General features: G+C 37.2%; 4 protein-coding genes and 1 long non-coding RNA gene across 7 annotated transcripts; 1 reads left to right on the forward strand and 4 right to left on the reverse strand.

Annotated features, from left to right (window-relative positions):
• Positions 1 to 12,596: 12,596 nt before the first annotated feature.
• Positions 12,597 to 13,409, reverse strand: LOC109152022 (14.7 kDa heat shock protein). The gene is made up of 2 exons (XM_019299606.1): positions 13,170 to 13,409; positions 12,597 to 13,066 (listed from the first exon to the last, which is right to left on the reverse strand). Exons 1-2 carry the CDS (start codon positions 13,336 to 13,338, stop codon positions 12,717 to 12,719), a joined length of 519 nt encoding a protein of 172 aa, XP_019155151.1. The 5' UTR covers positions 13,339 to 13,409; the 3' UTR covers positions 12,597 to 12,716.
• Positions 13,410 to 20,384: 6,975 nt separating this feature from the next.
• On the forward strand, positions 20,385 to 31,908 carry LOC109152053. Its single transcript, XR_002049333.1, has 3 exons — positions 20,385 to 20,512; positions 20,549 to 20,552; positions 31,898 to 31,908. It is a non-coding gene; the product is annotated as an uncharacterized LOC109152053 (long non-coding RNA).
• Positions 27,359 to 28,687, reverse strand: LOC109152052. Of its 3 annotated transcripts, XR_002049332.1 has the most exons (4): positions 28,534 to 28,687; positions 27,938 to 28,009; positions 27,718 to 27,799; positions 27,359 to 27,602 (listed from the first exon to the last, which is right to left on the reverse strand). XR_002049332.1 is itself a non-coding variant. In XM_019299635.1 (3 exons), the coding sequence occupies exons 1-3, from the start codon at positions 27,992 to 27,994 to the stop codon at positions 27,457 to 27,459; spliced, it is 279 nt and encodes a 92-aa protein (XP_019155180.1). In that variant the 5' UTR covers positions 27,995 to 28,202; the 3' UTR covers positions 27,359 to 27,456. The 3 variants fall into 3 exon arrangements, 2 of the variants coding, with proteins under 2 accessions (XP_019155180.1, XP_019155179.1); XM_019299635.1 differs by lacking the exon at positions 28,534 to 28,687 and having other exon boundaries at positions 27,718 to 27,793; positions 27,938 to 28,202; XM_019299634.1 differs by lacking the exon at positions 28,534 to 28,687 and having other exon boundaries at positions 27,938 to 28,200.
• A 15,380-nt stretch (positions 31,909 to 47,288) lies between the features above and the next one.
• LOC109152015 (leukocyte receptor cluster member 1 homolog) lies at positions 47,289 to 49,537 on the reverse strand. Its single transcript, XM_019299598.1, has 2 exons — positions 48,773 to 49,537; positions 47,289 to 47,686 (listed from the first exon to the last, which is right to left on the reverse strand). The coding sequence occupies exon 1, from the start codon at positions 49,443 to 49,445 to the stop codon at positions 48,774 to 48,776; it is 672 nt and encodes a 223-aa protein (XP_019155143.1). The 5' UTR covers positions 49,446 to 49,537; the 3' UTR covers positions 47,289 to 47,686; position 48,773.
• Positions 49,538 to 55,513: 5,976 nt separating this feature from the next.
• Positions 55,514 to 56,869, reverse strand: LOC109152045. The gene is made up of 2 exons (XM_019299627.1): positions 55,939 to 56,869; positions 55,514 to 55,866 (listed from the first exon to the last, which is right to left on the reverse strand). Exons 1-2 carry the CDS (start codon positions 56,867 to 56,869, stop codon positions 55,514 to 55,516), a joined length of 1,284 nt encoding a protein of 427 aa, XP_019155172.1.
• Positions 56,870 to 72,089: the final 15,220 nt, after the last annotated feature.

The following is a 72,089-nucleotide window of genomic DNA, read 5'->3' on the forward strand; positions in this document are numbered from 1 at the left end:
GGCTATAACCAACGCATCTCGATACGGTATTTCTCCGGCTGGTAAGTCTCTGTCGGTGAACACGATGGGCTCTCGACACACCTTTTTGGAGTTCTCCTCGCGCCCGTATACTGTCCCGACGTACAACTGCCGAGCCCAAGCTTTTCTGGTGTTCGCTGAATCACCACCTTCCGGCCCGCCGACTATCATGTTGATAACCGGTTTTTGGCGCCACTGAGCCTCCTCCTCTTCGGGAACCGGCTGTTTGCCTCGACTGCTCTCGGCAACGGCGACGGGTTCCTCATCCCCTCGACTGCCCGGCCTCCGCCTCCACTGGTTAGGAGGCGGGGTTCCTTGCTGGATGATGCCCTCCATGATCTTCTTCAGGTAGAAGCACTCCTCCGTACTGTGGGTATAAGATTTATGATAACGACAATACTTAGCGTTCTTACCTATCTCTTCGTTTGTCGCGCGATTGTCGGTCGGCGGAGGCGGAGGCGGGGCAACCGCTTGTACCTCGTGGACCGGACGCTCAGGAATCGGCCGATAGGCGGGGACCACTGGTCGGTCGTATGGCCGTCTAACTTCGGGTCGCCGAGCCACGTCCGGGCGCCTTTCTTTGGCTTCCGCTGGCGTTCTCTTTCCGCTGGCAGATCCGCCGACTTCGCGCTGTCGCTTGTACTTCATAGCCTGCTCCGTATTGGCCCTCTTGTTGGCCATATGAATGGCTTCTGCGTAGGTGGCCGGCCGATTGTCCCTCAGGTCTCGGTACAGCTGGCCGGACCGCAGCGACTCGATGAAGAAGGTGAGCGCCGTCTGGTCCTCGACCTCTTCTATGGACTGGATTTCTTTCTGCCAGCGGGCCAGATAGGTTTTCAAAGATTCGCCTTCGTCTTGACGGATGTCACCCAAGTGAGTTAGGTCCTTTTGTGGCTTAATATTAGCGGCGTAATGGCTCATGAAGCGGTCTGCCAGCTCTTCAAAGTTGTGAATCGACCCTGAGGGCTGCGCCACCAGCCACCTTTGTGTTGACCCCTTCAACGTGGGTAAGAAAGCACGACACATGACCGGGTCTCGTACCCCCAAAACCTGCATCTTGGCCTGATAGCTCAGCAAATGCTCGCGGGGATCGCCGGTTCCATCGAACGTGGCTTGTTCCGGGAACTTGAAGTCACTCGGTATCTTAAAAGCCATAACCTCGTCTGAGAAGGGTAAGGCGGTCAGCAACGTACGTCCTGGGGATTTGGCTTTTCCCTCCATCCGTTCTTTCATATTTCGCACCTCCTGTACTAGGTTAGCCACTTCGACCCTCTCCCGGGTGCGATTTCCCGTGGATTCCGTGTTTTCGCCGACTTCAGACTCAGCCGGTTGGACGGGGTTGCGGGGAGGTTGCTCCACGCGACGAGTCTCAGTCCTGGCTCTTTTGGTTCGGCTCTTCTCTCGCGCAGCTTGTCGGTCGCGGGCGGCTAACGGGGCACGACTGGGCTCCTTCCGGCCTAATCGTTCCCTTGCCGACCGACGCCCAACGCTGGGACCTAGCCGGGAATGAACGGATTGTACCGGTTGGCTTTCAGCCCGTCGGCTCAATTGTCGGTTGTCGGGCCTCTGAGGCGGTTGCAACTCGCGTTGCGGCTGGCGAGTGATGGACTGTTCTCTCACTCCTATGCTCGCTTCGGCGCAGGCGCGCCCGATTGCGCGTAACTGCTCCGGGGTGAGCAGCACCTGAGGTAATTGCGGGTTTATCTGCGGCGTCGGCGGCGGTGTCGTCTCGTTTTCTTGGCTCCGAGCATTTCTCCTATTCAGCTGGCTTCTCAGGTCGGCCTCCCGTCCGCTGTCGTGACGGCTCGACTATTCCTCGCTTCCTGCCATGTCTGGAGTTTTCCTGATTCGACTGTTGTTCCTCGGACTCGCCTCACTCAAGAGGACACGTGACTCTTCGTTTCGATCCGCACAGACGGCGCCAGTGATGGTTTTAGGGTTTTCGGGCCCAAGGAGGTCCAACACAACCTTTGGTCGGAGGATACACCTCTCAATAATATATATGTCTAACTCAGAGATAATGTTAGTGCTCGGAAATTCTTTGTTATTCTCCCCTCTCCGGGTGTCCGAAAATGTCTCCCTTTTACAAGAATGGAGGAGCCTTTATATAGTGGCTCCTCCTCTGCCGACTTGAAGGCCCTTAATGGCCGACTTCAAGGCTAATCAAGATATGGAGCCGTTGGACGCTATTACTCGGTCGACCAACGGCTCTCCTAGGCTTGTAACAGCCCGACCGGGTCCTGTCTTCAATGCTTCAACGGCTCTCTTTTAAAGGAACCCCTTTAATGCCCTCAACGGCTCCTCGAGCCGGGTTCTTTCCTGGGCTTGGGCCTCGGCCGACTCCTGGACTCGGCCTGACTGCTCTTTGGGCTCCTCTCGATGCTGGCCCACTTCTATTTTCTTTGGGCCCCTATCTCTTGGGCCGGGGTCCTTACCCCATCACAAAGGGTATTTTTGGTATTGGTAATATAAAAGCTATTCCCAAGAGCATGGGAATAGCTAATACCAAGGACCTCTATGAATGGTTATTCCCCTTGCAAAGGGAATAACTCATTCCAAAGAATAGTATTCCGATCCCATGACAAACTGGCCGAACCAAACAATGGAATAGGTCTATTCCAAGAAATATCATTCCATTCCTGACCTATTACATGAACCAAACATGCCATTAAGATTTGTGTAATATTGTAAAATATGGTAATACAATTCCTATTCGTATTACAATTGTACATTCAAATATGATAATATAATTCCTAATACAATATATTTTTTCCTACTTTCCTATTCATAATACAATTCTTGATGGTGGTGGTGGTGGTGGTGGTGATGAATTGGTAAAGAAAAATGCACTCCTGCTCGTAATACAATTCTATCTATTATTTTACAAAATCTCCAAATAATAATATAGATTTAAAAATTACACTATAAATACTTTTTTTTAACCGTAATACAATTGTACATGAAACATGCGTCCTTATTTCTTCAAATTACAATATTGAAATTGCAATAATTTAGAAAAAGGTTTCCGTATAAATACTTTCTTATACGTAATACTTTAACAATTTTACTTATTATTTTATAGAATCTCTGAATAAAAATATTGATTGGAATGACAATATAAATATTTCCCTAACCTTAATACAACTGTACATTGAACATGCATCAATATTTCTGCAAATACTAATATTGAAATTGCAATAATTTAGTTTAAAATTATAGTTTAAATACTTTTCTATCCGTAATACAATTCTAACTACTTATTATTTTACAGAATCTCAAAATAATAATATTGATTGAAATTACACTATAAATACTTTCCTAACCTTAATACAATTGTACATGAAACATGTATCATTATTTCTACAAATAATAATATTTAAATTGCATTATAAATACTCTCTTAATCGTGAACAATTCTTCTATCGATTAATTTATGTTCTTCTATGTTATTTCTGCAATTTCTCCTTATTGTTGATGTTGACTAATGGAGTTTGTTTTCGTCTCTGCATTTGACCTATCCTCCCTGACGATCGAGGAAAAGCTCTATAAGGCTCCTCTTGATGCGTTGTTATTTGTCTAGGGATCGAATATCAATGCTCCACAAAACAATGTTGAACAAGTTAGTTCTCATTAAACGTGTTTCTTCCTCTTGCAATAATGTTTTTTCCACCTTGATTTTCTTAATAGTTAGTTTCATACAGGGCATAGCACCACTGGAAGCTACATCTTCGTCAAGTCCAGAAGTCATTTTGGTTGATGAAAGCACTCCTAGCAGCCGTCTTTAAAGAGACTAAATGTGGAATGTTCATCGTCTTGAAAGAATTTGAAGAATCCTAAGATCGAATAACCCAATACATGAGAATGTTAGCCAATTGGTTTATGATTGACGACAAACAATGTATATTTTTGTTCCGGACAATTAAATTTCTTATTTTCGCACCATTACACTGTGATTTTGTTTTTGTTTGTTGGAATAAGGCTCAAATTAGTCATCGAACGTAACATGAAAATGCAATTGAGCCACTCAACTAAAAAAAGTGCAATTAGACCATTCAACGGTGTAAAATCATGCAATTTGTCCCAAGTGACCTGCAGTTGCTGGTTACCAACAGGTAATTAGTTAAAAATAAAAAAATATTTTAAAACAAAAAAAAAATAAATAAATAAAAACGGGGTCAAACTACCATATCAGATCCATGGAGACAGCGAAAGAGGGGACAACGACGGCGAGACTAGGCTTCCCGGTTCCTCTCTTGGCAACGGACGGCGTTGCGACGGTGGACAGTGCCACTAACGACGAAGCTTTGGCGTTGTAATTGTTTGCTTGCAGCAATAAACAATCAGAAATATAATTCATCTTCAGATTTATTGTACCCTTAACCTTATCTCTCTCTTTGATTTTAAATTTATTCTGTGAAAATAATGAAGTAATAATAATTAGAAGAAGTAAAATGTATTTATCCATCCTAAAATCAATATTTCTTGGCCCATCCCAACCCAATGACTCACTTACAGGAAATGACAAAAGGGGCATTACCCAAAAATTACTGCACTGCTCCCAGGGACGGAGCCAGAAATTCGGTTGAGGGGGGGGGGGGCAAAACAGTACAGACGGATTCGGAAAAATTTTTCAGTAAAGGCGAAACATTAAAACAAAAGAGATAATTTAATAAATAAATTACCTAAGAAATATAGTTGTAAATATTGTTGGATATGGATGAAAAATAAAACACATCGAAACTTTATAAAAATATTCATAACAAAATATGAAACATAATTAATTTGATAAAATAATTTGAATAGAAAACACGTTATAAATTACACATCTTATTATTAATATATATGTTTGTGTGTGTGTTTAATAAAGCTATTAAAAACGTGACTTTGTTGAAGTAATTGGGGAATGAGTAAAAAGAATTGTAAAATTATGTTGATACTAGGTTTGAACCCTTAACTTCACTATCACTATTACCAAATATGTGCTCTAACACCTAATCTAACTCACTTTTCATTAACATTTTATAGTTTTTTTTATACTAATACTAAATCCTGTACTATATAAACATATATACATACAAAGACTATATATGGGGTGGGGGTGGGGTGAGGGAAGGCAGCTGACCCCCCTGCCCCCGTTTTGGCTCCGTCCCCGACTGCTCCTTATTCACATCAAGGTTACGACAGTGGCGTTTGTCGTCAGTACGTGCGGTCGCGAGTGAGGAAGGGCGGCGGTGGCGTCTGATGGCAGCTTTGGCGGAGGAAGTGCGGCGGCATCGCTGTGATTTCAGATTTGTTGCCGGGCGAAAATGTAGAGGAAATGGCGGAGGAGGAAATGGTGGCGTCGGCTGAAGAGAGGAATGGCGTTGGCTGGAGGAGAAATGACTGTCTTTCGTCGGAGACACTTTTTTTAAAAAATAAAAATTAAACAAATAATCTGTTGGTAACCTGCAGTTGCAGGTAACTTGGGACAAATTGCATGATTTTATCAAGTTGAATGGTCTAATTGCACTTTTTCTTAGTTGAGTGGCCTAATTGCATTTTTACGTTACGTTCGATGGCTAATTGAGTCTTATTCCTTGTTTGTTTAAGTGGACTAAATGCTTAACAGATGGTTTATTTTGTTATGCTTTAAATTGCTTTAAATTTTGGCATTGGTGTTAGCTTATATACGCTAGCAAATAGTTTATTTCGTCACTCTTCTTGATTTTCCCTGCCTATTTCTGTGTTATAAATTTGCAGGTTAAGTGACAATATTGTTGGCAAGCCAGAAAAACATTACATATGCATGTCCTGTTAAGCAATATAGATGCATGAACTTCAATCTTCATACATGAAATTAAATATTTAATATAAATAAATGAATATATAAATATAAGCAAACTAACAAACCCTTCAATTCCTATATGGCTATGCTATTGATGGATGCAGGAACTATTTATCTACTTTTAATTATAATCATGTTAATTTCATTCCTAGATCGCAGAATTATTTATCACATAGTTTAGCTTCTACAGCTTTTCAGTATGATACAGCTATGTATTGGGATACTATCCCACCTAATGCTATTTCAGCTTATCTATGAATACAACCCATTGGTTGACCTTAAAAAAAAAAAAAAAAAAAAAAAAAAAAAAAAAAAAAAAAAAAAAAAAAAAAAAAAAAACAAACCATTAAATTTTAAAATTACAATACATATGCCTTCCTATCAGAAAATAATAATATTGATTGAAATTAAACTATAAATACTTTCCTAACCTTAATACATTTGTACATGAAATATTGCATCCTTATTTCTGCAAATAATAATATTGAAATTACAGTACATATACTTTTCTATTCGTAATACAATTTTACTTATTATTTTACAAAATCTCCAAATAATAATATTGATTGAAATTACACTATAAATACTTTCTTAACTTAAATACAATTGTATATGAAACATTCATCCTTATTTATGCAAAGAACAATATTGAAATTGCAGTAAATATATTTTCCTATCCGTAATACAATTCTACTTATTATTTTACAGAATCTCCAAATAATAATATTGATTGAAATTACACTATAAATACTTTTCTAACCTTAATAATATTGATAGAAATTACACTATAAATAATTTTCTAACCTTAAAACAATTGTACATGAAGCATGCATCCTTATCTATATTATTAATAAAAGAAAAATCATACTTCTGCAACCTCATGACCAAACTACTTTCCAAGCTATGACAAAATAAAATATAATAATTATTATGGTAAATAGTAGCTCAATAAATGTGACAACTTTTATATATATATATATATATATATATATATATATATATATATATATATATATATATATATATATATATATATATATATATATATATAGAGAGAGAGAGAGAGAGAGAGAGAGAAAGTAAGGTTCGAGTGCGGCGTCACCAATAGTTAAAATAAATATACATCATAAGCGTTGGAAAAATACACCACAAAAACACACACAAATTAGGTACGCATCACCAAAAACACACCATTAGGTGTGAGTACATACACCATACAGTGTTCGGAAATACACCATTGGGGATGGTGAGTTATATGGTGTATTTTTTTGGGTCTGTTGTGTATTTTTTGATGTTTTATTGCATTTCATTGTGGTGTGTTTTCCTCACACTGTTGGTGTGTTCTGAAATTCCACTGCACCTAAAGCCCTCGCCGAATATATATATATATATATATATATATATATATATATATATATATATATATATATATATATATATATATATATATATATATATATATATATATATTACTTAATGTATAATACTATGATAACAAAATAAATTATTATGTAAATTAAGCTAATAATTACATGGATATTAGTACAATTACAATTAATTTATTTAGATATGGAGGATGAGGAAAAACGTAAAGGCGATATGGTAAAAAGAAATATACTTAGTTATATAATATTCGTTATTATAATTTATATTATTGTATATCGATCCAAATATTTTTAAAATATTATAACAAATTCATTAAATGCAACGCACGAGTAAAAATACTAGTAATTGATAAAACAAAGATTTATAATAATTAAATAGAAACCCATTTTGATGGAAACATAAAATAATATTCTTTATAATTCAGATATCTAAAATCTAAAATCTAAATTAAAGGGTGGATTTTAAATTCTTACGGCTAAAGTGTCAAATCGCACCACGAACCAATTGTCATATGTCATGCCGCACTCTGATCTTTTATATATGCTATTTTGATGTGCAAACCATAAAATTTTGTTCGTTTAGACTTTTTAGTAGGTTGCCATCAAGTTACCCATTATAATATGCTGACGTGGAGGTATTTATTTTTATTGACTTATTTAAATATGTATTAAAAATATGACATGGCATCTTTTTTTACTTTCTCAAGAATTTTTTTCTCGATCTCCCTCTGTTCTTCTCGGGCTAATCTGTCCTCAGAGGAACAACATAATCCAGCCAACCTGGGCAACTCCGTTCAGCACCTGGAGGATTGCTTTCTTCATTCTGGGATGGCTTCATGTCGTGGTGGGGATTCTGGTCCTCACCCTCGGCCAAGACTTGCCGGCAGAAACGCGAAGGCAGTGGAATTGAGGGAACATCTATTTAGTATGCATAACATGCTTTTGCCTCCTTCCCCTTCCTCTTTCCCAACACTCTCACATTTTTCTCATTCTCACAGATCCAATCTACAACCTCTCCGAAGACTCGTGCTTCCCGGTCCGTTCGGGTCATTAGCCGAGCCTCACAAATTCTTCTATTACTCATAATGCTGGAGTGATTACCGCCACTGATTGATGCGAGACGAATCGGAGCTTTAGGGACTCTATGATCGGAGGGGGAAGAGATTTCTGGTAGCACCGCAGCTCCGGCGTGGCCTTAGCGTCAATGGAGCCTCCAACAATGACCCCTCCGATGACTCCTTGGATCTATTCTCCAGAACTCGCCGGAGCATCTCCGTTGTCAACTTCTACGAGTCCGACGGTACCTTTCTTTGCTCGATAATCTTGTATATTGTTGACTCAAAGTATTTTGTCAAAGTTATGTGCAAAAAGAATTCCAGTTCTATAAAGGAATATCAGTACTAAGAGGAATAGTTATTGAAGAATACTAGTTCTAAGGGGATTTGTTGTTGAAGATTTTCTAGTTCTATTTTGATTAGGAATAGTTTGTTATTCACGAATCTGTTAGGAATAGCTACTATAAATAGGGGATGTCCTTTATTGTAGACCTCAAGCATTCAACATTAATCTTGTGAGGTACGAGAGTCTTTGAAAATAGGATACTAAATTCCCCTAGAAAGTAGTACATGTGTTTAGGTTTCAATAGTTGGTAGGAAAGATTATTCTATTGTGTAATCTCAGGTTCCAAACAGTGTACTTTAAATATTGAGCTTTTAGTGGATTTAGGCAAGTTCTCAAATTGAGAAGTGCCTCGCAGATTAGGGTTGTTTGCCCGAACTGCGTTACAAATTGTTTGTGTTACAACTTCAGTTTCGGTGCTGCGCTTTACAAATTTTCAATTGGTATCAGAGCCAAACTGCTTAAATTATTAGCAGGATCCTAATGGAGTTTCCCAGAGAAGGACTGTCAAGCACCAGGCCCCTGCTCTCTTTGGTACAAATTTCTCCTACTAGAAAGCTAGAATGAAAATCTATATTTTGGCACAAGGAGAAGGAGTTTGGGAAGCCGTTGAGAAAGAATGGAAGAATCCAGTTGATGATAAAGGTAATCAAAAACCTAAAGCAGAATGGAATGAAGAAGAGCGAAGAGAATATAATTACAATTCAAAAGCAATGAATGCCATATATGGAGCGGTAAGTGAAGATACTTTCAAACTAATCGCTACCACTGGCATAGCTAAAATTGCATGGGATATACTATGTGATCATCACGAAGGAAATACTTCTGTTAAGCAATCCAAGCTGCAAATGATACAAACACAGTTTGAGAATTTAAAAATGGAAGAAGATGAGGATATCTCACAGTTTAGTGCAAGAGTTTTAGGGATTGCTGGAGATGCGTTTAACCTAGGCGAACCTATTCCTGAACCTAGGCTCGTCAAAAAGGTCTACGTTCCTTACCTGAGAGATTTATGATAAAGGTTACAGCCATCCAAGAAAACAAAGATCTAAACACCTACAAACTCAGTGATCTAATGGGAAATCTTCAAACATATGAGCTTGAGATATTGCAAAAAGGGAAAAATAATGACAAAGGAATTGCGCTCCAATCAAAGCAGAAAGAGAGTCCAGAAATTGATACTGAAACCATGGAACAATCAATTGCTCTCATAACAAAGAATTTCAACAGAGTTCTCAAAAAATTGAACAAATTTAGAAGCAAAAGTGCTTCAATCAATCAAGGGAACTTCCCAACTGGACAAAATCAATCTATTTCAAAAGGAAGGGAGAGTCTAAAACCTGAAGGAATTCAGTGCTACGAGTGCAAAGGGTTTGGACACATCCAGTCAGAATGTCCAACATATTTTAAAAGGAAGAACAAAACATATGTGGCAACACTAAGCGATGACTCAGATAGTGAAGAAGACACCAACACTAATTTCGTAGCATTCACCGCAAATCATGAGAATGACAACGAAAACGAAAATGATATGCAAGAACTGCTAGAGTCATATACCCAATTGTATGCTAAATGGGAACAAATCATCAAAGTGAATCTAGAGCTCATGCAAGAAAATCAATTTCTAAAAGGTGAAAAAGATAGAGAAGAAAAGCGCCTCAAAGAAACTCAAAATGAATTATTAGAATCTAAAAACAGAGAGGCCAAACTGTTACAAGAAATCAAGGCACTAGATGGAAGGCCTAGATCTCCAAATCCAGCGTCCAGTGAAAGCCACTCTTCTGAAAATCCTGAGGTGTCACAACATCACTTTCAACACCGAAGGAGAATCAGATGTTATTACTGCCACAAATTGGGACACATAAAGGAATACTGCTTCAAAAGACAAAATGATCTCTATTACAGACAAAACAATAGAGATTGGACAGTACAAAGCAAAAATAACAGCAAGAAAGTATGGGTAAGAAAGGATCAAACACAAGCTGTTGCGTATACCTCAGAAACAAGCCAAGAACAAAGTGTTTGGTATTTTGACAGCGGATGTTCAAGACATATGACAGGAAATCCACATTATCTTGAGAATATCCAGTACAAAAATGAAGGGCATGTCACTTTTGGAGATGGAGGAAAAGGACAGATTATGGCAAGTGGTACCTTGAATGTCCATGGACTGCCCAGATTACCAAGAGTCTTTTTGGTACAAGGACTCAAAGCAAACCTTATCAGTATAAGTCAACTGTGTGATGATGAACTCAAAGTAGAATTTTCCAAAGAGAATTGTAAAGTCTACAACCAAAAACATGAATGTGTTATGATGGGGAAAAGATCATCTGATAAAAGCTACACATGGGATAGTGATCTAACCTGTCATTAATCTACCATCAATCAAACACCACTGTGGCATCAACTAAGGGGGAGAAAGACAGAGACCAAGGTGTTTGCCAAAAATTTGACAAAGGGGGAGAATGTTGACTCAAAGTATTTTGTCAAAGTTATGTGCAAAAAGAATTCCAGTTCTATAAAGGAATATCAGTACTAAGAGGAATAGTTATTGAAGAATACTAGTTCTAAGGGGATTTGTTGTTGAAGATTTTCTAGTTCTATTTTGATTAGGAATAGTTTGTTATTCACGAATCTGTTAGGAATAGCTACTATAAATAGGGGATGTCCTTTATTGTAGACCTCAAGCATTCAACATTAATCTTGTGAGGTACGAGAGTCTTTGAAAATAGGATACTAAATTCCCCTAGAAAGTAGTACATGTGTTTAGGTTTCAATAGTTGGTAGGAAAGATTATTCTATTGTGTAATCTCATGTTCCAAACAGTGTACTTTAAATATTGAGCTTTTAGTGGATTTAGGCAAGTTCTCAAATTGAGAAGTGCCTCGCAGATTAGGGTTGTTTGCCCGAACTGCGTTACAAATTATTTGTGTTACAACTTCAGTTTCGGTGCTGCGCTTTACAAATTTTCATATATATTTACGCGTTTGTTACTATGTACGGAGTATGTATTAGCTTCAGCTGATTGAACTACATCGTGATACCGTCTTCCTGATTTCTGATTTACATCGTACTAATAGTGTGGAGTGTGGAGTGTGGAGTCCGGTGTTATTGACCGCCATTATATCTTCCTCTTTTTTATCTTATTGCCGGCTGAAATCCCTCAAATCGTCACTAACTTCCGCACCAAGTCCAGCCATGGCGTCTCCCTTCTCTTTCTCCTCACTTGGATCGCCGGATTTTTTTCGCCTTCTTCGTTTTTCACTTCGAATTTCTCGTCTTTTTGCTAAGATTGTGTATATATCACCACCTGTTTTATTTTTTTGTCTCTTGATTTTTTTATACAGAGACATATTCAATCTAGTTGGTTGCCTTCTTGAGCCTGCAACTGTGTAAGTTTTCTGGTTAATTATTTTCCATGTAATCTTTACCAGTTTGCTAGCTGCTAAAGATGTGTAATCTTCTCTTCTCTCTTTTTTTTTTTTTTTTTTCTTTTTTGGTTACTCGCAGTTGCCAACCCAGCTCTACACTGCTCTGGTAATTCTTTCTACTGGCTGCTGGTTTGGCCGAGATAAACAGAACAAGGGTGGTTGTGAGGTCGCTGGAATCTGGGTTGGTCAGCATTGTGTGCCGTGGTGGTCAGTCGTTGCTATGGCTGCTGGTGCTGGCTCTGGCGATTTACAGAAGGAGCTCAGTCCATGGCGTTGAAGATCAGTCGGATGGCCTTCCGTCCATGCCACATCAGCACAAAGTCTTTGAAATGGGTGTTGAATCTTAAAATTAAGTCCACATCAACACATAATCATTACCATGTCATCAAGGTAACCTGGAAACCTGCTAAAAAGTCTAGATGAATAAAAATTTATGGTTTATAGATCAAAACAACAGATATAAAAGTTTAGGATGTGGCATGACATATGGCAATTGGTTCATGGTGTGTTTTGACACTTGAGCCAATTCTTACTGGTATTTCTTAATATTTTTATTACAATAATTATATTAATTAATTAATATTCAACCAACCACGTCAACCTGGGCAGTGCAAGACAGCAATCTCCGGAAAATGGAAACCATAGCCCGTCGAAACCTAACTATCTTTCTTCGTCCTGAGCACTCCCTACCCTGGGAACAAATAATTTGAGGACTCCATTCTTCATCTCCGCCTTAACAGCATGAACTCTATTAATTTCTGGTTTAAATTTAAGGCTGCCGCCGTAATTTCTCCCGGATTCTTCTCCTTCCATCTCGATTTCCCCTTTTCCGGCGAAGTACACGCTGTTCTTCTCCGTCCAGACCTTGAAACCGTCCGGACCCACACCCGGCATGGTCACTCGGACCAGCGTTCCTTCCTTCACGGTGTCCGCTAGAATCACGTTTCCAGGCCCGTCCGTTTGGAACGGGTTTTCCATCTTGAATTTCTGCGGAGCACCCTGCAAAACAACTGTAAAAAAAGAACAAAGATTTACCAGAAATTGAAGACAACTAGTATAGAATTTAGTATTAAGATTGGTTTTTTAGAAATGGGAAAGAGGAAGTTCGAGTACATGGTGGGTCATCGGGGTCGACGGTGGAGGAACCGGAACCGGTGGTTGAGGAAGAAAAGAGGCGACTGATTATAGGGGTGGCGGCGGTGGAAGGGAACTTCTCGCTGAGGAATTTGGTGAAGATGCTGGAAGCGGCGATAGCATTTCTCAGGGTCATTGAAGAAGCCATTTTTCCTTATTTCTTTTCTAAGTTGACAAAGACAATGAAAGGCGAGGGTTTAAGACTTCAAAGCTACACAGATTTTTCCTCCTTCAGTTTCTTCCTTCAAATATCTTTTCTCTTTTATAAACGAGTCGGACTTGGGCTTCACAGTTCACACCACTATTTAAATTTGTTTTTGGAGAAAGAGTCCTCGTATAAATCAAATAGTGCAATTGAGTCCCGTAATTAAGAGTAAATACCTAAAATAGTCCATCGACTATAGCTAAATTCACAAATTGATCCTCAATTTTTAATTTTAACCAATTAAGTCCTTAACTTTATAATTTTAACACAATTTGGTCCTCTGTCTATTTGACCGTTTGTTGACTGTGATCTTTGAGGATATATATGTAATTTCATGGTCCATCATCGGTTTTTTAAGGTTCTGGTTGCATTTTCAGACCGCACTATTACATTCGAATCCACTTCTGAAAGCAATCTACCAAATCCGGTCGCCTTTCTCCATCCTCCCTTTGGATTCAATGTAGTTGAGTTCGTACCAGAGCGAAGAAGACGACGTGTTTCCGAACCGGTGCAACGTCATCCTGGAGGCCTCCACGTGCTCCGACGAGAGCTGAAGGTTCTTCTGGAGATCGTCGGTCGCGGTCAACAAATGGTCAAATAGATGGAGGACCAAATCGTGTCAAAATTGTAAAGTTAATGACTTAATTGGTTGAAATTGAAAGTTAAAGACCAATTTGTGAATTTAGTTATAGTCGATGGACCATTTTAGGTATTTACTTCATAAATAAATAAAAAAGTTCTATTTAAATTTTTTAAATCAGTTAAAATGTTTAATTGAGTCCTAGATTACCTGTTTGATGGATTGGTGCTTTCTCATGCTCACACGTGTCTCATTTTAATTTATTTTTTATTAACTTTTTTTCTTATTTCTTTTAATTTTTTCATTTAATTGCACTGTATATTTGACTTAGAATGACAATTTGACAATTTTTCCTTTGTTTTTCAAGTGAACAATAACTCTTGCCAACTACTATGGAGACATTATTACATGGATCACAAAATAAAAAAAGTACATTATTTATATACATAAAGTACGTTATTTGAATGTATATTATTTGTGTATTGAAAGTACATTATTTTGTATAATATCAAATAATGTAAATTTTAGTACACAAATAATGTACTTTTAGTTCCTTTCAAAAAAAAAAAGTATTTTTAGTATATTAAAAATGTACCTCTTTATGGTCTACACAACTCTATGTGGACCATTGTCCACATAAAAATTTGTCACTACTGCGTAGTGTTATGACACCTCTGTTACCATTCCAAATAAGTGGGCACATGATCGAATCCCCTGGTGGTGAAGCTTTGGGCTGAAAATGATTAAGAAAATATAAAATAGATACTACCTTGTAAAGAATTGTGAATGTTTCAGAAAAAAAAAAAAAAAAAAAAAAAAAAAAAAAAAAAAAAAAAAAAAAAGTGAACAATAACTCTTAAATGGATCATGGGTGAAAGAAATTTATTATCCAAAATGTTAGGGTTGCAAATTATAACACGAACCAAGGTCCATCTTACATAGTAAATTATAGTTTAAAATGATATCTTTTTATATTAATTAAGTGTCAATTAGTGTATTATATTTATTAATATTATCTTGTATTATGTTTATAATATTTGTTTTATTTTTCCATAAACCTTTTACCTTAATGTCTATAAATAATAAACTAAATATACATTATATGTATTTCTATTCATTTTATAATTGATTCATAATATTTATTCTATATGTTCATAAACAAAATAATAAGTTTAATCTACATAAACATCACACTAAAGTAATGACTTTATGTAACTATAGATTTATTTTTAATATTTTTTAATAAAAATATTGCTGGGAAAATTCCGACTTCCTGTGACAACGAAAAATCACAGAACCGACAGGAGCACAAACACAAGATGATACACAATATCCAAAAATAAATAACAAAGCAATGAACACAAGATTTATGTGGAAACCTCAAAATCACGGGGAAAAACCACGGGACCAACACCACCAACAATTCCACTATAACAAATCTCGGGTACACAAGTTCAGGCTACAACACGAGCCATACATCCACAAATCATCAAATACACCAATTCTAGGCAAAATACATCCTTTAAATTCACAGGCTAAATAGGAATAATATCTCGTACGTACTCAAAATATTCAACTACCACGAACAAGATAAAATGAATATAAGTAGTACGAGATTACCCAAAAGATGCCTGAAATAAATACAAGCTGACCTTCAAAACATTTGATGAAGATTGTACCCAACAAGTTCGGCAAACTAACTGCAAGTTCCTCGCACTGCCAAATGAAAAGAATGAAGGGAGAATAGTTTTTCCCTTCTCTTAACCTCACTGCCGAATCAATCTCTCATATGTATATATGTGAATCCTTGGAGAAGAATGAAGAATCTCCTTTTATAACCTCAATACTTGAACATGGAAATAATGAAGATTAAATGGGAATACATTTCTTCAACTCTTCACATGCTTAACTCATCTACTTCCCCAACTCCTTATATCCCCAACTATTATTATTATTATATAAATAATAATAATAATCATGTCTAAAAATATAGTGGATAAAATTGGCTTGGCCCAAACATGAACTATTTACCACATAGGAGGGAAGCTCAACCCAACAAATCTCCCCCTCCCGACTATGTGGAAGATACCGCCATTCCGGCGATAGAACAACATACCTCAAACTTTCCTCTTGGCAACGACTTGGTCATCATGTCAGGCCCATTATCATCAGTATGAATCTTTTCAAGTTCAAGCATCTTGCATTCCAAGATATCTCTAATCCAATGATATCTTGTGTCAATATGTTTTGACCGATAATGAAACGTGGAATTCTTTGCAAGATGAACTGCACTCTGACTATCACAATAGAGCACATACCTGTCTTGAACAAACCCGAGCTCCTGAATAAACTTCTTCATCCATAGCATTTCTTTACTGGCCTCACCAGATGCTATGAACTCAGCTTCAGTGGTAGACAAAGCAATACACTTTTGCAATCTTGATTGCCATGAAACTGCTCCCCCTGCATAGGTAATCAGATAGCCTGAAGTAGATTTCCTAGTATCAATGTCTCCGGCCATATCAGAATCAGTGTACCCGGTAAGGATATGTTTCCCTGTACCAAAACACAAACTCAGACTTGAAGTACCCCGAAGATATCTCAGAACCCACTTCACAGCATCCCAATGTTCTTTCCCTAGATTTGAAAGAAATCTGCTAACAACACCCACTGCATGAGCAATATCTGGTCTCGTGCATACCATCGCATACATCAAACTACCAACAGTTGAAGAATAAGGAACTCTTTGCATTTCTTCCTTTTCTTTCTCACTAGAAGGACATTGCTTCTTGCTCAACTTGAAGTGCATACCAAGAGGTGTATTCACTGATTTAGCTTCATCCATATTAAATCTCTCAAGTACCTTCTCTATATACTTCTCTTGAGATAACCACAACTTCTTATCCTGCTTGTCACGGATGATCTTTATCCCAAGAATTTGTTTTGCTGGTCCCATGTCCTTCATAGAAAAGGACTTACTCAACTCTTGTTTCAACTGTTGAATTCTTGAGACATTGTGACCAACAATCAACATATCATCAACATAAAGCAACAATATAACAAAGTCATCATCAGAATATCTGTTTACAAAAACACAGTGGTCTAAAGAAGTCTTCTTGTACCCATGCTTACTCATAACAGAAGTAAACTTTTTATACCACTGCCTCAGAGCTTGCTTCAAACCATACAAACTCTTCTTCAATCTGCAAACATAATCATCTTTCCCTTTGACTTTGAAACCCTCGGGCTGCTCCATATATATCTCCTCATCTAAATCACCATGGAGAAAAGATGTCTTCACATCCATCTGTTCAATTTCTAAATCCAAATAGGCTGCTAGACCCAACACAACTCTAATGGATGAAAATTTCACAACAGGAGAGAAAATTTCATCAAAATCAATACTTTTCTTCTGGCTGAAACCCTTCACCACCAGTCTAGCTTTGAACTGTGGAACTGAAGTGACTTCTTCATGTTTCAATCTGTAGACCCACCTGTTCTTCAAAGCTTTCTTGCTCTTTGGTGCCCTCACCAACTCAAAGGTATCATTTGCATATAAGGAGTTCATCTCATCCTGCATAGCCTCAAGCCACTGTCTCTTTTGCTCACTCTCCATGGCTTCTTCATAAGACTCGGGTTCTCCCTCATCAGTCAAGAGTACATACTGATCGGAAGAGTAACGAGTCGATGGTCTCCGCTCCCTGTTAGACCTTCTAGGAAGATCAACTGGAACCTGCGAAGGAACTTCTTGTTCCTAGTGCACAACATCATCAACATGACCATCTACATCAACTGTATCATCCTGAAGGTCTGGTACAAGATCATCATTCTGACCATTCTCCTGAATCTCATCAACATCATGTGTATGTTTGTTGGAAACTGGCTCAAGGTCAACCAAACTTCCGTTGTCATGAGATTCTGGCTTCCTCACTTTATCAACATCCTCAATGGTTTGATTCTCAAAGAACACTACATCACGGCTTCTCACAAGCTTCTTCTCAACTGGATCATACAGCCTGTAGCCAAATTCATCAAGACCATAACCGATGAAGATGCATTGTCTGGTCTTCGAGTCCAACTTAGATCTCTCATCTCTTGGGACATGCATAAATGCCTTACAACCGAAGACTCTGAGGTGATCATAAGAAACTTCCTTTCCACCCTAAACCTTATCAGGAACTTCATTACTCAAAGCAATAATGGGAGATAAATTGATAATATGAACAGCTGTGGAAACTGCTTCAGCCCAAAAAGATCTAGGCAGCTTCGCATCATCAAGCATGCATCTAACTCTCTCCATAATTGTCCGGTTCATCCTCTCTGCTAAGCCATTTAACTGAGGAGTCTTAGGAGGAGTTTTCTGATGTCTAATACCGTGCATTCTGCAATATTCATCAAATGGGCCACGGTATTCACCACCATTATCAGTACGAATGCACTTCAATTTCTTCCCTGTCGGTCTCTCAACAAGAGCATGAAACTCTTTAAACACACTGAACATATCACTTTTGTGCTTCAAAGTGTAGACCCAAAGCTTCCTAGAATAATCATCAATAAAGGTCACAAAGTAAGACGCACCTCCAAGTGACCTAACCTTCATTGGTCCACACACATCAGAATGTACCAACTCAAGTGGCTCTGACCTCTTCGAAGGAGGATTGCTCATGAAAGAAACTCTTTTCTGTTTCCCCGCCAAGCAATGAACACATCTGTCCAACCTAGCTTCTTTTACCCCTGAAAGCTTACTCTTCTTGGCAAGACAATCAATCCCCTTCACGCTCATGTGGCCAAGTCGTTTATGCCACAATTCTGATGCACATTCTTTTGCTGCCACATTCACTGAATCACCAGAAATAAAGCTATGCAAAGAGTACAAGTTAGAAGACTTGTTACCTCGTGCAATAACCAGTGAACCTTTAGTGATTTTCCAATGTCCATCACCAAAGAAACAACAGAAACCATCATTATCAAGCTTTCCTGTAGAAATAAGATTTAGTTTGATACCTGGTGCATGCTTTACATTTTTAAGTACCAACTTTGTGCCATTGCTTGTCTCAAGGCAAACTGTACCGGTACCAATCACCTTCACCTGACCATCATCACCCATTCTTAACTCTCCATAGTCACCTGGAGTATATGAAGTAAAGAATTCATTCCTTGGTGTAACATGGTAGGATGCACCTGAATCACAAATCCAAGTTGTTTCGTGACATGCAACATTGATGGCGTTCTCATCACAAGCAACAAGTAAATCTGCTTTAACTGTTGCAACCTGGTTCTCGGTGTTATCATCTTTCTTGTCTTGCTTCTTTTCCCTTTTCAACTTGAAGCAATTTTTCTTGATGTGTCCTTTCTTGCCACAATAATGACATTCAACATCCTTGTGCCATGACCTTGACTTACTTCTGCTTTTATCTCTACCCTTCTGACCCCTTTGTTTGTTTCTCCCCCTATCATTTGTAACCAAAATATCTGACTGTGAAGTGGAGGTGTCTTAAGATCTTCTTCTTGACTCTTCATTAAAGATACACTCTTGACATACTCCATGGTCACAACACCGTTGGGAGCAGAATTGGTCAAAGAAACCCGAAGTGTTTCCCAAGAATCAGGTAGAGTGTTAAGCAACCAGAGACCAAGTACCTCATCCTCAAATTTGATGCCCATGCTAGACAACTGATCAAGAACACCCTGAAAATCATTGACATGATTATTAATCAATGTACCTTCCCTGAATCTTAGATTCATCAATTGTTTTAGCAAAAACAATTTGTTATTGCATGTCTTGGAAGCATACAGGGTCTCAAGTTTATCCCACAGGCTTCTGGCATGTGCCTCGTTGATAATGTGATTCATAACATTATCTTCAACCCATTGGCGAATATAACCACAAACTTGTTGGTGCTCAAAGTCCCACTCTTCGTCTGACATGCTTTCTGGCTTTGCAGTTACAAACACAGGTAGATGTAATTTCTTCACAAACAGAAGATCCTTCATCTTGGCCTTCCAAATGTGATAATTTCTACCATTCAATCGTACCATATTACTCATATTTGTCTCCATGTCAAATGTACCCAATCAACAACCAGGGCTCTGATACCACTTTGGTGGGAAAAATCCCACTTCCTGTGACAACGAAAAATCACAGAACCGACAGAAGCACAAACACAAGATGATACACAATATCCAAAAATAAATAACAAAGCAATGAACACAAGATTTACGTGGAAAAACCACGGGACCAACACCACCAACAATTCCACTATAACAAATCTCGGGTACACAAGTTCAGGCTACCACACGAGCCATACATCCACAAATCATCAAATACACCAATTCTAGGTCAAATACATCCTTTAAATTCACAGGCTAAATAGGAATAATATCTCGTACGTACTCAAAATATTCAACTACCACGAACAAGATAAAATGAATATAAGTAGTACGAGATTACCCAAAAGATGTTTGGAATAAATACAAGCTGACCTTCAAAACATTTGATGAATATTGTACCCAACAAGTTCAGCAAACTCACGGCAAGTTCCTCGCACTGCCAAATGAAAAGAATGAAGGGAGAATAGTTTTTCCCTTCTCTTAACCTCACTGCCGAATCAATCTCTCATATGTATATATGTGAATCCTTGGAGAAGAATGAAGAAGCTCCTTTTATAACCTCAATACTTGAACATGGAAATAATGAAGATTAAATGGGAATAAATTTCTTCAACTCTTCACATGCTTAACTCATCTACTTCCCCAACTCCTTATATCCCCAACTATTATTATTATTATATAAATAATAATAATAATAATAATAATAATCATGTCTAAAAATATAGTGGATAAAATTGGATTGGTCCAAACATGAACTATTTACCACATAAGAGGGAAGCTCAACCCAACAAATATTAATATGAGTGTCATTTAAAATATCTCAATTATAGTTTTTCATGATATATTTTTAATACGTTAATTTTATTCGTATAAAAAAAAAATATTGATTAGATGATTTAAGTTTTTAATTTGTGATGAGGTCGGCAAAGGAAAAAAAAAAAAAAAAAAAAAAAAAAAAACTCACCTCATGAAGAAAATTTTAAAAAGAGTAAAAAGCATTTTCCATTTATAATATTTAAGTAGTAGATGCTAAGATTTTAAAATTTATTATCTAATTTATTATGTAAGCCTTGGGGGTTAACTAAATGGTTTGACCAATCATCTTAAAGTCTTGCTCCTGTGGTAATGTATTAGTTTGAATTCCACTAAGAATCTGGGGGTCATTAGGAGACCATAACCAATTACAAAAGATGAAAATCATACTCATTGTGCGGAGAATATACAGACATAAAGTAAAAATATGAAAGTTGATGGAACAACTCGCGATTTATCTTACCGGCCTAATAGTTTTTAAGCTGCGATACCTAATATATTAAAAATAAAAAAGTTATTATATAAGATGGTACCAAAGTTCTGACTATCCAATCGAATGTGACAAACAAAATGTTGCCACCAGAGACAATTGTCATGCCTTGGGGAGGGCCGGCAACACCCAAGAAATCATGGGAAGTGGAAACAACAACATTTTAGGTCACTACCAGCCATGCTAAGCCACCTAATATTCGAATTCAACAAAGCTAAAATCCAATTTATTCCATTCGTAGTGAGCTTTTACATTTTGAAGCTCAGGCAGACAATCTCTCTTGAAAATAGTGAAACTTTAGTAAATTGTAAGCACAGTATACGCTTGTAAATTCTTGTATCATTGCACTACATTATAAATATAACACATCCGCTAGTTATTAGTAAAGAAATTATTTAGTCTAAATAACGGGTTCTTGATCTTAACACCTTAATTTAGATTTAATACCTAATACAAAATAATAATAATAATAATAATAATAATAATAATAATAATAATAATAATAATAATAATAATAATAATAATAATAATAATAATAATAATAATAATAATACCAATTTTGATCCTACGAGTATTAGCAAAATGACGATTTTGGTCCACATATTTAATTCCTACCAATGTTCATCAACAACTATTCTTTTAGTACCAATTTTCATCCATAACTATTATTTTAGTACCAAAATTCATCACGCGGTCACCCATCCATTTAAGACATGCCGAAATTTAAAAATTTTAAGGGCATTTTCGTCTTTTTCAACTTAAGATTCCAATTTGAACATGAATAAAGGGATTTAAGCCCTAAGATCGACACAATTCGCAGTTCTGCTCCTAATCCTACCTTAATTTGAGGAAGAGAACTGCGAATTGAGATCGATCTTATGGCTTAAATCTCTTTATTCATGCTCAAATTAAATTGGGATCTTAATTTCAAAATGACAAAAATACCCTTAATAAATTCATATTTCGGCATGTCTTAAACGAAGGGGTGACTGACGTGATAAATTTTTTCATTAAAATAGTAGCCGTGGATGAAAATTGATACTAAAAGAATAGTCGTGGATGAAAATTAGTAGGAATTAAACATGTAGATCAAAACTGTCATTTTGCTAATACTCGAGGGACCAAAATTGGTATTTGCTTAATAATAATAATAATAATAATAATAATAATAATAATAATAATAATAATAATAATAATAATAATAATAATAATAATAATAATAATAATAATAATAATAATAATAATAATAATAACAACAATAACAATAATAACAATAATAATAATAATAATAATAATAATAATAATAATAATAATAACAACAACAACAACAACAACAACAACAACAACAACATTTTAAAAAAAAAATGTGATATATTCTATCCTTCTTTCCAAAAGGTTGAACGACAACCCGAATAAAGCATATGAAAGGATGTAAATCATGGTAACTCAACTGAACATGAACCACAGTGTGCACAAGGAGCCCCCCTCACTTTGAGAGGTTGCTCTCATACTACCCCAACCCCCGCACGACAAAGCATCTGAGAGGATGTAAATCGTGGTAACTCAACTGAACATGAACCACAGGCTCGGTCCTATCATTCTTTAGGCCTGGGACATAACAACAAAAATGGGCCTTATACGAAATTTATATATACTTTTATAATTAAAATTTAAATTAAATAAGGAAGCAATATTAATATTTTCAAAAAAAAAAAAAAAAAGGAAGCAATATTAATGTCAAATAACTTAAATAAGATTCACAAGTTTTTAACAATTTTACATACCCATGAAAACAATTATAGATGCATTCCTAAATCCACAATAATCAATCACCGCATCAGTATTTTCATAAATAAATAATATAGCTTATAAAAATGAATAGATAATTTAAAACCAAATGAGCTTATAGACAATCACATTATTATTGTAATAAATAATAAAGTAATTATTAATAAAAATTTATATATAAAAAAAAAACTTACAAATAAGATCATAGCATAAAATCTTAATTATTGAGAACAATAAATCAAAACACTCAAACGAGATAAAAGATATTCATAATAAAATATGAAACATAATTAATTGGATAAAATAGTTCGAATAAAAAACATGTAATAAATCACACATCTTATATATTGATATCATATTTATAAATACTCTTTTTTAGTTAGATCACTTTCAAGTTTTTCTAGATTAATTTGAATACGATGACGCACAATAAAACTTCTAACCTACATTGATTAGATAATTCATACAAAAATTAAATTATCTTTTAAAATATTTTTCATAACTAAATCACAAAATATATATATATATATATATATATATATATATATATATATATATATATATATATATATTACATATATATAACTCATTATAAAGTTCACAAAACAACAAATATTCTAAATATAAGTAGTAAATTACTCGAATAGAAATAGATTCAAAATTTGATATACATTACAAATCAATCTATATTATAAATCTCACTATAATTATAGAAAGGTAACAAAATCACAAAGTTACAAATTAAATTTACAAAAATACAAATTAAAAATAGAAATAAATAAATTGTAGGAAAATGTTATATAAGGGGATTTGATCCCTTGACCATGAGCATAAAAACTACAAGTCCTACCAACCCAACCAACTCAAATCTTAGTGTTGTAAAATTCTTAAATTCATATACTAAATAGTAGAGGGGGGAATTTTTTTAGTAAAATTCTTAAATTCATATACTAAATAGTAGAAGGGGGGAATTTTTATGTAAAATTACATATGGGGATTCGATCCCTCAACCATGCAGATTAAAATACTAAGCTTTACCAACTTAGCCAATTCAAAACCATTACCATGAATGTATACTAAATAATTATATGACATTTCTAATAGTATATATTAGAGTAATAGTATAGGGTAGGGGCCCCTTCCAAGCATGGGGCCCTGGGCAAGGGCCCAACCTGCCCTTGCCCAGGGCCGGGTCTGATGAACCACATTACGCACAAGGAGCCCCGTCCCTTACTTTGAGAGGTTACTTCTATATTACCGCTGGTGAGACTCAATCCCTGATTATTCTTTTCAATTTTCATCTCACCATTTGATATATTCTATCATCAAATGCCTCTTGCATGTCTTACAACGTATATATAACACACATTAACACATATGTTGATGCAACAATTTAAAAGTGCTTTTTTTTGTTTGTAATATTTTTAATATCTGATTAGTATTATTGCGATTTGTAGAAAAGTATTTGAGAAAAAACTTATTTATTATTATGTGGTTATATATATATATATATATATATATATATATATATATATATATATATATAGAGAGAGAGAGAGAGAGAGAGAGAGAGAGAGAGGAGGGTGGTTCACTTACGATGGGCCTTCCAAGTGAAAAATGGAGTGAGATATGAGCTATTGATTTAAATTAGATCAACGTTTCAAAATGAAAGGAAAATGTTTAGAAAAAAAACACGCTTCTTGCCAACATGAATGTGAATGATCTTAAGTGTCACACACACACACACACACACACACACACACACACACACACACACACACACACACACATATATATATATATATATATATATATATATATATATATATATATATATACATACTTAACATAGATTTGTTTTAAAATAAAAAATACAAGAAAATGATTTTCAAGGTTTTTTATTTGTAATCTTTGACACTCAACTTTGAATGCTATATATATAGTCTGGCTAATTAATTGACCAAAGTTCTGTTAAATTTATATGTATTTTGAATACACTCTAACATATTCATAGTATACAATTATGCAAACTTTGATTAGGTTAATTGAGGTTCAAATCTAAGACATTTCTTATGAAAATCAATGAGTAAGTAACATTGGCGTTGGATTGACAAAGGCGAATGGTTCCTTTTTGGCAGGGGCAAACAGAGTTATACAGTGCGTGTAGGACCTTCTTATGGCTGATGCTATGAGGTGTAAGGAAGCACTCTCATGGATGAAAGCACGAGGAGTACGGGAGGTCTGCATTCAATTTGATTGTCTGAATCTGCAGGTTCAAACTTTATGTAGTAGGAGTATTGATAGATCCTATTTAGGTAGCATTATTTTTTTGTGTATGTCACTTTGTAGTTCGTTTTTATCTTGTGCTTTTTCGTATATTCCTTAGTTTGTGAATCAATTCGCCCATGCTTTGATTAAAGTGGCTGAGTCTGGCCGTATGAACTAGAAAGGTGTTCCCTCTGATTTTTCCTTGATGAAGTTTAATATATGGTTTTGTTGGTGGTCTTTTTTTTTTTTCTTTTTTTTTAAAGGAATTATAGTAAAATCAATAAATAAAAAAGAGCAAATACAAATTTTAGTCTCACGAGTATTAGTAAAATGATAGTTTTGGTCCACACATGTTTGATTTCTACCAATTTTCATCCACGACTATTGTTATAGTGCCAATTTTCATTCAAGGCTATTGTTTTAGTATCAAAATTAGGGGTGTCAAAGTGGGGCGAAGCCCGCGGGTTAGCCCGCACCCGCCCCGCAATGGGGCGGGTTAGGGCCGCAAGAAATTAGGCTCGCGAAAATGCGGGCCTAACGGGTATGGTCCGCGGAGGGCCAGAGCCCGCGCGGGTTGCGGGCCAGGCCATATTTAAAAAATAAATAAATAAATTATATATAATATTTTTTTTTAAAATCATATATATAATATCTTAATTCTTAGGCAATGTGTAGATCTAACTATCTAAGAGTACGCAGAAGGGGAGAAATCCAATAATTCAATAATCCTTCGCCAATTCTTAATTCAATAATTCCTAGAGTACGTAGTTCTTCGGTTCACCCTCCCCATCCGCCTCCCACTCTATCAAATAATTACTAAAACTAAATCATCAATTCATACATATTTATGAATTACTAAGTCGCCTCCAAGTCTAGCAAACATACATATTTATATATGTATTATACACAGACGGAAATTGTAGAGGGAAAATCTGAAACCGAGAGAGAAATCGAGTGTGCTGTTGAACTCTAGCTTTGATCACCCTTCTACAGTTCTGCTGAACGCGCGGTATCGATCCAGGAGATTTAGGCGAGGCTTATGGATTTTATGGAAGTTTCTGGTGCCATATTTCAAGCGGTTTTAACATGTTTATATACTATTTAATGTTTTTTTTTTTAAATTTAAGTGATGGCCCGCGGGCCAGCCCGCGAGACACGCAAGCCCGCATGGGGCGGGCTTGGGTTGTATAGTTCCAAACCCGCGGGTTTCGCGGTCCTGCCCGCCAAATAAAAAGCCCGCGGTGGGGCGAGCCTAATGAGGCGGGCCAGCCCGTATTGACACTCCTAATCAAAATTTATCACGTCGGTCACCATTCGGTTAAGACATGCCGAAATATGAAATTATTAAGGTATCTTCGTCTTTTTCAAATTAAGATCCCAATTTGAATATGAATAAAGAGATTTAGAGCACATAGTGAATTTCAAGCAGCCATGCAGTGAGCACATAGTGAACTATTCTTTTGCCTTTTACTAAAGAATACCGTGTGCTTGTTGCAATGAATGTCATACTCTAATTTTTAAAGGTGTTTCTCTTATGGAGAAACCTAACAAAAATAAAAATAAAAATAAAAAATAAAAAAAATAAAGAGATTTAAACCCTAAGATCAATCCTAATTCGCAATTTTTCTACTCAAATTAAGGTAGGATGAGGAAGATAACTGCGAATTCATATCGATCTTAGGGCTTAAATCCCCTTATTCATACTCAAATTGGGATCTTAAGTTGAAAAGGACGAAATTACCCTTAAAATTTTTAGATTTCGGCATGTCTTAAACGGAGGGGTACGGTTACCAACGTGATGAATTTTGGCGCTAAATAAAATAGTCGTGGATGAAAATTGGTAAGAATTAAACATGTGGACTAAAATTGTCATTTTACTAATACTCGTGGAACTAAAATTGGTATTTGCTCAATAAAAAAATTATAACATTTATAAAAAATTACGCCAACAAATATAGGTTTTGTACATACAATGATATAATGATTGATCACCAGATCAGATATATTAAAATCAGAAGCAAAATAATCTAGTAAAGAATTTAACCCTACACCTTTCATCCTTCAATTTTGTGTTGTTTCGATTTTGAAAATTATTTTTGATGCCACCTTTTACAATCACTTGTCGCTTCAAAACATCCATCGTATACTCCCGTAACCCTAAAAATTCATTACAAACACAAAGTAAGTTTAACCATTTCATCTGATATATTATAGCAAATAGCCCTCAAACTAATATAATTAACTAATAAAGATAGATCAGATCCTTAATTACCAGTTATATTCAAAATTACTTGAGAAATTCTTCGTCTGCAATGAGCACAGCCCAGGTTTGCATTTACTACCACCACCTGGAACTAACAACACACAAAACTATCTAATAAGAAAGTCAGAAAAAGGATACATATAACATATATACATACATAATTCATCATAATCCCCACACACTGTCCGATGATATACTAGGAAAAAAGACAATAACTGAGAGAGCTTACAGACGGGATCTTGAGATTAGCAACGTTAAACAGGGCTTGTTTATGAGTTTTCTCCATCTATGGATCTTTCTTCTGCAATGATCATTACCCAGAGAAGAATGAACCTAACTCAGTTGTTTGCCTAAAACCTGGTGCTTAAATTATATATAATCCTCCAGAATTAATAATAAGAAAAATTGTATTTTTGGTCCTTCAGTTATACCCGTGATACAGACTTAGTGCCTGAGTTATATGCGTTACCATCTTTAACCCCTAAGTTGTATATGGAGTGACAATTTTAATCATTGAAGCCTTGAAGGACCAATATGGACTAAAATGGTCACTTGTACATAACTTAGGGGTTAAAATGACCAGACAATATAATTTAGGGACTAAATTTGTACCACTGTACAGGTATAACCGAAGGACAAAAAATGCAATTTTTTCATATAAAAATAATAGTTTAGTTTATCTAAACGCAGATAATTAAAATATGTGTTAAGTTGTGTGCATATGCAAAGCATTCACATATATATATTGAATTCAAAATAAAGCAGCTAGCTGCAGACTAAAGAAGGGGACGAAGAATTGGCATTGTGTGGCCACCAATAACGAACCTCCGATCTTCATCAGCTGGCTGGTGGTCTTCATGTTGCCATCAATTAAAGACAAAATATATATAATATTGTAAGTCAGTAGAGACAAGAGGAGATTAGTATGAGAGATTAGGAAATTTTGATTAATTAATCGGTGTGGGAAGTATGATATTTTAGCCCGTGAATTGAAGCAGCTGGTTGCTGATGGATATTGACACCAAGCAATATATATATTATATATATAAAATAATTCATCTCTAATGGTGGTTGAAAGAAAGCCAACTGCACAAAAAACATGATTAGCTAGATGGTGGATGGCCCTCATTGAACCCAGTGACAGAGGTCTTCTCTTTTGACCACGTATTATCTCCTAACATTGTCTTAATATATATGTGTATATATATATATATATATATATATATATATATATATATATATATATATATAATATTGCCCGCATGGACAGCTCAGTTAGATACATGAATAAGTTTGGAATTCAAGAGTCTTACCAGCGGCATTGTGGGAGCAACCTTTTAAAGTGATGGGTTCTTTGTATGCAGTAAGCAAAGGTTTAGTCTCTATGTTCAACTGAGTTATCATGATTTACATCTTCTCAAATGCTCTATCGGATCGGAGAGTGGGGCCCTTGAGAGTGGGAATTCAACTTTATGAGAACAACAATAACAATAAATGTATATATTCACACAAGGAGTTTCTTTTGAAGATTTTAAAGGGTAACACTTGTGTTTGAGACGGATAGGAAACTTGATTAATGAATGAATCTTTAACTTCACTAATTTAAGATTCGACTCGTAAGACGGTCTCACATAAATTTTTGCTGAGTTTAAATTGTATAAAATAGCGGTTTGAATTGTATAACGGAACATAGCGGTTCTACGGAACATAGCGGTTCTCTTATGAATGTAAGAATATAAATCAAATTTAAAAAAATTGACATAATATTAGATTAAGTCAAGCGATTGACTTAATTAAGATTTTATCAAATTTTTAAATTTTTTTTCTCAAGCTGTTGAAAAAAAAAAAAGTTGTGCTATTTAAAGGAGCAGCACAAGTTTGAAAAACTCTTGCTATTAGGAGAGTTTGCCTGAAACTTGTGTGGTTCGGAGTAGCACAAGTTTACGTGAAACCCATGGTGTTTGGAGCAACATGAGTTTGCGCAAAACTCATGTTGTTCATAGCAATACAAGTTAATTTCATGAAACTTGTGAAGTACAGAGTACTTGTACTGTTCTCAAACTTATGTTGTATTTCCAACGTACTGAAATTGTTAAATTAAGACAGAAGGGTCAAATGGGCCCATGTACTAACATTGATTGTTCACCTAGCACCATGAATTAAAATATGGTCTGTCTAGACTATTATATTCCCAATTATTTTTCATTTAGCATTCTTAACAAGTTTATAACAAGTAACCCATCACATCCAAAATGCTCACGGTTTTAGACCTTCATGCAAGATTATTTCAAGAGTATCAAGTATAAATTGTGATAAATCTTCAGAGATTTCTTGAAGCTGAAAAACAAAGAGAAAAGTTAACGCATACACCCCTGCTGTTTTAATATTGGCCCTGCTATTTTAATGTTCAAAGTCTGTTAAATTATTTCAGACTCATTTATTGTAGATGGCTATCTAGATTAAAGTTGTGTTGTAATCTGGAATTATTCAAGGAGTGGAAGTCTTATTGATAAGTCCAAGAAAGGTGAAGAAGTACCAACTCAGAAGATGATGATGATTAGTTGGTGTTGGAGATTAGGTCATAGCTGTTGTATGGAAATCTACTGAACATTGTATCATATGTGATCATCTAGTGGAGTTGGATTTCACCTTTGTGTGGCCCCACACACATAGGAGAAGTTCTCCGAACTGCGTGAACATATTCTAGTTTCATTTACTTTTCTTGCACTGTTTTTATTATTTATTCTATTCCTAATACAGTACTAAATACATATGGTTAATTTGTTTTAAAAACCAAGTAGCAACCAGATAGGATTTCACCTACATTCCAGACTCACAAATTTACATTACCAATAATCAGATCAAACAAATAGTTGCTTTTAATACACTGATTGATACATTAGAAATGGCCCAATAATAGGGACCCGGGGTTTGAAAGTGCATAGCCCGAGGCCTAGGAAGATAAACCGAGTGGCCCGAGAATGATCTTAGACTTGGGGCCCGTCACTGGCCTTAAAGTGATGGGCCTTGGCTTAGTATCGTGGCCCACCACGTGAGCCTCGACTTAGTCTTGTGGCATACCGCGATTTTAGGAAGTTTAATTTGTTGGGCTATGCTTTGTCTAAATATTTGCATTGTTTTGACATAACGGATCATGTTCTAGTCCAACAAGGTTCAGAACAAATTAACTGGCTGGCGTGGAAAGACATTATCCTTTGTAGGTAGAAGGACGTTAGCACAACCTGTGTTATCAACACTACCTTTTTATACAATGCAGTCTGTCCTCCTACCTTCTGGTGTGATCAAGGCTTTAGAAAAATCCTACGAAGCTTTCTATGGGGAGGATCGGGAGACACTAGGAAATGCAGTTTGGTGGTCTGGGATACTGTTACAAGGAGTAAAGAACAAGGTGGGCTTGAGATCAAGAATTTAGAAGCAATGAATATTGCGTTCTTTGCAAAAATTGGATGCATGCAGATTTCAAACGGGTGACAACAGCCTGTGGTTTCAAATGGCAAAGACAAAATATGGGATTCATTGCTCTGACCCAGTATGTGGGGAAAAAGACTGAAATGTGAAGGTAGAGGTATGTATTTCCCAAAATGTGAATGCGCATTTTTGTAGACAAAAATATGAAAAACAAGTTTGGGACTAGCGTTTGATGTCAGAAGTGGTCTAATAAAAAACTCAAGTCCCACTTGCAATTATGTTTTTTTATTTTTTTTAAATTTGGTCGCTGGCGAAGCTGCCGGCGACACCCTTCTCCACACCCTTCCCCAGCGAAGAAGAAGGCAATGGTTGCCTTCTCCTTCGCTGGAGAAATCGGCGACCCAAATCGCTGGCATTTCCAGCGAAGGAGAAGGCAACCAGTGGCGATGACCTTCTCCTTCGCTGGAGAAGCCAGGGATTTGGGTCGCCGGTTCGCTGGAGAAGGGTGTTGCCAGCGACCAAATTTAAAAAAAAAAAAAAAAAAAAAAAACGCGTTTTTTGTTTGACCACTTCTGAAATCAAACGCAAGTCCCAAACTTATTTTTCATATTTTTGTCCACAAAAATGCCCATTCACATTTTGAGAAATACATACCTCTACCTTCACGTTTCAGTCTTTTTCCCCAGTATGTGGCAGAACAAACGCCCATCGTCAAATGCTTAGAAAGGGATTATGAAGGCGTTCCCTTTTCTCATTAAAGGCACCAAGAAGCTAGTTCGAGATGGAAGAAGCAACCTCTTCTGGCTTGATCCTTGGCTAAACCAGAGACCGTTAAAGGAGCTTATACTAAGTGGTTTGATGAAGGAACATGTCTTATACTAAGTGGTTTGTGTTAGGAAATGCAGCACTATGAAATTCTAGGCGTGTGTAGTTTGGAACGAAAAGGGTAAGGTTCTGTATCGTGTTCTTAAACACTACCTTAAAAGCATTTACGACCAGGGATTGAGTCGCATGCTCTCGACAGGCACAACAGAGCGAACAGGCTAGCTCCCTGTTAACTCGCAGACAATATTAGCGAAGCAGTTTTCTGGCAGTATGGTTTTTAGTACTGTTTTGGCGTGGAAAGAAGAACCAAGGCAGCAGGTTTATATAGTAGAGTGTTGTAACAGCCCACCTCTCACCATCCACTATTGTAGGGCTATAAACTAGCAAAGAACCAACTCTGCACACTCATTCATTGAGTTGTGCGGACAAGGTTACAAGTTTGATCCACAAAAATAGGGTGAGAAAATAGTGTTGGCAGCAAAACATTGACCCCACCACCACACCGCGCGTCGTGCCGAGCCAGGCCGAACGGGCGAGCAGCGGCGGCGGTGCATGCGTGGTTTACCTCCTTTCCATTCTCATAACACTTCAAACTATCTCAAAAGGCTTGGAGTATATAAGTAGGGAAAGAAGAGGTTATTCTACCAATGTGGGACAACTTGGGTAAGCTATAAAAAGCCTTTCCCTTTAAATGCTCCCAACAATCCCTCACCATGAAAAGGGATTAGGCTGGTGCTAACATTGCCTGAGTCCGGACAAAAGCAAATTTCCATGCCAGTGTATAATACTTGAACTGTCATATAGTGACATTAAGTACTTCTCTACGCGGGAGTGAATTAGACCTTGAACCCACCGAATAGACAAAGTTTGAACTTAAATGTACTGAATTTTCTCTAGTCGCCATGAATTATGTGTGGTCATACTCTTGACCCTGAATTATCCCCTGTTAGGTCTATTCCAGTATAGACCTTCAACTCTGTCAAGTCTACCTCAACGTAGACCACTATGGTTGGCTACAGAGCATGTGTAGGTTCCAGACCCATTTCCCTTGATGTATCAAGGATAACCTTTCTATTTAGGCCCTTTGTGAAAGGATCTCCAACATTCCTTTCAGATCTCACAAATACCATTGTGATCACCCCATTTATTATCAACTGCCGTACAGACTCTTGTCATACTCTTATGTGTCTATGTTTCCCATTGTAGACACTGTTTTGCGCAACACAGATGGCAGTCTGGGAATCAAAATGTATGGGAACAGCAGGTGCTGGGCACCCCCACAATGGCACGTTTGCCAAAAGATTTCTCAGCCATTCGGCTTCCAGACTTGCTAGATCTAGAGCTATGAACTCTGACTCCATAGTTGATATGACTATACAGGATTGTTTGGTTGACTTCCATGATATCGCGGCTCCGCACATAGTGAACACATATCCACTAGTCGAGCTTACATCATCAGTGTCATTTACCTAGTTTGCATCACAGAACCCTTTGAGCACAGCTAGGTTTCCCTTATAGTTAAGGCCCCAGTCTATCGTGCCTCTTAGGTATCGAAATACCCTTCTCAGTGCATCCCAATGTGGGATACCAGGGTTGTGAGTATACCGACTGAGTTTATTCACAGCAAATGCAAGATCTGGTCTAGTATAGTTCATCAAGAACATTATACTCCCAATTATCTTTGCATATTCTTCTTGAGACACACTGGCCTCTATGTTCTTTGACAATTTAACGCTAGGATCATAGGGGGTTTTCGCTGGAGTTACATCATAACTCTCAAACCTCTTCAGGATTTTTTCCGTGTAATGACTTTGAGATAAAAGGTAACCTTTCTCGGTTTTTGTAACCTTTATCCCAAGTATTACATCAGCCTCCCCAAGATCCTTCATATCAAACTTGTCACATAGAGTTCTTTTAGTCTCTTTTATAGCTCCTATACTTGAGCTAAAGATTAGCATGTCATCTACATAGAGACAGATTATTACGATGCTAGACTCTACCTCTTTTGTGTATAAGCAGGCATCTGAGCGGTTAGTGGAATAACCTAGCTCTAACAAAGTTTTATGAAACTTTTCATACCACTGCTTAGGTGCTTGTTTCAAGCCATAAAGAGATCTTTTAAGTTAGCATACCTTTCCTTCTTGTCCCGGATCAACACATCCGGGGGGTTGTTCCATGTAGATCTCCTCTTCTAGTTCACCATTGAGGAAAACTGTTTTCACATCCATTTGATGTACTATCAACCTGTGTAAAGATGCTAAAGTAAAAACAACACGTATGGTAGCTATCTTTGTTACTGGTGAATAGGTATAGAAGTAATCTTCACCGAATTTCTGTGTGAACCCTTTAGTTACCAGTCTGGTTTTGAATCTTTCAATTGAGCCATCTGGTCTCAATTTCCTCTTAAAAATCCATTTACAGCCTATGGGTTTACAACCCTTAGGCAAATCCACTATTTCCCACGTATGATTAGACTGTATAGAGTCTAACTTACTTTTAACTGCTTCTCTCCATAGAGTAGCGTCTACTGAGCGCATAGCTTCTTGAATGGATTTTGGTTCTTCTTCTAACACAAGTTGACATATAAAATGATCACAAAGTTCATTTAGATCTTTCAATTCCGTCATATATGTTATGAAGTCAGAGCCAAAGTTTTTCTCAATTCTAGACCTTTTGCTTCTTCTAGGCTCTTCTGAATTACATGAGAAATCAAGGAAAGAAAGATTTTGTTGAACTCTATTAGCATCTAGTTCAATAGCACCTTTCAACGAAAACACGTGTTCAAAGAAAACTGCATCTCTAGATTCACAGATTGTACGGTTTTCTAAACACATAAATCTATAAGCAGCACTATTTTCAGCATACCCAAAAAATACGGCATCTAAGGTTTTAGGTCCCAAGTTGGGCCTTTTAAAGGACGGGAGTCCCACCTTTGCCAAGCAGCCCCATACTTTAAAGTATTTAAGATTAGGCGCATGCCCTTTCCACAATTCATAAGGGGTTTTTTCAAACCCTTTGTGCAAGACCCTATTTAGAATGTGGTTTGCTGTTAAAACGGCTTCCCCCCACAACGAGTCAGAAGCACCTGAACTGATCAGCATAGCGTTGATCATGTCATTAACAGTTCTATTCTTTCTTTCTGCTATGCCGTTTTGTTGGGGTGTGTAGGGTGCAGTTACTTCGTGTATAATGCCAGAAGATTCACACAGATCTTTCAGGAAATTTGATTCATACTCTCCTCCTCTATCGGATCTAAATCTTTTGATCCTTTTTTCCAACTGATTTTCTACTTCATTTTTAAAAACAACAAATTTTTGTTCGGCTTCACTTTTTTATTTCAATAAGTATAATTTTGTATATCGGGAGAAATCATCAATAAAAGTTATATAGTAACGCTTACCACCTCGACTTTCAGTGGTCTTAAAGTCTGCTAAATCAGTGTGAATCAATTCTAGCAACGATGAAATACGATGCTTTACAGTTAAAAAAGATGTTCTAGCAAATTTTGCCTCGGCGCATGTTTCACATTGTTCACATGTATCATTAGACAAGTTTGACAGCATATTCACGTTTTCAGTCTATTTAAACATTTTGTACCAACATGTCCTAATCTAGCATGCCAAACATTAAATGATATAGTAATATAAGCAGAAGAAGCATTCTTATTATCACGAGCAGTCAGAGAAGATCCAGATACATCAGAGTGATTTTTAACCATAGAGATATCTAGTACAAAAAGACCTCCACGCATATATCCCTTCCCAATGAACTTCTCACAACGAGTCATAACCAGACGGTCAAACTGAAAAACCATCTTAATTCCAGCCTTATTTAGAAGGCCTCCGGAAATCAGGTTTCTTCGAAGGGAAGGGACATAAAGCACATTTTGCAACAATAAATGTTTTCCAGAACAAAGCAGTAATTCTACTTTTCCACTACCACTTACTTCGGAAACGCTAGAGTTCCCCATGAAGACTTGTTCTCCACCAGTGATAGGCTCAAAAGTTTTGAATGAAGCTTTGTTATTGCAAAAGTGTCGTGAAGCTCCAGTGTCCACAACCCATTCGTCTGGATTTTCTACTACGTTGGCCTCAGTTATTACTGCAGCTACTAAGTCAGCATCTTCCATGTTCTCCGTGAGGTTAGCTTGGTTCTTCGGCCTCTCGTTGTTTGGCTTCTGACCATTCTGACTCGTGGACCCTTTACGATGATAGCACTGGGCAGAACGGTGGCCTCGTTTCCCACATACATAACATTCACCAGTATTTTTCCCTTTTTCTGAATTTTCCCGCCCTTGCCGCGATTGGAACTGTTATTCTTATAATTTTTCTTTTGGTTTCTAGAATTGTCACCAGTTTTTGACTTGTCAAAGCCAGAGTTAGTCTCAACAATATTAGCTTTAACATTGTCAGTAAGAATAACAGACCTTTGAACCAGGCGGTTTTCTTCCTCGATATTCACGCTATTTATCAGTTGTTGTAGTGTGTAGCTCCTTCGGTCATGTTTCATTTTGTTCTTGAAGTCCACCCATGAGTCGAGCAATTTGTCAACCAAGGAGTCACATAGGACAACTTCATTAACTATTCCACCTTCTGCTGCCATGTCACCGACCAGATTCTCAAATTCGTGTACCTGTTCGATTACAGGTTTGGTGTCCACCATTTTAAAGTGTAACCAACGACCCACAGCATATTTGCGTCTCCCCACATCATCAGCACCATATTTCTCAATCATTAAATCCCAAATTACTTTTGCAGATTTGTATTCAGAAAACATATCAAACAACGGGTCACTTACACGTTGGAGAATGGTTGTCCGGGCAGTCTTGTTATCTTTCTCGTATTTGATGCGAACTGCCTCAAATGCTGATGAAGCTTGCGCTGATGATGACTTTGGGTCCTTGGATGCATCTGTAGACTTCGGGTCTGTTGAAGCAGATGAAGCCGTGCTCTGCAAAGCAGGTTGTGTAGCAGCCACGTTAAACTTCGTAGGGTCTTAAAAAAGGACGTAATCCACATCCTTCGATTCCAGGAGCATGATCATTTTTGCAGCCCATCTCTTGTAGTTTAAACCACCAGTGAGTGGTTGAACTGGAGTAACATCAGACACAGTGTTTGCTATTTCGGATATTTTTTGACTTGACTTGGTGATAAATGCTTTTAACTGTTAGGAAATGCAGCACTGTGAAATTCTGGGAGTGTGTAGTTTGGAACGAAAGGGTAAGGTTCTGTATCGTGTTCTTAAACACTACCTTAAAAGCATTTACGACCAGGGATTGAGTCGCATGCTCTCGACAGGCACAACAGAACGAACAGGCTAGATCCCTGTTAACTCGCACGCAATATTAGCGAAGCAGTTTTCTGGCAGTATGGTTTTTAGTACTATTTTGGCGTGGAAAGAAGAACCAAGGCAGCAGGTTTATATAGTAGAGTGTTGTAACAGCCCACCTCTTACCATCCACTATTGTAGGGCTATAAACTAGCAAAGGACCAACTCTGCACACTCATTCATTGAGTTGTGCGGACAAGGTCACAAGTTTGATCCACAAAAATAGGGTGAGAAAATAGTGTTGGCAGCAAAACGTTGACCCCACTACGCGTCGTGACGAGCCGAGTCGGACGGGCGGCGGCGCGCGCGTGGTTTACCTCCTTTCCCTTCTCATAACACTTCAAACTATCTCAAAAGGCTTGGAGTATATATGTAGGGAAAGAATAGGTTTTTCTACCAATGTGGGACAACTTTGGTAAGCTATAAAAAGTCTTTCCCTTTAAATGCTCCCAACAGTTTGATGAAGGAATAAAAGGTTTTAAGGGTCATCGAAGGAACAGCAATATCATTTTATTTGCTTTATCACTTTGGTGGTTATGGAAATGGCGGAATGAAAGGATTTTCAACGATAAGAGACTAGGGGCTAGACAGAAGAATTATTGGATCCAATTGCAGACAACTGAGGTTAACAGAGCTTTCAACCGTGCTAAGGGATTCGGTCTACAATTAGCCAAAAAGGACTGGAATCTCATAAGATAGACAAAACCCCCCAGCAAGTTGGATTAAGATCAATGTAGATGGCAGCTATGATCCCATTTCCTCCAAAGCAAACTGCGACGGTCTTGCTAGAAATGAACAGGGTGATTGGTTAAAAGGTTTCTCCTACGCAATAGGATCTTGTCAAATAGATATGGCAGGGGGCATGGACCCTTTTAAAAGGAATACAGTTTGCCAAGACTATAGCAAGTAATTATATCAGCTTCGAGAGTGATTCCAAGCTAATCACAGATGCCATTCTCCATGGCTCTGGAAGCATTGCTGACAATGTCCTAGATGCATGCAGGCGCGAACTACGTAGCATAATGTCATGGCACCTTGCCTTTGTCCCTAGAGAAATCAACCAAGCGGCAGACCATCTAGCCAAAGGTCACATTTTGCAGGAGAGGCTCGTAATTCTGGACCAATTTCCCGCTGAATTAATGCATATATTAGAGGATGACAAATTTGGTTTCACCTTTTGGCGTCAACTTGAAGATATAGTTCTGTAATCTTGGATGTTCCCTTCCTTCTTGAGCGAAAAAAAGAAGCATAAAATGAAATTGTAAATGGATATTTTGTGAAATAAATATATATGGATTCACTCTCGATTTAAGTTAGATCAAAATGTATTCGGATTCTTTGTGCTTGCTGTGCGTTTGTCGTGTCTTCCTTTTTGATCATTTTTATAGAGACACTTATTATCTTCTCCACTCCACTCCACACCTCGATCTCCTCTTCGGATTGGAACGGCTGACTTCAAATGACGACTTGGTTTATTAATGTTATGAGGTTTGTTGTTATGTTGTTCAGTAAGTATTTTGTATATGATTGTACATTTGTACGGGTGTTTAATATAATCATTGATACAATTATACTTTATAGAATTGGGTTTTAAAGAATTATAGAAAAATATCTATTAGAAAAAATAGCATAAAATAACATTTTAAATAGATATTTTGTGGAATAAATATATGTATAATTTACTCTTGATTTAGGTTAGGTCAAAGTGGATTCGGATTCTTCGTGCATGTACCGTGCATGTTTTGTGTGTTCGTCGTGCGTTCATGAGTTTATGTGAGTTTATTGGTAATTTGATTTTTAAATTTACATTAGTACTCCCAAGTTAATTATATACTTCTTCCATTTCATTTTTTCTATCTTACTTTTTTTTTATCCGTTCTAAATAAAAATATTGTCTAATTTAGTAAAATAAATACTACAACTCATTTTTATCTGTTCCCTTGTGAGTTTTCTAGAAAGATTCAATTAATTGATAAAAATGATATATAAATACATTTGGAATCAATTTTTATTAATTGAGTTAAATATATAAAATTGGATGACCTACAAAAGGTGAAAACTACCTCACATGAATGATGGAAATGGTGTTATATTACACCTTTTAAAAAAAAATGAATATTTTTACTACAAAAGAATAAAGACATGAATATAGTTAATATATTTTTATTTATTTATTCATTTTAATAATATCGTGAAATGTTATACGGGTAATATACTTAATTAATTTATTTATTTAGATTAATGGTCAAATTGGTCATTGACTTTTTTACTAATGACATATTCACTTATTTTCGGTAAGCAAAAATTAATGATATGCTATTTATGTAGTGATTTTAGTCTGTTAATGTATAGAATTATTAATACGAGTTTCATTTAAATGCACATTCAAGTACAAACTACATGCTTTTTCAGGTGAGGATCAATGTCACATCCCGTCCTTCAGTCGACATCAGGACCAGAGAATTCCTTAGGTAAGTCGGCAAATTAAATGTATAACTTGTACCTTTTCACTTAGTTATTAATTATTTTTATATATTAAGTCCATCTCATTTATTTATAGTTAATCGATTAAATTGAGGATGAGGTGTTTGACACCGCGATGTTGGGTACGTTGGGGTTCTATTGTGATACAGAATATGTTTGTATCTATGCGGATCTGTGACATATATAGGAAAAAAAAAAGGTACATTTATTTTTACTCATATGATTTTATATGCATCTATATATCTCATTATACTCATGATTTTATATGCATCTATATATCTCTTTAAGATTTTAATGTGAAGGTTTTTTTGTGTTTTTTTATTTTTTGTTTTTTGGGTAACAACTTTAAAATTTTGGAAGTTCATTATCTCCGCAGTGTTAAGCATATATATAATCTAAAAACATAAATATGCAGTCAAACTATAAGTTTAGCGTTTTAGTTGAGACGTTTCAATTTATTTATTAATATTTAAACATTGATATACATTCGTTTATGTACAATTTTATGCATATTTATAAATAATATACATATAAATAAATAAATATACACCACACACACACACACGTATATTTTATTGAGAACATTATAGTAAATTGATCTATATAACCTAAAATATAACCATTAACCAAACTAATATTATATTCCCACAATCCAAAGTAAACATACTAGGTAATCTTACATTCTCGAAATCTCATTTTACCTTTCAAGAAGTTATCTTGTTACCTTAGGTGATCTCACATTTCGTGAACCAAACGCCTCCTAAAAGAGTTGGGAAGGAATTACATTCACTTTAAAATACATGGAATGTGAAATTTCAAAACTTACATTAAATCGATTATGTTCTATACCTTAAACCAAACACCCCATAAATTAAAACAATTTTGAAGTTATTATTTATACTTACTTTAAAGTAAGTATAAATAATATTTATTATTATATTCATTGATATATCCAGCTCCTTTTTTCCTCCGTTTATTTGTTTTATTGCTTTATAATGTTTAAATTTAAATTTTTATATTTAATAGTAGTTTCTAAATATATAACTATTGAGAAAGTCTATAATGTTGATATTTTCGCCAAGTAGGTGGAATTTACTTTCGGTTTAGGTTAGGTCAAAACGGATTCGAATTCTTCGTGTATGTACTATGTGTTCGTCGTGCGTTCATGAATTTATTGGTAATTTGATTTTTAAGTTTACATTAGTAGTTTATATTTTTGTTTTGATTTTTTTTATTCATATTGATGCTTTGAATACCATTATATTGAGATCAATTACCTTGATTTTTATATTTGTATTTTTAAAACATTTACGGGGCGTTTGGTTGGAAGGAAGGAATTAGGTGGGAAAGGAATTGTAATTCGGTGGGAAAAGAATAAGGTGAGAATAAAGTATGAATTCAAATTACGTTGTTTGGTATGGAGAAAAAGAATTATTGGAATTGAGAAGGAAATAAGTGGTTTAAAGACTAAAATACCCTTGTGTAATAATAATAGTAATAACAACCAAGGGTAGTAATGTCATTTTATATGTTTTTCCTTTCTCAAATTCATTGAATTGGGTACCCCATGAATTGCAATTCAACAAAAGGAGGGAATTGCAATTCTGTGGAATTGCAATTCCCTTCAACCAAACAATGTAATTGAAGCATCCACTGAATTTCAATTCAATTACAACTAAATTACAGTGAACCAAACGCCCTGTTATTCCCATTACTTTGGCGGTAATGGAAAGGGTCCATTTCGTAAATTGTGTAGAGAGAGACGTGGTGGACAAAGATGAACAGTTTGGGAACTATATGCAATAATCTTAGATGAATATTAAATTAAAAAACTATATATTATTACCTTAATATTGTGGGAGTCCGAGCCATAAATCCAACGAAGTGAAGGGAAATGCAGTCATTGAAGATGAGTGACATGACTTTGTAAGTGAGCGAGAGGGCTAAACCTTGCCGAGGGGGAGCTGTGGCAGAAGGCGATAAATCGGAAGAAGTACTGGGAAATGAAGGGACTGGGGAGCTGTGGGAGAAGACGATGGAGGAAGTACTGGGAAAGGGAGGGAGGGGGCTAAACCTTGCCTGAAGGGGAGAGCTGAGAGAGAAGGGGCAAATGACATTTTAAATAGATATTTTGTGGAGTAAATATATGTGAAATTCACTTTCGATTTAGGTTAGGTCAAAGTGGATTCAGATTCTTCGTTACATGTATTGTACATATGTCGTGCATGTACTGTGTGTTCATCGTGCGTTCATGAGTTTATGTGAGTTTATTGATAATTTAATTTTTAAGTTTGCATTAGTACTTTTAGATTTTTTGTTTTAAATTTTGTTTTTTGTTTATATTGATGCTTTGGATGTCATTATATTAAGATCAATTACCTTGATTTTTTATTTTTGTATTTTTAAAACATTTATTCGCATTACTTTGGCGGTAGGGTTGTGCAGTATCCGAACTTTCCGCCAAACCCGACCGACCCGAACCCGAATTGCTTTTGTCGGACGAAATCCGTATCCGAACATCCATATATGATCCGTTGCGTTGATAGAAGGCGGTTAATCGAATTCGAGTAGGGGGCTATATTTGCCATCCGAACCCGTCCGAATATCCGAGCTAGGGTAAGGGTAGGTAAGGCCTTAAGTATACGACGTCATGTGGGATGACTATATATAATGTGATGAAGGGCTAAAACCCTAGTTCTACCGTTCATTTGTGCAGTCACCTTCCACTCCCTTCTAGAGAACTCTCTCGTTCTCTGACTTCTCTATTTCAGAGCCTTCTCAGTTCTCTCTTCTCTGATCTCTCTACTCTCTACTCAATCTCACTCTCAGTTCTCTCCGGTGGAAGCTATTAGTCTTCGCCTCTTCGGTCAGTCAGTGGAAGCCCTATTCTGGTAGCCCCTGAATCCGGTGACCGGTGCTGTGAGAGTGAGACGCAGAGACGGTGACCTGACCTGACCGGTGGATTGCAGGGGTTTAATTTGGAGAAATGAAGTAATATCTAAACCCTAATCTTATAGATTATTATATTATAGTTTTATAGATTTTGATACGTTGTTGTGACTTGTGATTCTATGATTCTAATTTCTGTGGACTGTGACACTGCGAATCTGTTGAGAAGTTCCAGATTGCATGTCACTTGTCCCTTGATTGTGCAATTTGTGATACTTTGTTGTGATTCTATGATTGTATCATTTCTATGGACTGTGATACTGCGAATCTGTTGAGAAGTTCCAGATTGCATGTCACTTGTCCATTGATTAATTAGTTGATCACTTGGTTGTGCAATTTGTTATACTTTGTTCAGTTGTTGTGATTCTATGATTTGGTGGAAGCTCTAACCCCTGTCAGCCCTGTGAGTGAAATCCATATAAATAATTAGCATTATAAAGTATATATATATGATACTGTGAATCTCTTGAGCAGTTCCAGATTCTAGATTTGCATGTCACTGACTTGTCCCTTAAAAGGCTTAAACGGTTAATTAATTGGGGCATAATTTCCCATGATTTGGTGTAGGCCCGAGCCCCTGTATCTGAAATCCATATAAATGATGAGCATTATAAAGTAGATGTATGCTACTTATTAGCTTAAATGCCTGATTATGAATTTCTTTGTAAGTTACAAATTGTAACTTGTAAATGAGAAACTGTGCAAGTATCAAGTTTGAAGTTTATGGATATGTGACCCTTAAATCATTTATGTGAAATTCTGCATACATGATGAAATATGCAATTAACTGAAATATGTGTAATAAATAATAATGATGAATTTGCCCTAATATCTAAAATGATGGATTCCTATTTACTAATACTTTCCTACTATTACATAGATGGAAAGTGTTGGCGGGTCTGGGTCAACCTTCTCTGCAAAATGTGGAACATGATATGGAAGCAGGAGCTACAGAGAGGGATACGTCTCAACAGCCATTGCCTCCATTTGTTACTAAAAAAAAAAAAAAAAAAAAAAAAAGGGTTGAAACCAGATCTCTTGTATGGGATCACTTTGAAAAAATTAAGAACAATGATGACATTGTCATCAAAGGCAAGTGTTGATACTGTTGAAAAATGTTTGCATGTGAGTCCAAGAAACATGTGACTTCTTCTTTGAGAAATCACATATTAAGTTGCCTAAAGAATCCTCACTCTAAGGATACTAGGCAATCTCTTCTCACATTCTCTCTTGTCCCTAGTTCTATATTAACTGATTTTGAAGGTGCTCAAGGGGTTTTGGGGACTTGGGTATTTGATTAAGAGCTGATTAGGAGAGCTCTTTGTGAAATGATTATTGTTGATGAGCTACCTTTTAGGTTTGTTGAGGGTCAAGGTTTTAGGAAGTTTGATCAAGAGCTGATTAGGAGAGCTCTCTGTGAAATGATTATTGTTGATGAGCTACCTTTTAGGTTTGTTGAGGGTCAAGGTTTTAGGAAGTTTGTTCTTGTTTGCTGTCTTAGGTTCAAAATTCCTTCCAGATGGATTGTGACTCTGTGAGTAGAGATATCTTGAAGATTTATTCTGATGAGAGGGTTAATTTTAGGAATTTCTTTAGGACTAACTGTCAAAGGGTGAGTATCACTACTGATACTTGGACCTCTGTGCAAAAAATCAATTATATGTGCATAACTGCACATTTCATAGACAGTGAGGGGAAGCTGCACACAAAAAATAATAATAATAATAATAAATAAATAAATAAAAAATAAAAATTCCTTTGTACCTATAACTTCACGTAAGGGGGAAAATATATCAAAGGCATTGGAAACTTGCCTACTTAAGTTGGGGTTAAAGTCTGTTTTTTCTGTGACTGTGGATAATGCTTCAAGCAATGATACTGCCATAGGTTTTTTCAAAAAGAATTTGATGTCTAAGTATTTGCATATGAGATGCATTGCTCACATCCTTAATTTGGTGTTGCAAGATGGATTAAAGGAATCTGACAAGCCTGTTAATAAGGTTAGGGACTATGTGAGGTATATGAGAAACTCCCCTTCTAGGCTCTAAAAATTTAGAGACCTTGTTGACTTAATTGGGGTGGAAGCAAGAAACTATTTGGTTCTTGATGTTCCTATAAGGTGGAACTCAACCTATATGATGTTGCATACTGCTTTTCTTTATGAGAAAGTGTTTGAAGCTTATGAAGATCATGGATCTTCATTTATTTCTGATTTAGGTGGGAGAGTGAATATACCTGATGAAAAGGATTGGGAAACTGTAAAGGAATTGGTGAAATTTCTTAAATCATTTTATGAAATTACTGTTAGGATCTCTGGGTCTTTGTATGTAACTTCAAATACATTCTTCTCTGAAGTTTCTGATTTATCTTGCATATTAAAAGATCTGGTGGGAGCTGAATCTGAATCTATTAATCTTTTGGGAAAGAATATGAAGGCTAAGTTTGATAAATACGGGGGTGATCCATACAATATGAACTTTTTGATCTTTTATGGAAATATATTGGACCCTAGGGACAAGACTGAGTACATGCCATATCAGTTTAATCAATTATATGGTGGTGAAGTTGGTAAGCCCTTGTTTCATAATGTGATGAATGACCTTAAGGAATTGTATGCCGATTATGTTGCAAGTTTCCATGTCCAGTTCTGTTTCCCGGCTGAAGAGGGGAAGAAAACAGAGCACGGAGCGGACGTCCTTACGAAAGTTTTGGAAACGGAGGCATTTGATACAAAGGGAGAAGCAAAGCATGCTAGAGCACTGGAAGCCATTGAATTGGGAGTTAGTTGTGAAAAGGATTAATGAAAATGTGATTGCTAGCTAGCTTTGGAGTTTGGAGTTTGCCGGATTCAATGGTGGACGACTGAGAAACTAACCTTGCATAATTTCATGAAAGGAAAATCAGTCATGCGATTACCAATTCCAACGTCTGGAGCTGGCGACGAGACAGACATTTTGGAGAGCATCGGGGTTGTTTTTTGCGACGAGGATTCCAGGTTCATTTACCAATCCTGTAGCTCTGCCCTTAAACGTAGAAATATCTGTCCCAATAACCATATCAGCGCCCAAATTTTCCTTGAGGAAAGCCTCCACCATGATCCTTGGGTTCGCAGTGAGCAAGCATCTCTTCCCACACGACGAGAAAACACGCCACGTCTCCGGGCGCAAGTCTCCGGATTAGAACTTTAGAACTTGGGCAGGACAGCACGCGCCACCGACTCGATGTCAACGACTCTCATGCCGGTGAACGTTGCAAAAACCAGCACGCGGTCCATTAAAAAAATGAAATGCCATTTTTACCCTCATTTTTAACAGCTCAAACATTTATTTAAAAAAAAAAAGGGAGAAAAAATCACTTTAAAAACAATTGAGGGGATAAAGTGACTACATAAACAATATAGGGGGGAAATATGCTATAAGTAAACAACTCAAGAGAAAATGTGACATTTTCCCTTTTAAAAAACAAAAACAAAAAACAAAAACAAAAACAAAAAAAAATAATAAAGTAAAAAGTTAAACAAAAGTCGCCCAGCGGGGGCGTGTTCCACATGCGCTAACACACGCCCGCTGTGGGCGCAAGGTGCGCCAAGCGCGCACCTTGCCTTTTTTTTTTTTTTTTTAATTCTAGACATTAGTTGGGTTGTTGCAGGCCAATTATTTCTCAATTAGGGGTCGTTTGGTTCACGAAATGTCAGATTACCTTAGGGAATGTTAGATTGCTGGGAATGTTAGATTACTGGGAATGTTAGATTCCTGTGTTTGCTTAAAATTGGAGTATGTAATATAATGATGTTTGGTTTAGGGTTATCTTTTATACACATTATAATATCCTTAACATATTTTCATATATTTTAATAAATTTAAAAATTAAAATAAATAAATAAGATAACGGTATCATATATAATTACATGATTTTAAAATATTAACTAAAATCTTGAACTTGAGAAACAAAATTATTTTATATGCTAACATAACATAATAAAAATAAAAAATATATATAATTACAAAAATAATTATATATATATATATATATATATATATATATATATATATATATATATATATATATATAAAATAAATTAACATAATCAAGGTTATCTTACATTACCTAAGATTTTGAAGGGAATCACATTCCCTTCAAAATCCTATGTGGAGGGAATGTGACATTCCTTGGGAATGTTAGATTCCCTAAGATAATATGAACCAAACACCGGAATGTGAGCTTTGAAATGTCACATTCCCTTGGTTATGTTATATAACCTGAACCAAACGCCCCCTTAATTCATTCCCGCATCAGCTATGATCTTGAACAAGAGTTAATTGATCTGACATTCTCCCCAAAATAACCTCTAATAATGTTGCTCTTAGTTTGAAAGAGAAATCATGTCAGATTGGAACGTTTAGCATACATGGGTCCATTGGGAGAATTACATTTTAAGACATTCCAATTCAGTACATACCCATCTTCACATACAAAGAATACCCATCTTCACATACAAAGAATGTCACAAAGATTGCAGTCTGCCAATATGGGGGGGGGGGGGGGGGGGGGGGGTGGGGGGCATAGAAGTCTAAAAAACATCAATTTAGGTTCCTTAAAAACATCATAAAAATGCAAAGGACGCCATTTTGGATATGCTTCAATAGACAATAGCTACACTGTTACCAGCAACATACTAGAGGAAACAGCATGAACTCTTACTGGGCAGTCAAGTGAGACAAAAGAAGCAACCAAAGGCTCTATAATCCTCTGAAATATTTGGCTGCAAGCAAACCCGACACAGGTAAATCCGAGAGGGTCATCATTATCATCCTTTCAACGCAGTTAAGGACTGAGATCCAGTGCCAGTACACAATTTGCGCACACAACCAACATGCTTCCAAAGATGCCAACTTTAATTTCCATTTCTGATCCATTGGTATATAAAAGAGATACAGAGTAGAACTAATTCGCACTAATCATCCTGCAAACATAAAAATAAGAAACCATAATTATGAAATTCAAAACCTATGCAACAAATACTAGACGCCAGTTAAATATTTCAAGCCCAGAACAAGCATATCAATATCTTTAGATGCTTCCCAACAAGTACCCTGAATTGCTTAATCTTTCAAGTTCAAAATGCAAGTTTAATGTTATTCATTTTCACCACTCCATAGCTGTGATTGTTGTTGGGCGTGGGCCGGGTAAGCTGCGTTCAGCCCCGATTGTGGCTTACCATGGTTAAGACTTAAGAGCATCCTCAATAGTTGTAATTTTTGTGAGGTTTTTGAGGTGCAACTAGGAGAGAGAGGGAGAGAGAAAAAAGGGGAGAAAAGAAAAACGTAAAAAGCCTGGTTTACGCGCCATGCTTGGCAAATAATACACTCATCGCGCCTCTCAGCTTCTTTTTCCATGTGGGCCCAATAAAAACCAAGTCCTTGCATTATAAAAAACCAAGTTAAAACCACCACTCCCATAGTCCCATTAGTGTAAAAAATGCCTGGTTTTTTCTTCCTCAAAAACTGAGCAAAAACCACTATTGTGGTTGCTCTAAATAGTTAATGTCCACCTATCACCAACTGCTTTTAAGAAAGATATGGCAATCAGATAATGAAAGAACTCGTGCTTGACTCTCCGGATCGGTAAAGGCAGCATAGTGCCGCTCTGAGATTCAACAATTGTATACGAATTCATTCTTAAATTCTAGAGTGCAGACAGGAACAAGATGGAACATATGCAAGTCAATCACTGCCAGACTGACTTCATTGGAAAGAAGCTCAATTTCCATGCAGCTATTAATATTGCTCATAAGAAGATACAGTGGGAAACACAAACACACCATTTACAAGAACACTATGAAGCATAATATGAAATAGAGTTAAATTTTCGTGGTCATTCATCATGCAATTAAAAGTTAAAACTCAAACATGATTCAGCAATACTAGGAGTAAACCAGCACCAATCTGAACAAAAATAGACTAACACCAATTGGAATTAAAACTATCATATCCATAAAGATAAACAGCGAAGGCTATTGGAAGAGAATGTTGATGTTACAAATACACACCTCATCTTCGTGAGAACCCTCCATCTCTGCCGCTTTTCTCCTTCAGCAGAGCTCTTTCTCTCTGTTTCTCTCGTTTCTCCCTCTCTAACCTCTCTTTCCGCAACTCCTCCACCGTCTTCTTCCCATTGCTCTTCTTCTTAGCCGGCTGCAAGTCGTCATCGTCATCATCGCTCTTTTCATCAGATTTTTTGGTCGGCTTTTCCATATACCAAGGTAATTTCGTTCCTTTCCCAACAATTCCATATCCTAGTTTATACTTCTCATCCTCGGCAGTCACAACCCTAGGCGGCTGCTCCTTCTTCACCTTCTTAATAGGCCTTTGGTCTTTAGATTCAGGCTTAGCTTCAATCGGATCGAAAATTCGAATTCCTTCGAACAAATTGATGTGGTTCGAATCGTTCTCCAATCTCGTCTCCTCGGATTTGGATTTGGATTTGGAATTGGAAGAGGAGGAAGGTGCAGCGGCTTTGTTGACGAAATCGGAGGCTAATCCACGCGCTTGCCGGAGCTTCTCGAGGCGTAACTCGGCATCCCGCTTGCGAGCGTCGTCGCGTTTGAGTTGCTCATCCCGAGCCGCGGCTTCCTCGTCGCGGCGGACTTTCTCGCGGTTATCGTAGTTGTAGACGTTCCATCGCTTTTGCGGGAGAATATTCAGACCACCGTGACCACCCATGCCTCGATTGATCGGAGCACCGGAAAATCGAACAAAATTTACCGAATTTCAGATGTTTAAGTACAAGCCGGTTTAGGGATTGTAAATACTTGTGCAGTTTAAGAACGAAAGCTATTTTTAAGAAAATAATTTAATTTGTGCAACCTTTGTTGCTCTCCGAAGGAGGGAAGTCACAAAGGAGGTATGATATTGGTTAGAGAAAGTATATTGATCGAATTCTGTGATAGAATATTGACTATAACTAGTTAGAAAAATACATTATTAAATTTTTGTTTATGATGTCAATTTGGTTTCCTAATCTATACTATCTATACTATATATAAAAAACAAAATACTCAACTTAACTTCCCGTATAAAATCCTCAAATTTTAATATATTATTTTTTACTTTCTTATTCCTACTATAATTCTACATTAAAATTATCATTCTAATATTGTAAAATAATGTAATACAATTTCTAATTGAATATATTCTTTCCTACTTTTCTATTCTTATTGTAATTCTACATTAAAATTTCTATTCTAAAAGGAATAAGGGTTAAATAGGCCACCCAATTGCACACCAAAGTGCAATTAGACCATCAAACTCAATAAAAACGCAATTGGATCCCTGAACAACACAAATTCATGCAATTAGATCTAAAATGACATGTTTACCTGCTGGAGAGGTTTTGGATTTTAAAATAATTTTAAATAAAATAATTAATTAAAAAATCAAAATCAAAAAAAAAAAAAAAAAAAAAAAAAAAAAAAAAAAAACAAAACAAAACAAAACAAAAAAAACAGCACGGCAGGAGACGAATCGTCTCCAGCCGGCGAACTTCATCTCCCTGGCATGGCAGGAGATAAAGCCCTTCGTCTCCTCGATGCCCGGAGACGTCTCCGGCCATGGGGGAGACGAAGGCCTCCTGGCCATGGAGACCTTCATCTCCTAGTCAGGGAGACGAAGTTCGACCGCCGGAGAAGGTTTGTCTCTGGCCATGTTTTTTTTTTAATTAATTATTTTATTTAAAATTATTTTTTAAATTCACAACCACCACGTCAGCAAAATTTAAAAGGTAAACGAGTCATTTGGACCTAATTGCATTAATTTGTGTTGTTCAGGACCCAAACATTTTTTTTAGTTCGATAGCCTAATTGCACTTTGGTGTGCAGTTGAGTGGCCTATTTGACCCTTATTCCATTCTAAAATTATAAAATAGAGTAATATAATTACTAATTGAATATATTCTTTCCTACTTTTCTATTCGTACTATAATCTATCTATACTTCTTTTAATAAAAACAAAATCCTCCATTTTAATTTTCCACCCAAAACCGGCTTAAAAGGTTGCGTAATATTGTAAAATAATGTAATACAATTTCTAATAAAATATATATTTTTTATTACAAAGGAAGGGGAATACCCACGAATACAATCTATGCCTACACTGAGACTTAAACCCTACACATCCCACTTAGGGGAGTAACCGGATACCAATGAACCACTCAGTCATTGGTTCTAATAAAATATATTGTTTCTTACTTTTCTATCCATACTACAATTTACATTAAAATCCTATATAATGTTTAAGAATCTATTTGACCTTTTTCATTTTTTTAATAATTAATATTTTGGTCTTTTAGCCTCTATGGTTTTATTGATAAGGATGAAATGGAGTTCAACATTTAATCAACTTATATATAGCAACAATATAGTATATTTGGCTTTATAAAATATTTTAATAGTAGTATAGTATCCATAAGTTTTTAGAATATATACCTATATACTATACTATTAATAAAAGTAAAATCCTCCTCTTCAACTTTCCCGCTGAAACTTTTCTTAATATTAATTAATTAATTTATTGGTAAAATAATTAATAAAGCTTAATTGGTAAGAAATTGTTATATTGAAAGTAATATATTAATTGGCAATATTCTTTGTAAATTCTGTGTAATAACATACGGAGTAATTGTTTAACTAAATAATGATTTATTAATTATTATATAATTTTATAAGAAAATAATAATTTATTAATAGTATAGATTTACACCACCACCAACAACAACAACAACAACAACAACAACAATAACAATAACAACAACAACAACAATAATAATAATAATAATAATAATAATAATAATAATAATAATATAAAATTATGTTATTTATACCAATAATCAAGGTTGCAAAACTCGGTCGCCTAGGCGCCCGCCTAGGCGCTAGGCGGCCCCGAGCCTTGGAGTTTTGGCCAAAACTCGGCCGGCCGCCTAGGCGGCCTGGGCGGCCAAACTCGGCCAACTCGGCCGAGTCGGTCAACTCGGCCAACTCGGCCGAGTCGACCGATTTCGTCCGATTTTGACCGATTTTGACCGATGTCGTCTTTCATTAATTATTGATTTTAATATTATTATGACATTATGACTTATAAATTATCATTATTTCATTTATTTAGATGTGTTATTTGAGTGAACGTTGAAAACAACCTCATTAAAATTGTCGAACTACAAGTCTGTTACTATTTTTTTTTAATTTTTTTGGTGCCCGCCTAGCGCCGCCTAGAATCCGCCTAGGCGGTCTAGGCGGCGCCTAGGCGCTAGGCGCTGCCCGGCCGCCCGACTAGCGCCTAGCGCCTACTGCAACCATGCCAATAATACACCAATAAGTTTACACACGCATAATCTTTTCAGCAATGTGAGGTTGAGGATCTGGGTTTAAATAATTAATAAAATATTTTCCAATTCAAATTATATACATTTATGTCTTTTGGCATCAGACATTTTGTATATTATTCATGGTTCATATTTAACAGGAGTTTGTCCCTGTCCAATAACACTATTTAAGTTTTATCTCAAATTTCAAATTTTAAATTTTAAATTTATATGCTTTGTTTAGATTGTCCAATAACACTATTTAAGTTTTATCTCAAATTTCAAATTTTAAATTTATATGCTTTGTTTCAATCTAAACATGATTCAATTTTAAGTTTATTCATATTTTACTGGAAATTTAGTCTTTACCGGAGTCAATTATTTATTCATATTTTACTAAAAATTTAATTTTAACCAAAGTCAATTATTTATTCATATTTTAACCAATTCTATCAAGCATATGCCCCTGGCCTGTTGGCGAAGGATGTCCGCTATGTTTCACTCACCGAAGGATTCTGACTTCATCGTCAATATGATAATATCAACTCCTAATCCAGGGCGACATTTCCCATGATCCCGGCTGCTCCAAATCATTTTTCGGACGAGTACAAGGACTGGTTGATCGATGTGAGTGCAAACCCTCTTGAGAATCGTTTCAAGGACATAGCCGTTAATGGAAACCCAAATATACCCGTTGGTGAGGAAAGAACTCAAGAACAAAGAGACCAATTAACCATCTCGAGGAAAGAAAAAACACCTGCACAAGAGGACATGTCATCTCGGGATAGAGCCTCAGGACATGCAGTTCGAAGGAGGAGGGAGGACCAAGTGAGGCAGCGAAGCTCGGACGAGGATGCTGCTAGTGATGACGATCGAGATCGCTGTTGGAAACGACCCAGAGGGAGACCATTGAGCCAGGTTAAAATACCTCCCCAAACTTTTCCCGTTTCGTATATCGTTGAACTTTGGCCTTTGTTAACGTACATGTACCACTTCTTACAGGATCCTGTCGAGCCACATGTTAGCAACGATGCCCAGTCATCAAATCACCAATCTTCGATGGGACAAAGTGACGGACACTCTAATACCCTTGACATCGAGGTAGTATCTCACCAATCGACGCCGCCCTTAAACACAATTCCTCAAGAGGCGCAACCAGAACCGTCCCAAGCCTCTATCTTTCCCGGCGAGGAGTCGTTTATATCACAATACATGGCTTTTATTGCAGGACTTTGGAGTAATATCTGCAGGAAGATTAATGAGATTCTAGCTGAAAGAATTTCTTCTTTCCAAGGAAGCTTTGAAAAACAACTCCAAGAAATGAGACGGGATGGAGTGGACCTATCAACATTGAAGCAACGAGTGGCCGAGTTCCTTAACAAACCCAAAGATTACGATCGGGCGCGGTTGCAGCTCTCAAATGCACTGCCCGTTGAAACCCAAGTCGCGAAGCTAGATCTAACGCAAGGTGTCCTTAGAGAAGCTCAACTGAAGCATGCTCAAATCGAAGCACTTCTTCTTGACCAACAGAAAGCCCTCAAAGACGCTGCCGATCGAAAAACCCTCCTGGAGAAAACGATAAAGGATCCGCAGGAAGAGTTGGAGGATATTCAGGCCAAGAACCCAGAACTCCAAGACCGTGTGACGGAGGCTCAAGAACAACATAACGCATAGCAAAAGACTGTGACCACCGCTGAGGAGGAAGTTAAACGTATTCAAGACTGCCTCACGTTGACGGTTGAAGATGAAGAAAAACTTACTTTAATCAAAAGAGAGCAGGAAGCGTACAAGGAAGATCTCATGAGCTTTAAAATACTTTAGATTTTTTTTTTTTCGCTTAGCTCTTCGATTTTCCATTTGTTTACCTTTTTTTGTATTTCGGCTAATTTGTAGTATGAGTTTACTTAGAAACAAGGCTTGAATATGACTTGAATTCTCTTCTCTTTTTTTTTTATTCCCTTTTTTTCAACAATACTTGCAAACAATTTTCTCGATTACAAGTGCAAAAAGTATACTTGGAAGAAAGTAATTGAACTTGAACATGAACAAAAGCAACTAAGTATAAACTCAAATGAGTCACTTTAAATAGAAATCTGTCAAAAGAATTTACTCTTAATTACAACATGAACAGAGAGGACTAAACTCCAATACATTTATATTGTTTTGAACAAACGTGACACAAAGGGGTTTATTTTAGTTATGACCGAACTTAGAAGAGGAAGTGTTTCTAAGCTGCCTACGTACCCCTGCAAAGGAGATCAAGTCAAACGTAGTTCAAAGGACCATTTGAATAGGTAGGGCCATTCACAGTTTAAACTCATGCGGGCCAGGAGTTTACCGTACACAGTTTAAGCTCGTGCGGGTCAGGAGAGTCTATGACTTGGGCCCACCCATAGACAAGCGAGATGTTTTAGTAGTTTAACCACGTGCAACATTTTCGGTGGATATCATTCATTATGTAGTCCGTGTGCTTAGGGGTGATAGGTCTTTAAGAATTTCCCATTAATAGGGCCAATTCGCACACCATTTCCGTCAATCAACTTGTAAGCTCCTCCTGAGTATGCTTCTTGGACTACGTAAGGTCCACCCCATTTTGGAGTAAACTTATGCCCGGTTTTCCTTGTAATAATGATAGGTCTTCGAACCGCCAATACCTTGTCACCAATTTGGAATGAGCGGACCCTCACCCTTTTGTTGAAAGCTCTAGAAATTCGAGCTTGATAGCATTCTAAACTTTGTTGAGCTTGTAACCTCTTCTCGTCAAGAGCTTCTAACTCTGCCAACCGCAACTTTACATTATCCTCGTTTGTAAGCCCTTATTGGATAGCTAACCTTAGAGAAGGTATTTGGCGTTCAAGAGGTAAAACTGCTTCAACCCCATATACCAGTGAGTATGGAGTGCTTTGTTTTGGTGTACGGTATGTAGTTCTGTATGCCCACAGTGCTTCTTCCGTCCTCTCTTGCCAATCACGTTTTGACTTCGACACCACCTTTTTAGTAGATTGCATAGAGTTTTGTTAAAAGCCACGGCAAGTCCATTTGCGGATGCATAATAAACTGATGAATTTCTTTGCTCGAACTCAAAAGTTTGCAGATTTTATCCATCAATTTATTATCGAATGGTTTCCCGTTGTCGGTTAGGATGTACCGAGGGATGCCAAAACGATAGATAATGTGAACTCGGATGAAGTCTGCAACATTTTCCTTCTTCATTTCCTTTAAAGCCACTGCTTCAGCCCACTTTGAGATATAACCGGTGGCTGCTAATATATACGAATGCACTGCTGATGACTTGGGTGTAATAGGACCAACCACATCGAGCCCCCATGCATCAAATGGCCACGATGCTACCGTCGTATGTAGCGGTTCAGGAGGTTGATGGATAAAGCTCACATGGAATTGACATGCTTGACATCTACGGGCATAGTCTATGCAATCAATCCTTCACCATCGTAAGCCAGTAGTAACCCATCCTTTTGATGTGAAAATGTAACTTAGGACCAGATTGATGAGCACCGCACACTCCAGAGTGAGCCTCCTCCATCGCTTGTAAAGCTTCCTCTTCGCCTAAACATCGAAGAAACACACTATCAAACGAGCGCCGATATAACGCGTCCTTGAAATATATGAAGCGAGGAGCTCGACATCTTATATCTACCCTCCTACGAGGGTCTTGAGGTAACTTCTCATCAACAAGGTAGTCAATCAATGATTGCATCCAATCCTCTTTATCTACCTCATAGACAGAAGCAGTCGGGAGTTCAACAATGTCGTCAAGAGAGCCATCGTCTTCGAAGATTGGAGGGGTCACCCATTATTGGCATACTCGCAACCGAGGCTCATCTATAGGATGGGATATACTTGAAGCCAAAGCAGCCAAGACATCAGCTTGCTTATTCTGTTTCCTTGGAATGTGCTCCATTGTAGCATATCCTAGCCAATGTAGGAACATCTTTGCATAACCGTTGTATGGGATCAACTCTGGCTTTTTTACTTCGTAAACCCCAAGTACTTGGTTGATAATCAGTTTGGAGTCCCCGTATATCTTAACCCTTAGTTGCTTCATATCAACTGCAATTTCAAGTCCCAAAATGAGTGCTTGATACTCGGCAACATTGTTCGAGCATCGTTCCATCAAGGTAAATGAATAAGGAAGCACTTCCCCTTCAGGCGTAACAAAGACAACTCCAGCGCCTGCCCCCTCTTTGTGTGTCGCTCCATCAAAATACATCTTCCATGGAGGTAAAACTTCAACCACAAGCACATCCTCATAAGGTAGATCATTGGACAGCTCCCATTCGGCAGGAATTGGATGATCAGCTAGGAAATCCGCTAAGGCTTGCCCCTTGATGGACTTCTGTGGTACATAAGTGATCTCAAGCTGTTGAAATAATAAGTACCACCTCGCAAGTCGATCAGAAAGAACAACCTGTGCCATGACATACTTCACTGGGTTTGCCCTGGAAACTAGTCGAATTGTATGCGCTTCAAAATAGTGCTTGAGCTTCCTGATTGCGAATACAAGGGCCAGACACAACTTCTCAATTGGCAGATATTTGAGCTCATTTGACGTCATCATTCTACTTAAATAATAAAGAGCATTTCCTTTCCCTTTATTGTTTTCTTGTGCAAGTAAAACACCCACAGAGCTTTCTTGGGTGGGGATGTAAAGGATCAACGAGCGTCCTGGAATTGGAGCAGTCAGCACAGGCGGCTTCATTAAATAGGACTTGATGCTTTGGAATGCATTCTTGCAGGCCTCATCCCATACAAACGAGACACCCTTCTTCATTAACCGGCTAAAGGGCTGACATCTTCCTGCTAGGTTTGATATGAATCTTCTTATATAAGCCAACTTCCCTTGCAAGCTTTTAAGCTCATGAAGGTTCCTTGGCTCAGGCATCTTCATTATAGCGTCGATCTTTAATTGTTCGATCTCAATGCCCCTATGTCAAACAGTAAACCCAAGGAATTTTCCAGCAGCAACACCAAAAACACATTTCAGGGGGTTCATCTTGAGTTGAAGTTTTCGCAAGCGGTCAAAGACATGTCTTAGATGCATCATGTGATCTGTGCGGAGTTTCGACTTCACAACCAGGTCATCTACGTAGCATTCCACCATTTTATGAAGCATGTCGTCAAATATAGTCTGCATAGCCCTTTGGTATGTAACACCTGCATTTTTCAAACCAAAGGGCATCCACTTTGTAGCAGTAGATACCTTTTCGCGTACGAAACGATGTAAACTCCTCATCTTCTGGAGCCAGGCGGATTTGATTGTAACCGAATGAGCCATCCATGAATGACATGATCTCGTGTCCAGTTACAGCATCTATCATTAACTCTGTGATAGGGAGCGGGAAGTCATCTTTCGGGCATGCAACGTTAAGATCTCGAAAGTCTACACACACGCGGATCTGGCCATTCTTCTTGCGCACAGGCACAATGCTGGATATCCATGTTGGGTATTTAACTTCGCGAATGAAACCAGCCTCTATAAGCTTGTTGACTTCTGCTTCGATTGAGGGAATGAGCTCGGGGCAAAAGTGCCGTTGAGCTTGCTTAACAAGGCGACACCCCTTTTTCATTGCCAAGCGGTGCACGGCTACCTTTGGATCCAACCCTGGCATCTCCTTGTATGTCCATGCGAATACATTAATATATTCTTTCAAAAGTGTGACATATGTTTCTTCATCTTCATTGGAAAGGAGTGAACTAATGAAGATAGGTTGAGGATTTTCAAGAGTTCCTAGATCAACCTCTTTTAGTTCATCCACTGCGGCTTGTACCCCTTCTTTTAACTCTTGGGGTGCATCCTCTGCATCTTCACCCTCGGTTGGAATCTCATCCTATAATGTTATATGAAATGATGATGCCATCTCAACTTGACTTGGTATTGCCTCACAACTTGAATCAATGTTCTCTTGATTTCTTCCTTGCACTTGGGTGTGTACAATAGTTCTTGGTTGGACCTTCAAAACTTCACCACACGAGACATGGATATCAATTTCTCGTCTCATACGAGACGGAACGGCACTCCTAAGCCTTTTTTAGGGTTCCGTTTCAGTAGGAGGGTTGGTTTGCTCCTTCGAACTCTGAGTAGCCCCAATTCTGTCATGTACTGATTTCCTCTTAGCAGGTTTGGGATTCGGCCCAATCCTACGGAAGACTAATTGTCGTGATTCTATATCTCCGATTCTATCAAACACAGACTGCTTCTTGTCACTTTCCTCCTCATCCGTAGAAGTGATGCAGTTACTGGTGGCTCTGTTTATGAATATTCGCACTGGCTTAGGGGGAACATAGCCCAATCCTTTGCGTGCATGCGGTTCCTGCTGGTTTTACTTGCCTTTACCGCCAGCTTCTGGGATGAGTTTCCCCAGCTTCTGTGGCTCTTTGGGATTATATCCAGCTTTGAATAAAAGTTTATAGGCATTAGGGTCGAAGCCGCTAGTGCGCTTAGCGGGCACTGTTTGACTTGTCCCAACTTGAGCTTCATCTTTAAGCAGTTTAACTGGAACTGCTTTTAATGTTTCAATTCTTGCAAGTGGGAAAACAAGTTCCTTGTTGCAATGAGCTTGGTCTACAACTTGCTTGCCTTTCCACTTTAGATTAGGAGGTGTGTCAACATCGCTTTGGTCAGCCTCCTCTACAACTTGTTTCTTCAAGTAAAACTTTGCATCTGCAAAATATGATTCTGCTTCGATGAAGGGAGTTTCATCAGCGACTACCTTTTCTATCACCCTGCCTTTTTCAAACATGAGGCATTGGTGCCAGGATGAGGGAACTACTCCATTCTCATGTATCCAAGGCCGGCCCAACATCAAGTTGTAAAACGTCCTTGCATCTATCACCTAACATAGTGTACTTGAGTTTTGTGTTCCAATCCTGAGGTCGAATCTGATGGTACCTAGTGCTCTTTGTCCGCCTTGATTAAACCCTTGAATCATTAAGCGGCTTTGAGAGAGCTCATCAGTGGAGATGTGAAGTTCCTTCATAGCTCGGAGTGACAGAATGTTCACAGCCGATCCTTGGTCAATCAAGATCCTTTTGATTTTTTGCTCGCGGCATAACCTTCAACAAACAACGGACGATTATGTGGTGTACCACCAAGCAATAGATCCTCATCTTTAAAATTTATCTCGGTGGTATAAGACGCAGCTTTGTGGACTTGAACCTCGTCACCTCCTTCAATCACGGGGAATGAACATTCCCCCTCTTCAACATGTCTCTCTTTAATATTCAAGCGAGTTCCCGGAATATTTGTCCCATGCAGAGGAAGCGCCTTTGGCATGTATTGAGCCAGGGCAACTAGTGTTCGAGACTTGTCGGGACGTCCTTTCATCTTTGTGTTATGGGCGAGGTTCCCCGCTGGCTTTTTCTCAACCCATCGCTTTGTAATTTTCTCCAATGATCTAAGTTCTCTAACATTGTTCTTCTACTTTCTATGGGTAACAACTACCCAATCTCCCTCGCAGACAGGATCGACCTGAGGCGACTTTGGAGGCTGCATAGCAACATGTTTCACAATAAATGGAAGCGGGCATTTGGGTTGTGTGCCCCCATCATCTTCATCATTGTCTACAAGTAACGGGGCAAACCTTCCACACGAAATTTGGTTGGTGCTTGTAGTTGCATCAGCAAGCTCAATCTTTCCATCACGAGCAAGCGCCATCACTTTATCCTTAAAGATGAAGCACTTTTCAATCGAGTGTCCAAGGAAACGATGGTACTTGCAATAGTTGGGTTCGTCCACCCTAGAGGCTTCTTCGGGACGCTTCATCTCTGGTAATTCAATTAACTTGAGTTTTAACAACTCATCCAACATGGGCGAAACATCAGAATCGAGGAATAGATACTGTCTTTGCTGCATCTCTTCAATAATTCTTGTTCCCCTTGATGGGTGGGAAAATGACCTTGGCCTTGGATTTTCAGTCACTTTGGTGAAAACCTGCATTGGTGTTGTTCTCACGTTCATGGCCTCCTTCTTTTCTTGTTTCGGGAATGGCTTGCCCCCTTTCTTGAATTCTTGTTTTGCAGGTGCCTTGGATGAGCTAGGGATACTCGACATGTCGAGCCCTCCATTGGCTTCAATACTCAACTCCATGTCGTTAGCACGACTGGATAGTTCTTTGAATGTTTTGGGCTTGATTCCCTGCAAGATATAAGAGTGCTTGAAGTGCATCCCTTGGATGCACATTTCAATTGCAGAGCTTTGTGATATCCTCTCTTTACATTTAAGGCACAACTCCCTCCATGTCTCGATGTAAGCGCCCGCACGCTCACCCTTCCATTGGCGGGTAGTGGTGAGTTCCAAGAAGCTGACAGTCCTTCTTGTGCTGTAGAAGCGGGTCAAGAACTCGCGCTTCATATCATTCCAGCTATCAATGCAACCATGCTCCAGGTCGGTATACCAATCAAAGGCAGTGCCCTTCAGAGAGCGGACGAACTGCTTGACGAGGAGATCTCCGTATATTCCAGCATCGTTGCAGGTTTCAATGAAGTGGGCGATGTGCTGCCGTGGGTTGCCTTTTCCATCGAACTGTTGGAACTTGGGAGGTTGATAGCCCAGCGGCATCTTCATTTCTTCAATCCTTTGAGTATAGGTCTTAGTGTAAGGGTATGAAGATTGTCCTCCCTCGAGCTTTCCTTTGATCGCTCCCATAATGTAGTCGTTCAACTGCTCGACAGGTATCGTGCTCTCAGAAATTGGAATGCTTTTCTCAGCGGGTGATGGACGAGAGATTGTCTCTTCCATTCTTGGCTTACTTTGATGACGCGGTGACTCGACATCAATCTCATCTCCTTGGGTTTGAGGCTGCTTCTTGGAAGCTCGACTTGTTTCGCCGTTTCTTCCGCTTTTAACCTTTTCACTGAGCTCATTAATCCTCCTGTATTGGTCATATATGAGCATAGTTATTCCCTCGAGAGATTTGGCGATGTTTGCTAGTTGTTCCTCCACCGAAGCTGCGTTCGTTGTCATAGCGGGCATGATTGTGTAGATGTGATTGCAATCCGGTGAGGTTCTCCGCAGAAGTGATGACTGTGGTGAGCTTCCACTGCATGGGGTTTTATTCGAGGGAGTAGGGCTCACAGGAATCTTGTTGCTGGGAGTTCCTTCGCTTGTAGGATTCTTGTTGTCAACAACCTCCATTGTAGCGGATGACCCCTTGTTACGTATAGCTCTTCGTGACATGGTGGAGATTCTGTCAATCCTTCGAACGATGTGTCGAGCGATGTCCTGGGCCTCGTGCAGCTGCACCCCTAGGTTCCACACTCGGCTCCGAGTCATTGCTCCTTCCACATTTTGGATGTCACCGGAACCGGCCACGGATGATGCCTTGGAGCGGGTAGCTTGACCGTACGCTCATCTTAGAGGAGGGATTTCTTGATGCCATTTGCCTTCCTTATAGAGCTCGTGAATCAACAGTGAAGAGATGCGAGGCAGAGTGGTCCCACTAGGTGTGCCAAAATCTGTAAACACAAAAAAGTAAACTTTGTATATATTCACAAAATCTCGTTTACAGTGTATATATATAATTTAATGTGCAGGTACAAAATCTCTGTGTAGTCCTCTGATTCTTCACTAACGTTAGCTACTGATGTGCCTCCGGGATTCAAGTGGTGCAATCTTCAACAACAAACGTCAAGTTTCGAAGCAATTAACCTACAAAACATCAAATTAAAGCGCCTGCAATGGCTTCAAGTTGCTTTCAAAAGGCTTCAAGATCTTCAAAGTACCTACAAAAAGGCTTTAAGTTGCTTCAAGATCTTTAAAACCTGCAAAAAATGCCTTCAATGCCTTTAATTCTTCAAGATCTTCAAATGCCTTCAAAAGAGCTCTCAAATCTTCAAGCCCAAGTCTTCAAGCGTTCTTCAATGCCTTCAAACTCTCAAGCCTTCAAGTTGTTGTGTTTAGGAATGAAAATGAAGGCCTTGTTTATACTAAAAGGCCTAACCAAAATTCCTCAACAAACTCCCCTTATTACTTAATTAATTAATTAATTAACTATTTAGGAAAATGAACCTTGCCTAAAATAAAGTCTAGGTTCATGATAGTATAATCTAATTCGGATTCAAATTAAATTATAATTATCTAATTCAAATATAATAAAATTATATTATATTTAAATTATAATTATAATTCAAATTCAAATATGAAATGTGTTTGGACTAATTAATTAATTAATTCAATGGCCCAAATCAAATTTAATTGGACACATTAAATTATATTAATTTCTATGATCTAATTAATTAAATTAGTCAATCATCAATCTCAACATCGGCCCAATAACACTTTAATCGGCTCATTTGTCGGGTTTAAATTTTCGGTGTCTATAGTGGGATTTGAAAATTGTTATCTTGATGGGGAGCATCATTTTACATGAATCAATCCTAAAGACTGGATCTTGACAACTAACGGTTGTACTCTTTTCCTAAGTTAAGTTTTCCCCACAAGGTTTTTCCTTAATCTAAGGCTTTTAATGAGGCACCTAATCTAAAACAAGAATACACATACATCATGCACTCTTTTCCTTAATAAGTTTTCTCCACAGGGTTTTTTTCTTAAGTTAAGGTTTTTAACGAGATATGAGTATGATATAGTAATGACAATGGGGAAATGTTGCAAAATAGTTGCTTAAGTAGACAAACCCAAAAAATTCTGAAGATTATGCCTATTATGCCTTGAAGGCTTACGGTTGTACTCTTTTTCCCTCCTAAGTTTTTTTCGCATAAGGTTTTCTTAAGTTAAAGTTTTTAATGAGGCAACCAATACATGTTTTTACATATATCATGTACTATTTTCTTCAACTAGGTTTTCCCCACGTAGTTTTTCTAGTAAAGTTTTTAATGAGGCATGAATATATTTAAATATACTATCTATTGTACTCTTTTCTTGTCTAGGTTTTTCCCGCAGGATTTTCCTAACAAATTTTTAACGAGGCAAGAGCATGGTCAAATAATGTCCAAAAGGGAGTGTTATAAACAGATTTATGGTGGACATTAATAATAGCTTTGTAACGTCTGTAACAGATGTACTTATCTTTCATTATTGTATATCTTTATTGTATCTTGTATATATATCATTGTACTATGATGAATGATGAATAAAAGTGACTATCCTCCTTTTCTCCCTCATCTCTCTATTCTCTATTCTGAATTCTTCTTAACACTCTCTACTATTTTTGAGGCGAACCATTAGTGTATCATCGCTGACGTAAAAACCTATAGTGTGTATAAAAGCTCTCCAAATGAACCAAAAAAATACATCACTTAATTGTATGCCACAAAAGCATGTAACGAAGGATTTTCCTTCCCATAACCTAACAAAACACTTTCACTGCATAAGGGAAGAGGAAACATTATACAACGCTAGCAAAGCCCATCTCTCTCTGTGTAAATCAAAGCAAGCTAAACATTGCTAAATCCAAAATTGTAGTAATTAAACTCATGATTTAATATCCATTTTGGTCCCTCCACTACAAATTACCTCATTTGATTCTCTAACAAAAAAAATTACACTCAATTTAGTCCTCTGTTACAAAATTCGTCCAAAAATCGTTAAATTAAAGGGTAAAATGATCCATCCACTATATTTCACCCCCTTTTTGTTTAACGCATTATATTGTTTGCTACCATCACAATGAATAGTCTTGATGATGGTGGCAAAAGATTAAATTAAGGTTTTTTTAGATAGTTACCTGAATGTTTTGCAGTTCAGAACATACAAATGAAAAATTGTCATTATTAGTGATTCAAATAAGATAGTTATCGGAGTATTTTGGTGGAATCTTCACGGAGACAAAGCTTGTTAGATAGATCACAAAAATGGGATTTTTTGCCGGACAATCGGAGATGTACTTGGGCTTAGATGAGAAAACAGAAGTGGAAGTAGCAAAATCTTACGGTGTCTTGGTCATGGCACTGAATGTGTCTGTCATGTTGAAGTCAGTGTCGTTGGTAGCATTGGTGGCGGCGTAGATTTAAGAGCTTGCCCTCGCTGTCGGCGTCGCTTTGAGATACATTCGTCGGAACCCACTCGCAAACACAACTGGGATTCCAGAAAGGGGTTACACATTGTGAATGGACCGTTTTACCCTTCAATTTAATAGTCTTTGGACGGATTTTGTAACGGAGGACAAAATTGAGTGCGATTTTTAATGTCAGATGACCAAATTGAGTAATTTTCAAACTCAAGGACTAAATTAAGCAATACTCAATAGTCGGAGGGACAAAAATAGGTATTAACTCATAAACTCATAGATCAAGGGGCAGCCCACACAGATATGCATGCAGATTAAGCAAATAGATTACTATATTTGAAGAGTTGAAGATGATTTACCTGTTCAGCAAGATACATCTACATGTGCTAAGTGATTCTTGGAAGTTGCTTTCACCCACCCCTGAGGCCTCCTCCATCTGCCCAATTATGCATGTGTTTGTGTGTGTTGTTTATAAGAAACGGAAGAAAAGAACTCTAAAGTGATACATTTATCAAACTCCAGAACATCTGCTATAACCCATCAAACCATATATAAAGTTCTGACTTCTGATTACATAAGCATTTAAGTTCATATCAGGCTGGTGCTAAAAATACAGAATAAAGTAGGAATTCAAATTACGTTGTTTGGTAGAGAGAAATAGAATTATTGGAATTGAGAAGGAAATAATGGTATAAAGACTAAAATACCCTTGTGTAATAATAATAGTAATAACAACCAAGGGTAGTAATGTCATTTCATATGTTTTTTCTTTCTCAAATTCATTGAATTCTGTGGAATTGCAATTCCCTCCAACCAAACAATGTAATTGAGGCATCCACTGAATTGCAATTCAACTACAGCTAAATTACAGTGAACCAAACGCCCTGTTAGTTCATTAAAAGGTATAGGGGCTAGCAGTTTAGAGCTCCTCCTTCATCCTTACTAGAGTTAATAAAATAAGCAGAATACAGTAGTTGAAATACAAACTACAAAATCATAGGCTAATCCTAAAAAATGACATAAACCTATGGAAGTCTCAATTGTGTTTACCTATTGAGACACCATAAAAGTGCTATAATTCCCCACCTTTGTTTAGGCAACAAAGTGGATTTATTATTCAGGGTGGAATTTGAAATACCCACCAAGATAGAAGACAAAGAAAGATTGAAAACAAAGGGCAGCTCAAATAATGCCATGTAGTGCAACCTTTCTTCCAATATTAATCAAATATTAAATAAGCAAGAACACATAATATATCAAAGGGTCAAAACACATCATTCATTATTCATTTACCGTGCAGTGGTTTTAGGTGCCTGTGTTAGACACCTAAATCTTTATCCATTGTCAGGTTGAGCACGAAGTTGATTAGCAATAGCAACCACTCAGTAGATGTTAGTCCTCTACCAACTGCCACTAAAAATTAACAACCAAATCATCAGAGACAGTTAAATCCCGCCCAACATCAGCTTCGCATTCATCTCAAGTCCTATAAGAAAAGGGGATCAGAACCACTGCATTTTCATTTTTCAATAAAATATATACTCATAATCTAAAAGAGAAGCACCAAGATTGAGACCAATAACTCAATTACTTGCAGTCTTGCTTCTCCAAACAAAATGTCTGCAAACTCAACCATAGATTTAGCAATAGCAAGTTTCGTGTGCCAACAGCATTAAATGTGCATTCACCAGGAAACAAGAGCAAAATACATACATTGAAAATTCTAGAAGTTGCCCAATGCCACAATTACAATTCAATAACTGGAGCTCCATAGTAGTTTAATAATACACAGTAAGAATTTCTCAAAAAATTCACACAAAAATGCACTTAATATATTGCTGATTTTAACCACTTTCATAGCTTTACAATCTTCTGGGCTAAGCATGAAGGAGCTACTATGCACTATCCCAAAGGCAGAAACCATTTCTGGGAGGCAGATTGTTTGCCCTCTTCCCCATGTGTACATTGCCTTTGATGCGTAATAGAACTTCTATCTTGACAAAGATATACATAAATAAAGCATAAAAGTAAAATAATGTAAACAGTTCCCTTTAAAGCCATTAACTACATCACAATTTTCCCTTTTAATTGGAGAAAAATCATAAAATACCCACATTCCTTCTATACAAATACCCTCTTTTGTCACTAAAAACAAACAAGAATCAATTTCTCCATGATCAAACACAAATTTATCATCCAAACAGAGAAAGCAAAAACCGATGATAAATCCGATCCAATAAACTTCAATTTCCATTGATAATTTCATTGATAAAAACAGTACGAACCCAAGTTTCTCAATCTAAAGTACAAAAATCCCTACTCGTAAACCAACCCTCATACTAAGGGCTACAAAATTACCTCCCAAAAAAAAAAAAAAAAAAAAAAAAAAAAAAAAAAAAAAAAAAAACTGTAAATCAAACACCTGTATACTAATCTTCATCTTTACCGTTCTTGGGCTTTCGGTAGTTCTCCTCTATGTGCTTGGCAATGACGATGCCGGTGGTATAGAACTTGCGTATGTCGGGAACGCTGTAATTCTGGGCCAAGTAAACTCCGAAAGCTGTGCCCATCAAGAAATTGAACGTGCTCTTTATGATTCCCATCTGAAGATCGCAGCCCCTTTTTTGTGATGCTAAGCTTAGAGAGATTCTGGTCGTTTCTAGGGCATAATACACTCAAAATTGGGGGGAAATATATGAATGTTTCTGTTGGAATCTGACCCCTCCATCAAGCAAGGGCGACGTCAATGCCAGCTCCGAACTGGATACCGGGTTGGTCTAATGAGCTCCTGGACCGGCTTCTATCTCTAAGCCCACATTTAGGGATGTCAATCGGGCCAGTCCACTCAGTTTCGGGCTAGCCCTGTCGGGTTGTCGGGCTAATCGGTTTATTAATATTTTATTTTCGGGTTCGGTTTGGTCCTAACCCTAAACTTCGGGTTATCGGGCTAATCGGACGGGTTGAACTATCTGAACTAAAATTAGAAACTGAAAGTGAGTACCCATATTTAGAGTAGAGATGACAACGGGGCGGGGCGGGACGGAATGGGACGGGGCGGGAAGTATACTCCCCATCTCCGTCCTCAACGAAAAATTAAAAATAGTCCCTATTTACGTTCCCGCGGAGAATTTAGCGGGGACGAAAAATTCCGTCCTCATCAATTTTTAGTCAAAATCTTAGATTAAAATTGATTTAAATTTTATAAAACTAAAAATTTAAGTTTTAATTTAAATTATATATATATATATATATATATATATATATATATATATATATATATATATATATATATATATATATATATATGCTACTGTAGCATTACTTATATATCGGTTTAATCGGTTTCGGGCTCGTCGGGCTAATGTGTTTTATCGGGCTAGCCCGTTCGGGCCATAGCCCTGTCGGTTTCGGTTTTTTCGGGTTGGCCCATCGGGTTCGGGCTAAATTGACATCCCTACCCACATTACAACTATATGTAATTCCTATATTAAAAAGTTAAAAATACATAATAAGTTCTAGTACATGTACTTCCTATTTTTACTCACTCGCTTTTACCTTTTGACGTGGCAATGAATGATTAGTTATGTTTATCCTGTGGGTCCCACAGGAAATGTCAACATCGACATTTTGTGAGAGCGAGTAAAAATTTGGAGTAAAATTTGGTGATATAAGTAGTATTTTTCATACAGAATAAAATTTTTGTTTTAAAAATTTTACCGAATAAAAAATACATTTAACTTTGATGAGGTGTTTGGTACTTTTCCCATCATGAGTGTTACATATTCTTGCACTAACCAACCCTTTTTCTATCAGTCAAACGTTTTTCCACTAACATTCTTTGAGTTTCATTCATCTTTCTTTGTTGTGAATTCCATCAATCTTGATAACTATTCTCGCTCTATCTGGTTCCTCCCTATGAACAAATATCTACACCATAATAAAAGACATTCAATCTGACGGGGGGGGGGGGGGGGGGTGGAGAGAGAGAGAGAGAGAGAATACAAAAAAGTTAGACACAATCTTCGTTAGTCTTGGAATTTCCAATTGTCAATCATGTGCTTATACACATGACCAAAATGGACATGTTGAAAGACATCATAGGCATATTATCAAAATTAGTCTCACGTTACTTGCTCAAGCCTCTATACATCCTAGATTCTAAACTTATGCATATGGCACTGCAATTTTCTAATCAATTGCATGCCCTCTACAACTTTAAACAACCTGAGCTCTTGTTCCATACTTAACAAAATAAATCCTGACTACTTATTCCTTTGTGCCTTTGGTTGTCTTTGTTTTCTCTAATTTCGTCCTTACAATAAACACAAAATAGAGTTTCGTTCTGTCCCGTCTGTCTTTCTCGGATACCCAGATTCATTTTGAGGATATCGTTGTCAGAATTTCAATACTGGAAAAATTCTTAATATTCACCACCATGTCCAATTTGATGAGAATATTTTTTTCATTTGCAACTACAAAGCTTCCACAGGTACCTACTCGTGCTTGAGATGCAATGTCATTGGTTGTCGTCAACACACCAAGCGGAATAACTTGCCAGAAAATCAAAATGGGTGTCGCCAACGGGCCGTGACCGTGTCAAAATTCCAGAAGGAGACATAGCTGTGACACGTCAAGGACGCGGCCGTGTCGCTAATCCCCCAACCCGACGGTTTTTCATCCTGATCACCCTCCAGTTGTTCTTTCTATGCCCGAGTGACGTCAACCACCATCCCCAGCTCAACGTACATATCCTATGGTCCTCCGACACATGACTCGTGACTCCACAGATAACAAAGTTCTAATTGCATGTATAGATGACTCTGAACCCACATGTTATTCCCAACCCATAAAGAGCCTCGAATGGCGAATATCAATTGACGAAGATTTCAATGCTTTCCTCCACAACAAAACTTGGAAGTTGGTTCCATATGAACGAGAAATAAACGTCATTACATGCAAATGGATTTTTCAAATCAAGAGAAAAGCTTATAGGACAATTGAACAATACAAAGTGAGACTTGTTGCAAAATGATTCAATCAAGTTGAAGGAGAAGATTATTTTGAAACTTTTAATCTAGTGGTCAAACCAACTGTAGTAAGATTTCTCTTGTGTCTTGTTATAACAAAAGATTAGACTATCAGAAAACTTGATGTTTACAATGCCTTCCTCAGACCATCTTCAACCCAAAACACCAAATTCTACACTAAATTTTACACTAAAAGAAATATTCCCAACATATTCTTACACCAATTTTTTTTCATCTCCAACCCATTTACACCAAAATATACACCAAATTTTATTCCTACACTAAAATAATTTATATTCTCATAAATTAAAAGTTTATATTCATAGTTTTATTATTTTAATATAACATATAGCTGTAATTTAATAAATTAAACTTTAATTATATTTTATGTAATTTTATTTTTAATTAAATTATATTCAATATTAGTCTTATTTTAATCGTCTTGATGAGATCTTTCTAATGATATAATTTTTTTAAAAATAATATACAATTTATGTTTAAATATTTAACAAAATAGGTAAATATATAAAAACAAAAAAGGATACAAAATGAATTATAAAAGAAGATAAAAGGGCAAATCCGGAAGAAAAAAAGTAATAAGAAATTGGCGTAGATGAACAGTGCCACGCCATATATGGTGCGGCACTGTTCATCTACGCCAAATTTTTTGGTGTTTTGGCATTCCATTGGAGTGCTCTTTTTGCTTCTTTACGCCAAAAATTTTGGCGAATTACCGTTTTGCCGTCTCCTTGGAGATGACCTCAATGGATATCTAAGTGAAAATGTCTATACGAAGCAACTATCAAGGTGTATTGACAACAACTTTCCTACTCATGTTTGCAAACTACAAAAGTCTTGATATGGTTTGAAGAAAGCACCACATACATGGTTCAAACATCTTCATAACTATCTACTCTTAATTGGTTTCAAGGCTTCGAAAATTTATGTATCATTGTTTATATATTCTACTGCTAAAGCTCAAATTTACTTACTTGTCTATGTTGGTGACATTTTAATAATGAGTAACAACGAAAGTTTATTGGCTTTCATAACAAGTAAAATAGCTGAAAATTTCAAAATCCGAGATATGGGACCTCCAAGCTTCTTCTTGGTAATCGAGATAGTTCACAACAAAGGGACGATGATCATGTCACAACGAAGGTACATGCTTGAAATACTCAAAAGATTTGGAATAGAACACTACAAGCCAATCTCCACTCTGATTCTAGTCAACAACAAACTAAGTGCAACAAACTCATCTCAGCCATATGCTCTCATATAGTGTAACGCCCCCAATTTTCATACATCTGAGCCTAGTATTAACCATGCTTAAAGGGTAGAAAGTGCGGAATAAAGATAAGGGTAAGTTACTAATTACCCAAATAAACAACCAAACTAGGAATGCTACTCCGTAGCTACCCTTAATAGAGCAACTACACGGAAGGACTTAACCAAAATAACATAGTCATAAACCATAAATCTGGGTACACAAATCCATAAGTTGAGAGTCTATGCTAAAAATCAGAAAGAGGTTCACAGGCCTAAGTGTCACAACACTAACAGAACAAAAGTAGCATAAGGGTAAGTCTAAACATCCAAGTCTAACATCTAAGGTAAGAACTAGAACAAAACTATACTATCTAGCTCCATCTATGCGCGCTTAGCAATCATCGGCTAAACCTGAAAGGGGTAAAGTAAAAACATACAAAAGTAACCTGTTAGTACGAATGCTAAGTATAAACCACTCCAACATGTAAAGTACAATATAGATATAGATTTGAAAAATAGATAGTTTTATACTTAAACGTTAGCCAATTAAGATCATGGATTCAAGATAGGTAGACTCACATGTGCATAAGTATACATATAACAATAATGCCTAACTATGAACAATAGACTCACATTGTGACAACCTAAAATTTAATTTTATAAATTCGGTTTTAAGAAATTCCAAAATAACCATTTTTCACTCTATAAAAATTTTTGCGATGAAATCGGTGTTTGAATAAATTATTTTGAACCACTTTTAAGTAAATTCAACCTAGTTTTCAATCCAAAAGTCAATCTGAGTGAAACCGGGAGAAACCTGAGAAACTTGAGAAACCTAAACTAAGTGGTTGTCTAGAAAGTATTTTTGGAAAAATCTATTTTGACCTTAAACTATTTAAAAATCTCCTTTCTAGACCTTGGTCCATGATGCTTGGTGGACCCCAAGCCTTTGCCTTTGTCTGATGAATTTTAAAGAGCCAACAATTTACCCTTTCGCCCTCAACCAATCATTGGGTTGCAACCTAGGGTTTTGGACCTATATAAATAGATATTATTCTATTGCCTTCTTCTCCTGATCTCTCCATTGTGCCTCTTCACTCCAAAGCTATAGAGACCAGATTGGTGGAGGGGAGAAATCACAGTAAGCATTCCACCTTCATTCCCAGCAATTCATTTCATTCCTCTTTCCCTTAAGGTTTCATCTTCCTTTGCTTAAATCTTTGAAGTTCTATCTCTAGGCTTGGTTTGTATGGTTGTATGAGGAGTCTAGGAAGTGTCATCTGAGAAAGGAAAGGGAACCACACAAAGAAGAGGAAGAAGAAGCTGAGGTATAACCCCATGGACTCCCAAAACTATTTTAGACTTTGTGAAGTCATTGTTCTGTGCTTGAAATGAGTAGAAATGCTAGGATAATGTTGTGTTTGAGCTAGTAAATGATCTATTGTTGAGCCTTGATGTGTTGTTGATGATTTGGGAGTGTTTATTTGCCTAAAAATGTCTTACATGTGAAGAAGAAGCTCACTGGTTCACAACACAGTGTGCACCAGATGAGGCACGGATCTAGCCAACGGCCCTTGGGAGGAGCCGTTGGCTAGGGCCGTGGAGGAGCGGCCCTAAGGCACGGCTCTAGGCAAGAGCCGTGGCCCTAGGCCGCCGCTTGGCGATTCCAGGCGGCGGGGGCTCCTCAAGCCCCGCTAAGCAGAAGCTATGCAGTGGTCGGACCCTTGTGGCT

Source organism: Ipomoea nil, unplaced genomic scaffold (assembly GCF_001879475.1).
Source record: "Ipomoea nil cultivar Tokyo-kokei standard unplaced genomic scaffold, Asagao_1.1 scaffold2360, whole genome shotgun sequence".
Lineage (NCBI taxonomy): Eukaryota > Viridiplantae > Streptophyta > Magnoliopsida > Solanales > Convolvulaceae > Ipomoea > Ipomoea nil.

Coding starts and splice junctions, on each gene's coding strand:
- LOC109152022 (XM_019299606.1), bottom strand. CDS start 13,338: ATGGCTTCTTCAATGACCCTGAGAAATGCTATCGCCGCTTCCAGCATC. Junction 13,067..13,169: donor CGACCCCGATGACCCACCAT/GTACTCGAACTT, acceptor CTTTTTTTACAG/TTGTTTTGCAGGGTGCTCCG.
- LOC109152052 (XM_019299634.1), bottom strand. CDS start 27,994: ATGGAGAAAACTCATAAACAAGCCCTGTTTAACGTTGCTAATCTCAAG. Junction 27,800..27,937: donor CTAATCTCAAGATCCCGTCT/GTAAGCTCTCTC, acceptor GTGTGTTGTTAG/TTCCAGGTGGTGGTAGTAAA. Junction 27,603..27,717: donor AGTAATTTTGAATATAACTG/GTAATTAAGGAT, acceptor ATGAATTTTTAG/GGTTACGGGAGTATACGATG.
- LOC109152015 (XM_019299598.1), bottom strand. CDS start 49,445: ATGGGTGGTCACGGTGGTCTGAATATTCTCCCGCAAAAGCGATGGAAC.
- LOC109152045 (XM_019299627.1), bottom strand. CDS start 56,869: ATGAAGAAGGGTGTCTCGTTTGTATGGGATGAGGCCTGCAAGAATGCA. Junction 55,867..55,938: donor CTTGGCTGCTTTGGCTTCAA/GTATATCCCATC, acceptor CAATCTTCGAAG/ACGATGGCTCTCTTGACGAC.